Source organism: Myotis nattereri (genome assembly GCF_964212035.1).
Source record: "Myotis nattereri genome assembly, chromosome: 6".
Classification (NCBI taxonomy): domain Eukaryota; kingdom Metazoa; phylum Chordata; class Mammalia; order Chiroptera; family Vespertilionidae; genus Myotis; species Myotis nattereri.
Genome location: NC_138081.1, coordinates 41,064,489 through 41,136,577, shown reverse-complemented (window position 1 = coordinate 41,136,577; position 72,089 = coordinate 41,064,489). Strand labels below are relative to the sequence as shown.

Below are 72,089 nucleotides of genomic sequence, written 5' to 3'. Positions count from 1 at the left end.
AGAAGTTAAGTGCATCTGCTGGAAATCTATATCAAATGCTTTAAAGTTCAGTCCCAGATTCTAAATCACAGGTACTGAGAGAGCTGTGAAAATAAGCACTGTTTCTTTCCGATGACCAAGAGAAGTTTTGACACATTGCATAGCAATGACTAGAACACAAAATCTGTGAAAACAGGCTAGAGCGTTCCAAAACCCCCAATGGGTGTCTGAAACCATGGATAATATTGTATTCTATTTGTACACAACATTTTTGTCTATCCATACACACCTATGATAAAGTTTAATTTACAAATTAGGCACATTAAGGGATTAACAGTAACTAATAAAATATAACAATATATTGTAATAAAAAGTTATGTGAATGTGGTCTCTCTCAAAATATCTTGTAGTACTGTACTCATCTTTCTTCTTGTAATGACTTAAGATGATAAAATGCCTATGTAATGAGAGGTGAGGTGATGACATAGGCACTGTGACTTAGCTTTAGGCTACCAATGCCCTGATGGTATATTATAAAGAGGATCATCTGCTAGGGGTGACCCTGGATCTTTAAATCATGACGATGTCAATGGTTGAATGTCAGGAGCAGATGGTGTCCATGGTTGAGCTTATCAATGGTCGATGATTGAGGAAATTTAATATTTGGGGGCCTTGGTTGACTGCAGGTAACTGAAACTGCAGAAAGTGAAACCACAGAGAGCAGCATCCCCCATCTGTGGGAACATCCACCTGCACCTAGTTCTGAAGGGCCCAGGAAAATGCTAGCTGTATGCAAGTTTTCCCAAGACCTCATCAGCCTCTAGGTGCATTCGGTCACCTAAAGACTACTAAGATTTCCCCATCGGCATAATGCTGATCCTCAGCCTGAGTTTTCCCTTTGGAGTTTTCTGAGAGTCACAGGGGGTTTCTTACTTGTGATCAAAAACAAGTCTAGCCTCAGTGGATACCACATTTCTCCTCCAAGGATCCCCACTGCTCTCCCAGACTCTGTTTCTCCGAGCATCTCATTCTTCCACAAACCCTTTGCTAAGCACAAACAACTTTACCACTCTCTGCATGATTCTTAAAAGTTCACAGTTGTAAACCTTGGTGGTCTGTGGCAAATTGGGTTTACCTCTCCTTTATAACTTCCAATCTGAGAAGTCAAAAGCAATGTAGTATGTGTAGGTGCCTTAATGTTCTATGGAGTGTGCTGTGAATGCTCTTTCAGTTTTTGCTCATAGCCTCAAGTGGCCTAGCACGTAGATACTGATGTATGGACTGGTCTGGGAACAACAATGCTATACTCAGAACCTCTTTCCTGCTCTAGTGACTAAGGGTTTATTACTGGGGAGCTCATTGCACCTTCCTCCTCCCACCCTTAAAATGAATTCTCTCTCAGGGGATTCTATAGCCCTCTTTCAGCTTGACTTCTGTCAGAGTATCTCATAATGTACCTCAACTGCCCAGTAACCCAAACAGGAAACAAAGCTCGTGTTCCTTCCCAAGGTTCTTCAGGTCCCAGGAAATTAGGTTGGCTTCACAAATTCCCAGACGTGCTTAGACAGGCCTGAACCTGCAGGAATTGCAACCCAGATTCAAGCTGAAACTTTGCTATCCTGATGCACAGCAAAATCTTCAAATGAACTCAGCTGTGACAAACCTCTACATCAAACAAAGCTGCTCCACACCCCTAGCAATAAAGGCAGCCAGTAGTAACAGAGGACATAAGGTGGCAGCAAAAACAATGGAAAGGCCACCTAGGGAACACAGAAGCCAGTCACCATACAGGACATTCTGCCAAGGGCAGGAAGGAATTTGGGCTTTCAATAACTCTGCTGAAATTCTTCCATAATACTCCTCAAACTGGGGGCACAGGTTACATGTTTTTAAAAATATGTTTTTATTGATTTTAGAGAAGAAGGGAGAGGGAGAGAGAGTGAATCATTGACCGGCTGCCTCCTGCACAATCCCTACTGGAAATCAACCCAGGTATGAGCCCTGACCAGGAATCCAACCAGCAATCTCAGTGCACGGGACCATGCTCAGCCAACTGAGCAACACTGGCCAAGGCATTACTTGTTAATATATATAGGTACATAGACTGGAAGGATAAAAATAGCATTAAAATAGTTACTATTTTGGATAATGGAATTGTGGCACTTTTTCTAAATAAAGTTTAGTTTTTATACTTTCTTACTCTATTTTCCCAATGAAAAGCCAAGGAAAAAAGTGAAGGTTGCTATTATATACATCTGTGAGCCTAACTATTCTAAGATCCTCAGCACAGCAACAACTCTTGCTCAAACCAAGAATTAATCACTAATTCTCTCTAATTTCTTATTTAGTTTGTGAGTGTATATGTTAAAAGCCATAACACAGGAATAGCAGAAGCTTAGTTCACAAATTAAAAGAACCATCATATTTGCTTATAATCTATTAGAGGCTCAGTGCACAAAGTTCAAGCACAAGTAGGGTTCCTAGGCCTGGCCAGCGATCAGGGCCAATCTGTGAGGCAACTGGTGGGGCAATCGGAGGGCCACCATTGGCACCCCCATTGGCTGGCCTGGTGCCACCTGCTTGCCGGCCCCTGACATGGGTTGGGGCTTGTGAGCTGGGGGCAGCTCCTGCATTGAGGGCCTGCCCCCTGGTGGTCAGTGCGCATCATAGCGACCGGTTGTTCTGCCGTTCAGGCAATTTGCATATTAGGCTTTTATTATATAGGATAAATCACTTGAAACCCAACTCCATGCCCCGTTCTTAGAGAGTGTGGGAAATTCAGTAATAGTTGGGATTCCACCTACTCAAGACTGTACCTTGTGTCTTGTGTATCACTAAGACTTTGGAGGGCCTTAGTCATCAATCATTTACTCACACTGGTTACTGCCAAAATGCCAGGGTATTTCCAGGGAATCTCCTGCTTTGGTCCACAGACAGGTTCCTGGATACATCAGGAAGGCTGACAGCATCGGTGCTAAAGGTGCAGCCTTCTGAGTGTCCCCAGAAAGAAGCCAGCTCCTTTAGGGGTCTTGCTATTTTTTGTTTCTGAGGCAAGGAAATACTATACTAAGGGTCTAGCCACCTGTTTGGAATACATAAGTTTTTTTTTAAAGCCCTCAACATTTATTTGTGGAGAACATTTATAACAATTAAAACACAAACCAGTTAACTTGGTAACAGAGCTATGATAATAAACATAATAAGCAGTTTTCTGAAATTCTGAAATAATTTTTCTGCAGATTAAATATAAGATATGGAATGGTTCAAGTCTCTATCAATCTATCATCTACCTATCTATCTATCTACTTACCTATCTATCTTATCTGAAATTATCTTTTAATGGTGTCTCCCATGAGGGGTCTGAATTAACTTGCTATGTGAATATATAGAGGAACAAGACCTTTCTTCAGTTAAGAAAAAAATTTAAAACATTATTTTAATATAATATTTTAGGTTCTCAAATTTCCTTATTATAGTATTAAATGTGCATCTTTTAGTGATAGGAACAATGTCCTAACATTTTCATATCGTTCTTTATGTTAAAGCTTCTTAAGGTTTCACTCACTCAGAGCACATCGATGTGGGTGAGGTGTTCATCTGGGCATAAAGTCACTCTCCCACAGCCTCTTGCACAACCACCTGTGCACACAGGTCTGATTAGAGTGCCACTTGCACCATGGTCATCCAGGGTAGTGACTGTGGCACCTGTCAGAGATTCACTCCCTGCTTCATCTGATAGAGCAAGGTTGCACAGGGAGTGTCCAGCAGCCAGACTAGTCCTGTTGGAATGGCACCCATAGATGCCTCAGGGGTGAAGAAGAGCTGCAAGATCCCTTCCCTCTAAAAACAGTCAACAAGAAAAATCTAAGAGGCTTCATCCTTATAAACACTGTAGATGAGTGCACGAAGGAGAGACAGATGGGAGAAAAGCAGGCATTGGTAAAATGGTAATGTTAATTTGACAATAATAGGTGTCCTATAGAAAATAAGTCATTAGATTTTTTTTTAAATGAGAGTGAAAGAGAAATAGGAATTCAAGGAGTAAATATAGCATTCATATTAGTGAGTGAAATTAATTAGGTTAAAACAGTTTCTCTGATATAGTACCTTAATATTTACTAGTCGGTGACTTCAAATTCTGAATTGTAGTCATTTGGAAAAGAAATATGGGGATGGGCAAAAGTAGGTTTACAGTTGTAAGTGAACAAAACAGATTCTACTGCTGTATTATTATTTATTATTGTATTATTTATTCTATTACAACTGCAACCCTACTTTTGTCTACCCCTGTATATCTTACTATATAATCATATCAAATATCAACATATTAATAGTAATAATAGCAATCAGCTCTAATTTCCTGGGAGACTATCAAGAGTAAAAAAAAATGAGAGAGTTTTATATTTGTCAGTAACTTTACAATTTTTAAAATGCTTTCACTTAAATAATCTCATTTGATCCTCATATCAGTTTATGAAATAAGTGGCAACGTTCTTCTCTCTATCATTTTGTAGGTAAAGGTTAGACCAGTTTAGTAACTTACATTGGGTCGTATGTCTGAGAAATAGCAACACTAAGAACAGAACTCTGGGCTTTTGTTTCCCAGTTAATTTTTATTTTTGACAGAAGGATCATTCATAGCTCTATAGTTTCTCTCACCAAAAATAGCCATTAATTTCTGGGGTTGAGTAAAGCTTGTTCGTGAATAGGTATAATTAGCAGTATTTATCCATATTGGATTGGTAGCTTTTGTGTTTGTTCCTTTTTATGTGCTGTTAAAATAATATATGAATCAGCCTTAATAAACAACTTTCCTTTGGGTTCTCCAAGAGCTTAGTCCTAAACCAGAGGTTAGTTGGCAGATGGCTGAGTGTGCCATTTGAAATCATCACTTCCACCTACTCCACCCTTTGACCCAATTTCAACCAAAAGTTGGCACCACAGCTATTATATTGCATATGTTGCAGACGCTTTGAGTTTGCTTAAACCTGTTTCAGCTATTTTCAACCAGGCTACTTAACTCTGAAAAGGGCAGAAGTAGAAAGACATGTATGCAAGGACACTGTCAGATTCATTCTCTTCTCTACCCAATTCCTAGATCCATCTCCTTCCATGAAGGCTCAGGAGTAAACATGCAGATGGTTTAGGCTTGAGAGAGGGTTGCATAGACCTTGAGAGGGACATATAAATGTTATCAGCTCTGAGGGATCCCCAGAAGCCATGAAAGTTCCACCTGTGATGCTGTTCTATGGAGAAAACTCTGCTTCATCTGGAACTTTCTGATTGCTCTGGATGCCCTTCAGAGTCAGAGAATATCCACCTCTAACATTTGTTAGTTCCAGGGCCAGAGTACAAATAGAGGCCCACATACCATAGGTTTAAATATTTACAGGTCATAGGTCAGGCTAACAAGCTGTAAAATAAAATGTCTTCTTTTCCCATTATAACAAAGTTAAGGCTGTTTGTTACTGAGAGTTGGCAAATATAAAAGGCATGTGAATTTAATTATTACTCTACATTTTAGTTGATGGGTCAACAATGTTTAGATGAGTAATAACATAAAGTATATAATTTATGTTCTTATAAATTGATTCATTCCATGAGTTTACTTTTCTTTTATTAGAAAAAGATCACTTATTATATTGCTCTAATTAAGATTTCTACACAGTTTGTGCTCTACTGTAAAGAGCTAAAGAACTAAAAATTAATTGCAACTGTATTCAAAGAGTATAAAATCTAAATATATTTTCATAAAAATTAAGATAAATATTAAAATTATTTTACATACAATTTTACAAAAAGTATTTTCTTCTAAAATATTCAAAACTACTTATTAAAATCCTATATAATAAAAGCCTAATATGTTAAGTGTCCAGTCATCTGGTCATCCATGCAACCAATCAAAGCGTAATATGCTAATGATATGCTAAGATCACTCAACCGCTTGCTATGACATGCACTGACCACCAGGGGGCAGACAGTCGACCAGTTGACCAGTTGCTATGACGTGCACTGACTACCAGGGGCAAGATGCTCCAACTGGTAGGTTAGCTTGCTGCTGGGGTCTGACTGATTGGGACTGAGTAAGATGGGCCGGACATGCCCTGGAGTCCTCCCATAGTCCCTCTCAGGCTGACCAATCTCTCGCATCCCTCCCCTACCCTGATCATGCACCGGTGGGGTCCCTCAACCTAGCGTGTGACCTCTCATAATCTGGGACCCCTCGGGGGATGTCAGAGAGCTGGTTTTGGCCCACTCCTGCAAGTCAGGCTGAGGGATCCCACTGGTGCATGAATTCGTGCACTGGGACTCTAGTTAAATCATAACACAAATTCTAATTAATGCATATGAAATTTTTTAAAATATATTTTTATTGATTTCAGAGAGGAAGGGAGAGGGGGGAGAGAGAGAGAGAAACATTGATTGACTGTCTCCTGCACGGCCCTCACTGAGGATCAAGCCCACAACCTGGGCATGTGCCCTGCACAGGAATTTAACCAAGAGCTCCTGGTTATTATGTCAATGCTCATCCACTGAGCCATGCCCATTTGGGCTTTGAATTAATTTTTAAAATCAAATCATATTAGACAGTTTCATGAAAATAAAACTATTCACAATTTTAGCATTGAATTGTGCTAATACTAGTATAAAGAATAAGTATCACACTTTATAGATATTATGTCTAGATCAGCACTGCCTAATAGAAATAGTGCAAGCCACATACATAACTTTTAACTTTTTTGCCTTACAAGTTTTTCTACATTAAACAAATAAAAAGGAAATACTTTAAAAATTGTTAAAATATTTTTTAATCCTCACCCAAGGATGTTTTTATTGAATTTAGAGAGAGAGGGAGGGAGAAGGAGCCCGCAACCTGGAGAGAGAAACATCAATGTGAGAGGAAAACATTAATCGGTTGCATCCCATATATACCCTGACTGGGGATGGAACCCACAACCTGGGTATCATCCCCAGTACTGTGGAGCATCCACTTTCTTGCTTTTCTTTGTGTTTCAACTTGTGTTTCTGAAGGCCCTCACCAATTAATGTGGTATTTATAACAGTCTACATGGCAACCAAGGAATACTCACTGTCTAATATGGTAGCCTTAGCTACATGTGGTTATTGGGCACATGAAATACAGCTACTCCAACTGAGAAGGGCTATAAGTATAGGTACAAACTGAATTGTGAAGACTTAGCATGAAAAAAAGAATTTAAAAGATCTCAGGAATTATTGTTTTTCATTTACATGTTAGAATAATGTTTTAATTTGTTGGATTAAATAAAATATATTATTAAAGTTATTTTAAACCATGGCTGGTGTGACTCAGTTGGTTGGAGCATCGTCCTTTGCATGGAAGGGTAGTAGGTTCTATTTCCAGTCAGGGTGTTATAGGTGGAAGTGGGGTATCCTTTTCCCCCACGGAGTGCTGAGGGTGGGGTCCTTATGATATCAATATCTCGAGATAAAGAATTTTCTGATACTCCCATGGGAGGGTGAGTGATTTTTATTTGCACATAATTACAACTCTGTTTCCAATGTCCCATTTCCCTTTATCTGGTCCTGGAGATGTGCAGCTGGGGATTCAGTAGAGCTAGAAACAAAACCAGCATCCAAAGTTTCCTTTCCATGGAGTAGTGTCTGGTACAGCATCAGGCTAGCTGCAGTCCATTAGTGTATTGTGTGGGGTTCCATATGACTGTATGCCATGTGGGTGAATGCAGGGGAGCCAAGAGCACGAAAGAATAAGAGCATAAGACTTTCAGGTCCAGGAAGTTCAGAGTCCTCAAGGGTCAGGGGAAGATTAATATTTTTAAACTAGTTTTATGGGTGAAGTCCTAATTTTAAAATACTATGTTCTAAAACAAAAAAACCCAACAAAATAAAACAACAAAACTCCAACTGTATATACCAGTGGTTGGCAAACTCATTAGTCAACAGAGCCAAATATCAACAGTACAACGACTGAAATCTCTTTTGAGATCCAAAATTTTTATACTTAAAAATTTTTTATAAAACCCGACTGACCGACACCCCCCACTTCTTCTAACGCCACTTCTTCAAAATAGACTCGCACAGGCCAAAAACTGACTTCTGTGCATGGGCCACAAAGTTTTAATCGCACTGTATGTGTGCGCCTGCACATGGTATTTTGTGAAAGAGCCACACTCAAGGGGCCAAAGAGCCGCATGTGGCTCGCGAGCCGCGCTTTGCTGACCACTGGTATATACCACACAAAATACATCAATAGACTTAATTGTCCTCAAGAGCTATCAACTTGAAAACTCTGGCTCAAAATTAATATTTTAGCATAACAAGCCTAATTTTTCTTCATGCTAAGTGGTCCAGACAATTTTTAAGAGAGTTAGTATGTTAATGTTTTCCACCATCTGCCATTTTTAAAATGAAATCCTCAATTTAATTCATAAAAAAAGATCAGCCATACAGCAGACTGTTACAGAATTATATACATATTCATTAATGATAAGCACAAAATATGTTCAATTTAGTGTTAGAATTAAAATGCTATTTAAAAAACTTGAATGCCAGTCTTTTAGCCAGAATGATTTATTTTTATTTTTAATCAATTTATTTACTTATTTATAGAATTTTTTGGGTGACATCCTATATAATAAAAGAGAAACATGCAAATTAACCATCCCTCTGCTACGCTCAAGTCACGCCCACCACCAATCAGGAGTGAGTATGCAAATTAACCCAACTAAGATGGCGGAGGCCACAGAGCTGGAGAGGGCAGGGGGCTTGGATTGCTCCGGCAATGGAGGAAGCCAAGCTTCCCGTATGCCCTGGCTGGCCCTGGGCTACGCTCAAGGCTACAAAGTTTCAATTACAGAAGATAAATAAATCCCAGATACCTGCTTCCAGCCGGCTGTGGCCACCACAGAGCTAGAGTGAGCAGGAGGCTTGGGTTGCCCCTGGCGATGGAGGAAGCCAAGGTTCCTGCCTGCCCTGGCCAGACCTGGGCTCTACTCAAGACTACGAAGTTTCAATTATAGAAGATAAATAAATCCCAGGGGAAAAAAAGAAAAAGTAAAGGAAAAAAGGAGAGGCTCGGAGCTTTGGTCGCCGGGGGTGTGGCTAGCCTGAAAACGGCCATCAGCCCCTCTCCCAGGCTGGCCAGGCACCCCAGCGGGACCCCCCCACCCTGAAGGGGGTGTGGCCAGCCTGAAAACGGCCCTCAGCCCCTCACCCAGGCTTGCCAGGCACCCCAGCGGGACCCCCCACCCTGAAGGGAGTGTGGCCAGTCTGAAAACGGCCCTCAGCCCTTCACCCAGGCTGGCCACACCCCCATGGGGTGAGGGTCTCCACTGGGGGGCTTGGCCAGCCTGCAAACAGCCATCAGCCCCTCACCAAAACTGGCCAGGCACCCCAGTGGGGACCCTCACCCTGAAGGGGGTGTGGCCAGCCTGAAAATGGCCCTCAGCCCCTCACCCAGGCTGGCCAGGCACACAAGCGGGACCCCCACCATGATCCGGGACACCCTTCAGGGCAAACCAGCCGGCCCCCACCCATGCACCAGGTCTCTGTCCTATATAATAACAGGCCAATATGGAAATCGACCAAATCAGCAGAACAACCGGTTGCTATGATGCACTCTGAACACCAGGGGGCAGATGCTCAACACAGGAGCTGCCCCTTGGTGGTCAGTGCACACCCACAGGGGGAGTGCTGCTCAGCCAAAAGCTCTGAGTCGGGCTCAGGGCTGGCAAGCAGAGCAGCGGTGGCAGGATCCTTTCCCACCTCCGTAGCAGTGCTAAGGATGTCCAACTGATGGCTTAGGTCCACGTGGGACATCAGTCGGACATCCCCAGAGGGCTCCCAGACTGCTAGAGAGCGTAGGCCAGGCTGAGAGATGCCCACCCATCCCAAGTGCATGAATTTCATGTACTGAGCCTCTAGTCCTATATAATAAGAGGGTAATATGCAAATTGACCCTAAAAGCAGAACGACTGGGAATGACTGGTCACTATGACACACACTGACCACCAGGGGCAGACGCTCAATGCGGGAGCTGCCCCGTGGTGGTCAGTGCGCTCCCACAGGGGGAGCTCTGCTCAGCCACAAGCCAGGCTGATGGCTACCAGCACAGCGGTGGTGGTGGGGGCCTCTCCCGCCTCCCCAGCAGCACTAAGGATGTCCGACTGCAGCTTAGGCCTGCTCCCCACTGGCAAGTAGACATCCCCCGAGGGCTCCTGGGCTGCCAGAGGGATGTCTGACTGCCAGCTTAGGCCCAATCCCCCGGGTGGACATCCCTCGAGGGGTCCCAGACTGCGACGGGCACAGGTTGGGCTGAGGGACCCCCTGAGTGCACAAATTTTTGTGCACCGGGCCTCTAGTTGGTTAATAAAAGTAGACAGGTTTCAGGTATACAATTCTATAATACGTCATCTGTATATTGTATTGTGTGTTCACCACCCTAAGTCAAGTCTCCTTCCATCACCATTTATCTTCTCTTTATCTTCTTCTACCTCTCCTCACCCCCTCCCCCCCTCTTCCCTCTGGCAATCATCATACTGTTATCTGTGTCCATGAGTCTTCCTTTCTTTCTTTCTCTCTCTTTTTTTTCTTAATCCCTTCACTCTTTTCACACAGCTCCTAACCCCCTTTCCTCTGACAGCTATCTCTGTATCCACAAGTCTGCCTCCACTTTGTTTGTTAGCAATTCCACTTCTGCGAATATATCCAAAGAAATCTAAAGCACTAATTTGAAAGAATATATGCACCCCTATGTTCATTGCAATGCTATTGACAATAGTCAAGATTTGGAAGCAGCCCAAGTGCCCATCAGTAGATGAGTGGATAAAAAAGCTTCCATTAACACAGTGGAATACTACTCAGCTGTAAAAAAGAAGGATATCTTACCTTTTGTTACAGTATGTATGGACCTGGAGAATGTTAGGGTAAGTTAAATAAGCCAGCCAGAGAAAGACAAGTACCATACGATTTCACTTATATGTGGAATCCAATGAACAAAATAAACTAGCTAGAATGATTTTAATTTAGTGCCAATTGATGGGTTGGCTAAATCAGGCCTGTGTTGTGATTACTGGTAATCACTTTATGGAGGCAGAAATGGGATGTGTAGGACCCTACTACTCATAGTGTGGTATGCAGACCAATAACATCAGCATTACCAGGAACTTGTTAGAAATACAAAATCTTAGGTACCATGCCAGATGGAATTGGAATCTGCAATTTAACAAGATCCCCAGGGGCTTCTGTGCACATTAAAACTTAAGAAGTTCTGGCCTAGGATATACTTCTTGGTTGAAAGGTGTCTTTTTCAAAGGCACTGGCAAGTACATCATCAGTGAGCTCTTGATGGTAGACGTGAAGGATGAGCACTTGAAGCAAGGCACTGCTCTTGGCCTTCATGAGAACAGAGATGTTTGAATTGGCCATAGAGCCCCATGGAAACTTTTGGCCACTTGTTAGATGAACTGTATATTTCTCTTACCTGCTATAAAATGACTAGCTGGAAAATATGATACAGGGAGAAGTATTTGTCATGAGGGGACAGATAACAATTCTAAAGAAAATTTATGGCTTTCAGAGGCCAGCTGCATGGCTGGAAGTCATGGCGCCTTCTGTCCAGTTCCAGCTTGGCTAGCAGCCTCAGGCCTTTGGCAATGGCCTGCCTTTAGCATCTGCAGAAAGAAAAGAAGATCTGCAGGTTGAAGCTTAAAAGTAATGAATGGAGCCCTGAAATGAATTAAAGGTCTCGGTGGTGGACCTTGAAAAAAGTCACATGAAAACCATCTTCAGTTGTTGAGTGTAAGGATCTTAGTGATGAAATTTCTATAAATGGGACAGTCACAGCCTTGGTTTCCGAGGCTGAAATGAACCCTCCAGAAGAAGACACTAAGCAGCAATGTCTGCAGTGTGAGACACAGAACTGAACTCTTTTGCCCGAAGCAAGTGAAATGATTCCTCTCCTGTTATGATCTCCCAGAGGTGCCAGCCAGGATGAGCACAGTCTGTTACTAATTGCTAATGCCGATAAAGTATTCCCCCCAAAGGAAAATCATTTCAGAGTTTATAGACTTCATCTTCAAAAGCAGCCAAATAATTCGAGTGAAAATGAGTTTATCCTAGAAAATCTTAGGCACTTAGTGAAATTAGAGTATAACTAAGAGCATTCAAAATACCACAGCTTAGGTGATCTGGGTATTACTTGTGTATTGGTGGGACTGTAGTGATGGTAAATGGAAAGTAATTAACATGTACTGTATATGCTCTTTTGTGGGAAACAGGGGTTCAGCCTAGAAAAATATTTCTTAGAGTGGAATTCTTAAGTCAGTGTCTTGGGCGTAAAATTTGAAGCACAAATAAAAATATGTATTTTTTTTTAAATGTATGTTCTCCTTTCCCGGTATAATGTTAATGCAATATCTAAAAGATTAGAGAATATAGCTCATTATTCTTTTTAAAAATAATAAAAACAATTAAAAATTCTAAGTTATCTAAATTACATTTGTAGTGGCTAAATCTGTACAATCCTTTTAACTTATCTTGGTGTTAGGGGAGGTTTTTTTCAACATGACAATAAACAATAGACTACCTAAAGTACTATAATTTTTCCCCATGGAAAGAAATAGTTAGCAATGGTTATTTCCTTTTTGTACATACTAAGTAAATTTTGGAATATTACATATAGTTACTTAATTCAATTATTAATGATGATAGATATGTCACAACATCTTTAAAAATTATTTTAAATTTCCAATGAAAAACTTATTCTCTTTGAATAAATGTATTGGTAGTGAACAATTTTAGTGGTAAAAATGCCATTTTTTAAATATACTTTAACATCCATTGACTTATTTGACCCACACACAATTATGCGAAGTAGATAGAGAATGCATTATCTTCATTTATCAGATAAGGAGAGCCATAAAGACACTAATGACTTGCCCATGCCCACACAGTTTAGGGCCAGAGATAAAAACAAAACTGAGGGCTGCTGATTCCTGGTCTGGAATGCTTTCCGTTATAACATACTGTCTTCCTAGTTGTTCTTAAAATCTATGATCTGTTGCAGACAAAATGCCAAAGGAAAATCCTATTAGTAAAATAAGCATTCTGCTAGTTAATATCTAATAAAATGTGCTCAAAATATGTTGCTTTCCTTCAATCTTATCTTTTTTATCCTAGATCATTCACACATACATACCACCAGAAATTTACAGTCAAATTATTTCACAATTTTGTGAATTTTGTACCCAACACTAATTCATGTCATCCTTTATTTGGAAATCTTTTGAATTATTCTGGACCAAAATCTTACTAGTAATATAAGACGAGCTGCTGAATCTAATTCATCTTCGGCAATTAAACATTGGGAGTTTGCTGACCAGTTAAGTTAGCTCTACCAGATAGACCTTATTACTTACAGACTTGATTTACTTTCTCAGTAAAACGATCTGAGCAGGGCAGAAGGGCATAATATTTCTTTCACTTTCTACTTTGACTTTATAACCAGGGAGAATTTTATGATCGCGTAAATGGAAGTCACTGCCAATCCCCTGCAATTTAATTCTGTATATACTCTGGCCAGGACAACCCTTTCCAATTTACAAAGAAAATTTTCTCCAAAGAATGCCAGTTGGCCCCAGATATAAAATTGACTGATGTCAATTATTGTAAAGAAAAATAGAAGTTATAGAAGGTAGCTATGTGGTGGGAAAATCATTCTTGATTTGATTTTCAAACAATAATGGGGGTAATGTCTAACATAGTAGAAACCCAATGAATGTTTGTTGAATGAACACGAAGTAGTTAATATTTATTCATGACATATACCTTATCTCTATTACCTTTTCTAGTAAGCCCAAGTTTGGAGATCCTCCTATTTCCATTGCACTCCATTATACTTCTGTTTTAATTTGTCAGCAATATTTTTGTTGAGGTTCATATCATCATCACTACTATATTTATTGGGTACCAGATGCTGACCCTAACCCTAATCCTTACCCTAACTCATTTTCCAGAGTTACATAGTAAGGAATGTCATTTATCACCAATCACCAAACTTTATTATATTCTTTTTTTTTCTTTTGTCTATCTCTCTACTACACTGTCAATTCTTTAAGGATTACCTTTAAGAGTCAGTTTTGAATAATAAGAAGAATAGCAGCAACCAACATTTATTGAGTATTCATACTACTTTATATGGCTGACCTCATTTAAGTTTTGCAATATGTTTATGCTGTAGATACTATTATTAAACGTATTTTACTGTAAGATACATAGTAGTTATTTCTTTAAGGTATATTCTTCAAATGGAAATCACTGCAAAAGATTATAACAATTTTTCACATTTATTTACTAGAGGCCCAGTGCACGGATTCGTGCACCAGTAGGGTCCCTTAGCCTGGCCTGCGCCCTCTTACAATCTGTGACCCCTTGGGGGATGTCGGACTGCTGGTTTCGCATGGATTGGACCAAAACCGGCAGTCCAACATCCCCCGAGGGATGTAGCAGTGCGGGTAGTGGCAGGCAGCCAGGGAGGAACCCAAGCTGGGGCTGGGCACTCCTCCTACTTAACCCAGCCCTGCCGTACCTACTGCTGCCACCACTCGGTAGCACTGACACGGAGGCAGGAGAGGCAGCTGCTCTCGCCAGCTGTGAGCCTGGCTTCTAGCTGAGCAGCATTCCTGCTATGGGAGCACACTGACCACCAGGAGGCAGCTCCTGTGTTTAGCATCTGCTCCCTGGTGGTCAGTGTGCATCATAGCGACCGGTTGACTGGTCGTTCGGTTGCTTAGGTTTTTATATATATAGATGATTTTAAAAATAATTGTTATGTTTTAGAGAAGTTTGAATTTAAATAAAAATTAGAAAGAGAATACAGAGTTCTCATACACTCCTTACTTTAAACATATTAGTTCTAGAGGCCTGGTATACTGGTGGGGTCCCTTGGCCTGGCCTGCACCCTCTCGCAATCCAGGACCCCTAAGGGGATGTCAGACTGCTGGTTTCAACCTGAACCCCACAGGCCAGGCCAAGGGAGCCCACCAGTGCACAAATCCCAGCACCAGGCAGGTTTCAGCCAATTCCCACAGGCCAGGTCGAGGGACCCCACTGGTGCATGAATCTGTGCTCCAGGACTCTAGTATGCATATATGATCTTTGGTTAATTTCTTCCCGCCCTCCCCACTCCCCCCTTCCCTCTGAGATTCATCAGTCTGTTCCATGTTTCCATGCCTATGCTTTGAGCATCAGCCCCCTGGTGGTCAGTGCATGTCATAGCTAGTGGTTGAATGGTCGCTTAGGCTTTTATATATACAGATGGTGCCTTTGTTACAATTACTGAACTAATTAATTTAGGACTTCTAGCACAATGTGGATCAGGAGTAGTGAGAGAGCATATCTTTGCCTTGTTGACCATTTTAGGGAGAAAGTGTCCACTTTCTCATCTTTTTGCATGATATTAGCTATAGATTGTTTGCAGAGATTCTTTATCAAGTTGAGGAAATTCCCTCTATTCCTTGTCTTCTGAGAGTTTTTATCATGTATAGATGTTGGATTTGTCAAATCATATTAGTTGATATAACCAATGTGATTTTTTTCCTTTAGCTTGTTGATGTGATGGATTACACTGATTTAAAAAAAATGTTTTTATTTCAGGGAGGAGGGTGAGGGAACGAGAGATAGAAACATTAATGATGAGAGAGAATCATTGATCGGCTGCCTCCTGCACACCCCCTCCTGGGGATTGAGCCCACAACCTGGGCATGTGCCTTGACTGAAATCGCACCGTGACCTCCTGGTTCATGGGTCAATGCTCAACTATTCCAGCTGGGCTAATTTTTGAACAATGAACCAGCCTTGAATAAGTGGAATAAATCTCACTTAGTCTTGGTACCTGATTATTTTTATACACTATCGGATTCAATTTGGTAATATTTTGTTGAAAAATTTTACATCTATGTTTATGAGAGATTTTGATCTGTAGTTTTCCTTTGTTGTAATGTCTTTGTCTGGTTTGGGTACTGGGGTAATGGTGGTCTTATAAAATCAGTTAGAAAGTTTTCCCTTTGATTCTATTTTCTGGAAGAGATTGTAGAGAATTGGTATCATTTCCTCCTTAAATGTTTCATAGAATTTACCAATGAAACCATCTGAGACTGGTTGCTTTCTCTTTTGGAAGGTTATGAATTAGGGATTCAATTTCTTTAATAGATATAGTTCTATTCAGATTTTCTATTTTTCCTTGTAGGAATTTTGGAGGGTTGTGTCTTTCAAGAAATTGGTCCATTTCATCTAAGTTATCAAATTTGTAGAAATAGACTTGGTCAGGGTTTTCATTTATTGTATTTTTATTGTCTATGGAACCAATAGTGATGATCATTCTTTCAGTTCTGATGTTAATACTTTCTGTCTTCTTTCTTTTTTTCCTTAGTTGGCTTGGCTAGAGGTTTATCAATTTTATTAATGCTTTCAAAGCTGTAGCTTTTGGTTTTGATTTGTTGTTGTTTTCTTGTTTTCAATGTCACTGATTCCTGCTCTAATTTTTATTTTTTTCTGCTTGCTTTAGACTTACACTGCTCTTCTTTCTCTAGTTTCCTAAGGTAGAAGCCTTTGTTCCTCTTTAAAGATCAGTTGAATATATTTCTGAGCTCTATTTTTTCCATTGTTCTATGTATCTATTCATTACTCAATACTACACTGTCTTTTAAATTCCATAAAAACTTTAGATTTAATTTGTTAATATTTACAAAACAGCTTGCTGGGATTTTGATTGGTATCACATTGAATGTGTAGATCAGGTTGCAAAGAATTGACATCTTAACAATATTTAGTCTTCCAATCAATGAACATGGAATATCATATCTCTCCAATTATTTATATATTTTTGATGTATTCTATTAGAGTTTTATAGTTTCCATATATAGATCTTTTTATAATTTATTTAGATTTATAACTTAGTTTATAACTAAGTTAGATTTAAAACTAAGTAATTTCTTTAGATGCCATTGCAAATGGTATTGTTTTTTAAATTCCAAATTCCAATTCATCATTACTGGTAAAGCAATTAACTCTTGAATATTACCCTTTTATCCTATGAACTTCCCATATTCACATAATAAACCTTTAAGCAATAGTGAAATATCAAGATTTGCCTATGAGACTGGTAATGTTTACAAAGCATAATTAAATTCAGTAAGGAGAATGAAGTGTGGGGAAATAAGCACACATTCATAAACTTTGGTGGAATTGTGAATTGGCACATTTCTGGAGGGTAACCAGGCATAATGTAACAAAATTTTCAATTAAAACTCTGTGATCCAAAAATTTCCCTTGTAGAAATTTATGCCAAGAAAATAGACAAGTTCACAAAATTGTGTGTACATAAATATTAATAGTCAAATCAATATAATAGCTCAAATTAGAAATAATCTAAATGCCTATATACTATAGTATAGTGACCAAAATATATTAAGTAGTTGGTATTCTTATATTAAAAAGTGCTCCTGATCTATTACTAAGTTTTTAAAAAGCAGACTATAGAATAGCATTATAAAAAGAACCATTTTTGTAAAGAAAAACGACTTTATATAATCATCTGGAAAAATACTCTATTAAGAATGAAAGATGAGATTATGGGGGAATTTTCATTTCATTGTATTGCTTGTTACTTTTAAAAATGCTGATGAATTATCAGAAGAATCTATATCCATTTTATATAATAAAAATAATTGAAAAAGAGGAACAAATGTAATAATCTGAACAATAAAGATTTAATAATTAAAAAAATAATTGTATATAAGGTAACAAAAAAGTAAACTTCTTAAAAATTTTAAATGGAAAATGACTTACCTTTAGTCTTCTTTTTCCATTCCCAAACAGTGATAGATCTTCTCCAAGCATTGAATGTGGCCAACAGGCTAGAAGTTATTCCTCAAATTGGGGAAGATAATAAAGAATATGGTCACACTTTTCACAGTGACCCGAAAGAAGAGATTCTGATGCTCATGGCAAGGTATCAGCATCCATCAGAGCTTCAGGTGGAGTTCATTGACTATGTAGATACCAAGTCTACTTACGAAAGTCAAGATGCCAGACAAACTGCTCCTGATTGGCCAGCCAACCCTCTGAACTGAATAGCTATCCTCTCCTTAGAGGAGGGGAGAACCCAGGAAGCCTGGAAAATATTGGGGCTTTTCAGGAAACATAAGAAGATCCCTAGAAATGAGGTACTGAATGAGTTTACAAATAGTGCAAAAGCATCCAACAGCCCTGCCCAGGCCATTGAGATAGTGAAGCGGGTGGATGCTTTCAGCTCACCCAGAGAAAATGGGTGCCTTTACCATCAGCCAGGGACAAAAGGAAGCTCTGGGACTCCTAACTCCATTGGCCTGACAGCGGTAGTGATATTAGTGAAGGCAAATAAAAGTGGGCCAATCAAGAGCAGCTATGGCCTAGCATGAGATGTTAATACTTAACCATGGTATGAATAAAATGAGAATATAGATTCGGTGAACTTTGAAATACAATTGATATAACACTGACTTATTTAAAAGTTAAATTCCTTATTTGATATCAACTAAACCATCCATTCAAAGTTGATCATTTAAACAGAAGCAGCACTAGCATTCTCAGCTCTTTGGATACATATTGTGAGGTGCATAGCTCCTGATTTCAGTATAAGCTCTGCACACCTGCAGTGTTTTGCCTGCCGATTTTACACGGCTGTCATCAGTGTAGTTCGCCCTCCCCTGTTCAGAACTTCAGCTTTTGTTGGCTGATGCGATGGTGCTGGTACTTCCTTATCTTAGAGAAGGTATCTACAGGAGGTTTTCATACAACTACATCACAGTTGATATTTATTGGGTCAATAGTATCCCAATATTAGGGATATTTATATGTGGAAAAAAATGTACATGTTAGAGTTGATTAAATGACAATGGCAGTTTAGGCTGCACAACTGGGGAAATGAAGACTGTAAATGAATATTGAATGGATGTAAAAGTTTTGCAGATACTATGGATGCTTGTCTTTTATTTTGTTTTGTCACGATGTCTTGGGTAGATGGCTGCCCCTCCAGGGAGTGAACATATAAGTCTCCTTCCCTTTGTACAAACAGACTAGGTAGGTAGGTTTTGGGATTTGTAAACCACTTGTGAATTGAGTATTGGACTGATAGTCTCCAGGCTGGATGATAGGGCTCCAGAATGGGTAAGTTCTAGGGCTCTAGTTCTTAGGTTATATGTGGATATCTATAAATAATACTACTCTTCCTGGTAGAGTGTGAGATGTGCATTCCACTCTTTTGACATATTTGTCATCACTTGTCTAGGATTTTCTTATATGTGACAGGCGCCCCCTAGTGAATAGTGGGACTTAGATTGGCCTCCACTATAAAAGTCTGGGGAAATATCTGAACCTGTTTTAACAAATTCATATTTATTAAACAAGATGTTGTGTGTGACTGAGGGTGATGTTGGGAATCTGTTCTTCATAAAAAACATCTATTTCACAAAATAGATGTAGTAATCAACTTTCTACACAAATTTCAAATTAAAATGAACTTGGGCCAGATCATTGATTGATCTTTACCAACTCTTCAAATATAGAGACTTGGCTGGATTCTTTTTATATAGCTACTAGAATCTGATAACTTGGGGTTGAAACTTGAGAAACCATAATTTAAATCCAAAATACTTTAATCCGGTAAATATATTTGATAAATTATATTTTTTGTTAATTTCAAGATTATAACATTTAATGAAAACTGGGATTGCTTAAATGATACATTGTTACTTTTTAAAATATATATATATTTTATTGATTTTTTTACAGAGAGAAAGGTAGAGGAATAGAGAGTTAAAAACATCAATGACAGCCCTAAACGGTTTGGCTCAGTGGATAGAGCGTCGGCCTGCAGACTGAAGGGTCCCAGGTTCGATTCCAGTCAAGGGCATGTACCTTGGTTTTGGGCACATCCCCAGAAGGGGGTGTGTAGTAGGCAGCTGATTGATGTTTCTCTCTCATCGATGTTTCTAACTCTCTATCCCTCTCCCTTCCTCTCTGTAAAAAATCAATAAAATGTATTTAAAAAAAAATCAATGAGAGAGAAATATCGATCAGCTGCCTCCTGCACACCCCCTACTGGGGATGTGCCCACAACCTTGACCGGAATCTAACCTGGGACCCTTCAGTCTGCAGGCCGGGCGCTCTATTCACTGAGCCAAACTGGTTAGGGTTACATTGTTACTTTTAATTACTTCTTCTCTCCCTAAAGCTCTTGCCACTTATAACAGTCCATACTACGTTCTTATAAAAGGGGGTTATAATTTCGACATCATCATTCTTATTAATTATTATTTATAAAACTGAGTTAGGTCCTCAATGAGGAATCCAAAATAATTCTTATCCTCTAGGTAGCTTCTAATATCAAATAAAGTCAAATAATATGTAACCGGGTCAATTGGAAACTAAATCAAATAAATATGAGAAAATATTCACATTATTTTAACAGTGTCGAAAGAACAGAAGCACTCACACACTTGACTCGTGGTGTTTAAATGGAGCATCCTAAACCAACAATTAGAGCAAAGGTAAACAAAAAGTAGGTGACATGTTTAAATAACAAGTAGGTGAAAGATTATTGGACTGTTTTCAAAGATCTTGGCTGATGCCAGAAATGATCAAATTATTAACTGTATGTAGTGTATTTTTTGCTCCTTCCCAGGGGCAGATTAACACGTTGCCTCCCACCTTCTTATTATCTAAACAATTTTTTAAAATAAAAAATTACTTTCTCTTCTTTTGCCTAGGTTGCGCTTTGCCTCTGACTTCTCTAACTTTAAGGCAGGCCCCTTTGGGTCCTCAGTCTTCTCTGAACTCCTAATGGCCTAATTTAGCACAATTATTATCTCTTTGATTATTCCATATATATTAAAAGGCTCTACAGGACACGTGCAAGCCTTCATTCAAATTACAGCTGGCCCTTGAACACCGTGAGGGTTAGGGGCACCGACTGTAGCGGAAAATCCACCTATTCACGCAAGTCGTCCCTCCAGAGACACGGCTTTCCCACCATGTTCATGAGCACACAGGCCCCCGATCCATTCTCCATCACTATGGCTTCCCGCATTTAGAGGGGTCACTTGTGCATCTCCCTGGCCACGGTGGCCAGCAGGTGCTGACAGGGGTGAAGGAAACAGAACCCCAGGGAAGAAGTCGAAGTCAACGACAGGCTAAGGACCAGAGCGCCTCGTTCACCGCATCCTCCGCCACCAAACGCCCATTCTTCTCGGTCCTGTTTCCTAAGATGTCACCTGGGCGGATGCAAGGTCAGCCGTGGGAAGGCGGCGGCCTCCTCCGCGGGGCCCGATGCCGGGAGGGAGGCGGGCAGGGTGGCACCGGGAGGCGCAGGTGTCCTGCCCCCGCGCGACCCCGGAAGGCGGGGAGGGGTCGAGGGGGCGGGACGGCGCCTGCGCGCCCCTGGCTCCCGCCGCCCCCCGCCCCCTGACCGCAGCGGCACCCTCCGCCCGAGGCCGGGCGCGGGCGGGGGGAGGGGCGCGCCGGCCCCCGCCCCCCACGTGACGCCGGCCGAGGAGACTGGAGCGGCGGCGGCCGGCGGCGGCGGCAGCAGACTGGTGCGGCGCTCGGCGCTCACGGCTGGCGCTCCTCCTCCGCCTCCTCCTGCACGGAGCCCGGACGGTCCCTTCTCCTCCGCCAGGCTGGTCGCCGCCGCCGCATCCCCGCTGCCTCGGTGCCCCGAGCAGGAGGAGGAGACGCCGCTGGGCCGCCGCCGCTAGAGGGGACCCCGGCTGCCGCTCGCTCCCTCGGCCGCCGCCGTCGAGGTCTGCCCTCCTCCCCCGGGGTCTCCGCTCTCGCCTCCCGCCGCCGGCTCCCGCTGACCGCCGCCGCGATGGGGCTCCTGGACTCGGAGCCGGGCAGCGTCCTGAACGCGATGTCCACGGCGCTCAACGACACGATGGAGTTCTACCGCTGGACCTGGTCCATCACAGGTAACGCCGCGGGCTTCCCCGTCCATCCGTCCGCGCCCGGCCCCGCGGGCGGCGCCTGCCCTGCGGCTGTTGGGATGCTGCGGCTCCGAGGCGGCGCCGGGCGCGGGGACCGCGGCGGGGCACGGGTTCCTCCGCTCCGAGCGTTAAGGCCTCTCCCTGCCCGCGACGCTCGCACGGTTTTCCTCCGCGTCCCCACCGCCTCTCACCGGCTGCTCGGAGGCAGGAGCTGGCCTTTCGGATGGAGCCGGTGCCGCCGAGAGCTCGTCGCCGGTACCGCCCTCCTCCCTGAGCCCGCATCTCCAGACCTCGCCCGGCGCCTCCCCATTATGCACAGGATCGGCTGGAACGTGTAGCGATATTCCGGGTGGAGAGATGGCTGGGGGCGCGGGGGAATCCAATGGTAGCTGTCTTTTTGCTTCTTCCGCCTCCTGGTTGCTTTGACACCACCTGCTAACCCGCTAATGTTTTGCCTAGCTCGTTCATCTCTATGCTAATTTGGAAAGAAAAAAATAAAAAAGCCAGTGTTTGGCTCCTTGAATCTTAAAGAATGTCAGTTTCTGAGGCTTTTCAATAGCACATGTGTTTGAAGTGACCGTGTGTGTTGGCTTTGCGCAGTGCAGTGCAGCCAGGGGGATGGGGGAGCTAAAACACCGGGAAAGAAATGTCTTTAGGAAGGAGGTCTGGACAGCAGCACCTAGAGGTTGTCCTGGGAGGCCTGCATAGGAACAGTTTTCTTAAATCGGCAAACTTTTCCCGTAGGTTATTTGACACGACGTTCGATTGGTTGATAGGTGCAGGTCTTCTGAGCAGAAGCAGTTGTGACATTATTTTGAATGTCACCATTTATTTTTATCCAGTTGTTTCGGTTGCTTTTGGCTTTAAGGCATTTAAAAGTTTTGAAATAAAAAAATTAGGTTAACAGGATTTTAGAAACAACCTTACGATTTAAATTTTATAGCCCTTTTTCAGTACTGCCCTGCATCCCAGCGGGGGAGGAAATTAACATGTCACATTATGACTCTGCCTCCCTAGAAATGAAAATTTATTCCTGTAGTTTTTGTGTTTGTTGTTAGAGTGAATGGGATAGTGGTTACAGCATGAATACAGTACGATGCGTGGGATATATGCTGTAGAGAAAAATGTGTTGCTGGAATTATTTCCAGGTGAGACAATTCTTTGACATTGATGTAGCTTTAACTTCTTTAGAAAAGTGTGTTCTTTTTCAGAAGCTCTCACGTTTGACAATGAAAAGTAAGCTAATTAGCCTTTGCAATTGAAAATGGTTAAAAGACAGTTTTTAATGAGGTTTTTCCTTCTAAGGTCTTTCCTCTGTGCACTATTACACTGAGGTTATGCTCTGCCTATACAAGCTGGGAAAGATGTATCCTTCCCTTCATCTCAGGAGTGATTTGAGTTATTTAAACATTGCATCAGGGTTTCCCATTACACAATTTTGTAGAGCTCTTTGGCAGGTAATTGCACTTTGCATACTTTAGAGTTCAGACATTGTCAAGGTCCTCCAATCTCCATATAGTCCAGAGCCACACCCAGAAGTTCTCATTCCTGTCTGTCATTCCCTTCCCACCTCTTGAGTCTCAGAGAGAATTGAGAACAAAGATAGAATGTATCTTTGTGTGATAGTTAAATCTCTTTTAGTGATGTTTTTGGTAAAAATCACAAATGAAATAGGAGAGGGTTATGCAGTTGCCTTATTTGAAAGCTTGCGACTCTCATGGAAGACATAAAATAATACAATATTGTGAGCTTTGAGAGTAGCCACTGGGACACAGGTGACCTCTCACTAGCAGATGGAGGAAAGGTGCCCTGGCTATCCACTTACGAAACCTGAGACTGCTTCCTTGCTTTCTGTAATCAGCTACCTAGTGTAGGTAGATGGTATTTCTTAACTTAGAGGCTTAGTGGGATGTAGCCTGTTCTGCCTTGCTGCTGTGTCAAGAGGAGTATTTTTCAGATTCAGGCAGATCAGACCTGAAGCTTGTGGTGTCCCATTTCCTTTCACTGCCTCTTCCCCTCTCTTCCATGCTCTCGGGGTACCTTTTCTTTGACTCATTAACACTGATCCAATTCCAAGATGATCTCTTCTCACTATAATTTTATGAAAATATGGGTGAAGGAGTTTCAGAGTAGAAAACTAGTCTCTTAGATGAGGCTGAAGAGAATGTTGATGAGTCTGATGTTTGGAAAGGGGGAAAATAAAAATGGGTGGAGAGAAAGATGGTCTTGAGAAATATAAATTATTTGAGGACACGAATTACTCAGGGAGAGCAAGAAATGAGCGAGACTGTATGCCTTTGTGTGCTTTCATCCCCAGAACTGTAGTTATATGCTTCTGTCTTTCTGTTTTATTACTTCATTGACTATTTCTCTCCATTGATGGTTCTATCTTAGTGTAAACAACATGTATCTATTTTATAACAGGAATAGTTACAGTTTTGTAGAATATATTTGATGATCCAAGATATTTTTGTCCTAGGGCAGTGGTCGTCAAACTGTGGCTTGCGAGCCACATGCAGCTCTTTGGCCCCTTGAGTGTGGCTCTTCCTAAGCCTTAGGAGTACCCTAATTAAGTTAATAATGATGTATCTATCTATATAAGTTTAAATTTAAAAAATTTGGCTCCCAAAAGAAATTTCAATTGTTGTTCTGTTGATATTTGGCTCTGTTGACTAATGAGTTTGCCGACCACTGTCCTAGGGCAAACAGTTTCTGCAAAAATACTATTTTGAGCTGTTTTATCAAAGGATGCTATTTAATAAAACATGTCCAAAGCAATGTATAAAACTGGGCTTCCTAACAGCACATATCTAGCAAATACAGCATATGGCCCATAGTTTATTAATATAGAAAGTGTTACTTTTACTATATCATTGACACTTCATATATTGAATTGAAACTTTGAAAGAGCTGTACGTTTAGAAAAACAAGTACTTTTCCACTTCCTTATTTAATAGCTTCAGATATTTTTAATAAGTAAACTAATCTTGGTTTATATTATATAGGAAAGTATAGATTGATGTGGGATTTTTTTTAAAAATTTTGTTTTATTGCTTAAAATATTACAAAGAGTAGTACATATGTCTCCTTTTTTTTCCCCCTTGCCCTTCCCCCGGCCTCCCATACCCCCAGTGTCTTGTGTCCATTGGTTATGCTTATATGCATGCATACAAGTCCTTTTGTTGATCTCTTACCGCACCCCCCCCAACTCTCCTCGTCCTTCCTGTTGTAGTTTGACAGTCTGTTCGATGCTGCTCTGCCTCTGTATCTATTTTTGTTCATCAGTTTATAATGGTCTTTATTATCCATAAATGAGTGAGATCGTGTGGTATTTTTCTTTCATTGACTGGCTTATTTCAATTAGCATAATGTTCTCCAGTTCCATCCATGCTGTTGCAAATGGTAAGAATTTCTTCTTCTTTTACAGCAGCATAGTACTCCATTGTATAGATGTACCACAGTTTTCTAATCCACTCATCTGCTGATGGGCACTTAGGCTGTTTCCACATCTTAGCTATGGTAAATTGTGTTGCTGTGAACATAGGGGTGCATATATCCTTTCTGATTGGTGTTTCTGGTTTCTTGGGATATATTCCTCGAAGTGGTATTACTGGGTCAAATGGGAGTTCCATTTTTAACTTTTTTTTTCTCCTGTTTTTTATTTTATTTTTTTAAATCTTTAAATTCTTTATTAGTTAAGGAATTACAAATGTGTCCTCATTCCCCCCATTAGCCCCCCTCCCCCCCACTCATGCTCTCATCCCCCTGTTGCCCATGTCCTTTGGTTTGGCTTATATGCATGCATATAAGTCCTTTGGTTGATCTCTTCCCCTTACCCCCACCCTCCCCTACTTTCCTTCTGGGGATTAATAGTCTGATTGCTGTTTCTCTGTCTTTGGATCTGTCCCTGTTCATCAGTCTATGTTGTTCTCTATATTCCACAAATGAGTGACATCATGTGGTATTTATCTTTCTCTGACTGGCTTATTTCACTTAGCATAATGCTCTCCAGTCCCATCCAAGCTGTTGCAAAAGGCAAGAGTTCCTTCTTTTTTACTGCAGCGTAGTATTCCATTGTGTAGATGTACCACATTTTTTAATCCACTCATCTGCTGATGGGCACTTAGGCTGTTTCCAGATCTTAGCAGTGGTGAATTGTGCTGCTATGAACATAGGGGTGCATATATCCTTTCTGATTGGTGTTTCTGGCTTCTTGGGATATATTCCTGGAAGTGGGATCACTGGGTCAAATAGGAGTTCCATTTGTAGCTTTTTTTTTTTTTAAATATATTTTATTGATTTTTCACAGAGAGGAAGGGAGAGAGATAGAGAGTTAGAAACATCGATGAGAGAGAAACATCGATCAGCTGCCTCCTGCACATCTCCCACTGGGGATGTGCCCGCAACCCAGGTACATGCCCTTGACCGGAATCGAACCTGGGACCTTTCAGTCCGCAGGCCGACGCTCTATCCACCGAGCCAAACCGGTTTCGGCAAGTAGCTTTTTGAGGAAACTCCATACTGTTCTCCACAGTGGCTGCACCAGTCTGCATTCCCACCAGCAGTGCAGAAGGGTTCCTTTTTCTCCACATCCTCTCCAACACTTGTTGTTTGTTGATTTGTTGATGATAGCCATTCTGACAGGTGTGAGGTGATGCCGCATTGTCGTTTTGATTTGCATCTCTCTTATAATTAGTGACTTTGAGCATGTTTTCATATGACCTCTGTATGTCCTCTTTCGAAAAGTGTCTATAGGTCCATTGCCCATTTTTTGATTGGATTGTTTATCTTCCTGTTATTAAGTTTCATGAGTTCCTTGTAAATGTTGGAGATTAAACCCTTATCGGTGATATCATTGGCAAATATGTTCTCCCATGCTGTGGGTCTTCTTGTTGTTTTGTTGATGGTTTCCTTTGCTATGCAAAAGCTTTTTATTTTAATGTAGTCCCATTTGTTTATTTTCTCTTTAGTTTCCATTGCCCTAGGAGCATTATCAGAGAAGAAATTCCTTTGACATATGTTTGCTATTTCGCTGCCTAAGGATTCCTCTAGTATTTTTATGGTTTCCGGTCTTACGTTTAAGTCTTTTATCCATTTTGAGTTTATTTTTGTGTATGGTGTGAGTTGGTGGTCTAGTTTCATCTTTTTGCATGTATCTGTCCAATTTTCCCAACACCATTTATTGAAGAGACTGTCTTGACTCCATTGTATACTCTTGCCTCCTTTGTCGAATATTAATTGGGCATAGTGCTTTGGGTCAATTTCTGGGTTCTCTATTCTATTCCATTGATCTATGTGTCTGTTCTTGTGCCAGTACCAAGCTGTTTTAAGAACAGTGGCTTTGTAATACAGTTTGATATCTGGTATTGAGATCCCACCTACTTTGTTCTTCTTTCTCAGGATTGCTGCAGCTATTCGAGGTCTTTTTTTATTCCAGATGAATTTTTGGAACGTTCGTTCTAGATCTGTGAAATATGCCATTGGTAATGGGGATTGCATTGAATCTATAGATTGCTTTGGGTAGTATGGACATTTTGATGATGTTGATTCTACCAATCCATGAACACGGTATGTTCTTCCATCTGTTTATGTCTTCCTCTATCTCTTTTTTCAGTGTCCTATAGTTTTTCGCATATAAGTCTTTTACCTCCTTAGTTAAGTTTATTCCTAGGTATCTTAATTTTTTTGGTGCGATGGTAAATGGGATTGCTTTTTCAGTCTCCCTTTCTGTAAGTTCACTATTGGTGTAAAGAAATGCTTTAGATTTCTTGGCATCATTTTTCACTTTTTGAGGAAACTCCATACTGTCTTCCATAGTGGCTGCACCAGTCTGCATTCCCACCAGCAGCGCACGAGTGTTCCTTTTTTTCCGCATCCTCTCCAGCACTTGTAGTTTGTTAATGTGGGACTTTTTGCCAGTTGGTGGTATGAGAGTAGGAGGTACTCTGATGTCATTGTGTTTATTATTTCTTTTATTACTTTATGAGTATATTAAAATTATTAGGACTGGTATCCTTGACTCAAAATGAAATCTAATCAAGAGATATGAACTGATGAATCTAAATATTCCCCAGTCTGTAAATACCCAAATTATCTACATCATTCATTGTGTTCATTTATTATTTTAAATAATGCTTATTAGTAAACTTGTGTAACTGATATTTAGCAAAAAAAAAAAAAATTTGAAGAATTAATAGCCAGCATCCCCACAGTAAGGCCAAATGTCTCCTGAGCCACCATATTTCTTTTTAATCCCATGTTTTTAAACAGCTATTTTTTCGTGAAGTATGTATGCACATATATGTGTGTGTATTTGTGCATGTGTGTGTGCGTGCGTGTGTGTGTGTGTGTGTGTGTGTTTGACACTGCTCTCTGTTTAAAGATATAGTACCCAACATTTTGGTGAAAAATTTGTGTCTACTTGGGAGTTGAAGCTAGAGCATAAAAGACCAGCCTTGCTGGGTCCGTAAATTAACTTTGGAGGGGGTAGAAGGGAGAGAGGGATGAATCGTACAGGAGGAGGAAAAGTGATGGTGAAGTTTGGAAGCTAGGCTTAAATAATCATTCATTCTTTCCACATGTGCAGGCACAGTACTGGGCTCTGAGGAGAGAATGAGAACACTGGATTATTGCCCTCATGCAGCTTAGGAAGTCTAGAGGGCCAAGGCCCTGGTCTGAGGGCAGTGTGATCTGTCAGTCAGGCCTACTTGGGGCCTAGGAAAGGTCAGAAAAGTCCTTCTCTACTCTTCTCTCTACTTCTACCTGTACTGCAGTCTTGTGTTGTGACAAGAATATTAAAGCTCTGTTTCAGAATATGTTTCATCATGTGAAGTTGTTTTGGATACTGTTAGAGAGTTCCTGGGAACTGGCAGTGTGCTTAAGGGTCAGTGAATCATCTGGTTTGCCAAAACTGGGGGCTTGTAGGAGGGGACCTTTAGTTCAACTCTAGTAAGTTGGGCTAAAAGCAGGTCTGTTATAGAGAAGCATGTGTCTTAAACATTGTACAGTATATTTACATTAGAATTATTATTTATCACAGTTACTGTGTACATTTTTATTTATGTATTACCTAAAATAGGTTCTGTTTGCTTGTTTGGATTAGTCTTGGAACCCTACCAGTCACCGTTTTCAATGTTTCTCAAGAAAAGGCATTCCAAATTCTAGGCAGCCAATTAAAGACAAATAAGTATAGCAGTCCCAGTTCCTAACACAGGATCTCCTTTGGTCAGTGTTTTCCATGGGGTTCTAGAGCAAGCATGTCAAACTCAAAGGCTAAAACAGGCCAAATAAATGAGGCATGTGGCCCGAGGGCCGTGAGTTTGATGTGCTTGTTCTAGAGTTAATAATCTCCCTGAAGCTTTTAAGAGGTCCATGTTACTTAAGGGTTTTCTGGGGTTTTGTTTGTTTGGTTGGTTCCTGTTGTCTTTTAATTCACTCCAGTGTAGTTTTGTTCTTTTCCCCAACAGCATATAGCAGAAGTTTTATCACAGATGGAATTCCAAGAGGGTAAATGCAGATTCTAAAACTGGTGTCAGGACACAGTTTTATAGTTAGTTTCTTTGGCTTAGGGAGAAAGGTTTTAAGCATTACACAGATAATTACTTCAGACAATGCTTTTGTGATCTTAAGAGCCACAAAGAAGTTGGTATTTATGTATGTATGTATTTCAGAAAGGAAGGGAGAGGGAGAGAGGATAGAAACATCAGTGATGAGAGAGAATTATTGATCAGTTGCCTCCTGCACACCCCACACTGGGGATGGAGCCTGCAACCTGGACATGTGCCCTGACTTGGAATCGAACTGTGATCTCCTGGTTCACAGTTTGATGCTCAGCCACTGAACCATGCTAGCTGGGCAGAAGTTGGTTATCCTTTAAAAACTCAATTTGCTTTAGTTTTTTCTCAAGTCATATGATATTGTCATTAGTGAATGGTTTATTATTTTTAACAATAAGTATTATTTTGGATTTGGATCATTATTTTGAGTCACTTATTTTGAGTTAAATATGTGTTGAATTAAACACAGAAATGAGTTGTGTAACAGAATTTGTCTTTTCTCATTTTGGATGGTTCTTTTTTCCCTCCTTTTCATTATCAGGACATTTTTCCTTAACAAGTCAAGGTGCTATTGTTTTATTTTCCCTTGGAATGAGAATATTAGAATATATACTTTTAAATCACATGGGTTTGAGCTTTTATTAAAGAGAAGGGAGGAAATACCTGGCCTTTCAAAACCAGCTTCTAAATTTTCTTTCTAAACTGGTCAGTCAGTATTTCTCTGCCCACAGACCTGCAGCTCCAGCTAATTTGGATAGTTCATCCTTGAGTAAAATTTGTGCATGTCCACCTGCCCTTCCCCAGTCTACCTCTACAGATGGCCCTTCACCTGAACCCAGCAGTTTCCCTCCTTTATAAAGCCTTTCTTGGCCATGGTACCCTAGAACCTTTATTGCTTTATGTGATCCCATTTCTTTTAGCAATTACCCATGGTACATACCATTTTTTCTGTGATTTCATTGTCTTGAATTGTTTAAGCCATTATTATTTACCTTTTTTAAAAAATATATATTTTATTGAATTTTTACAGAGAGGAAGGGAGAAGGATAGAGAGTTAGAAACATCGATGAGAGAGAAACATCGATCAGCTGCCTACTACACACCCCCTTCTGGGGATGTGCCCAAAACCAAGGTACATGCCCTTGACCGGAATCGAACCTGGGACCCTTCAGTCCACAGGCTGATGCTCTATCCACTGAGCCAAACCGGTTACGGCTATTTACCTTTTAACTGGGGATTTTTCTCCCCAACACTAGGGAGTGGCACATGTTAATTTCATACGTATTGAGAAGATGACCCCCTTAACCTAGCCTAATTTCAAATAGTGAGATATTCTGATTACTAAACACTAATAAGGTTTTGGACCACACTAAATCATAGAACACATTTTTTAAATGATTTCGATCGTAAGTTAGTCAATTGATGTTGGCTAAATTTAATGAAGGAATCAAACCATTAAATTATTTATTAGCACTGAACAGTTATTTTCATGAAATATGAAATCAGACATAATTCTTCTTCTCTCTTCATTGCCTATGCAGCATTGTGAAGTGTGTGAAAGTGAGGAGGGCAACATGGAATAGAGAATGGAAAGAACACTGGACTGGGATTTAGATGACCCAGGCTTTAGTCCTGGATCTCCTGCTAATTAGCTTTGAGAGTTTGGTCAAGTCTATTTGCTTTTCCTACCTCAACTGTTTTCATGTGTAAATAGAGAGAGTTGAATTAAGTAATCTCTAAGGTCTCACTCAGCTTTAAAATTCTGGGTATAGACGCACTTTTTAAAAATTCTTTAAATAGCCCAGCCAGTGTGGCTCAGTGATTGTGTGTCGACCTATGAACCAGGGGGTAATAGTTTGATTTCTGGTCAGGGCTCATGCCCAGGTTGCGGGCTCAATCCCCAGTAGGCGTCATGCAGGAGGCAGCCAGTCAATGATTCTCTCTCATCATCGATGTTTCTCTTTCTCCCTCTCCCTTCCTCTCTGAAAGCAATTCTAATATATTTTTTAAAATAAAATTCTTTAAATACATAAAGCAATTTCAGATAAACATTGATCAGTAATTCAAAAATCTCATCTATGCAATAATTACTATCTTTCCAACAAAACAGTTATCAGTACTGCCCAAATAGAAGTAACTTTCATATTTAGTCTTTTTTACTTTCGCTTATATTCTCCATAAGAAGTAAGTAAAGGAACAGAAAAACAAAGGGATACGATATTTTAGCAACTGCATTGGCATAGCACTGTTATAGTACATAGTACTGCTGTAATACTGTACCTATTTAATTATCTAAATATTCCTTGACTAACCAAGATTAACTATTTTGCCAAGAGTAGTAGCAATAATATTAAAGAATAGGTCCATTATGCATTATACATATAATGTATATAATCATACATTACATTTATTATATAATGTGCAACTGCTGAGGATGCTTGTTACATGGTCTTGGGCAAGTTATTCATGGTTCTTTGGTCTCCTATTTCTACCTAAATCATGAGAGGCTTGAGCTTACTATGAACCAGGGGATAACAGTTCGATTCTTGGTAACAGTACATGATCTCTTAAGACCACTTTATTGAATCTTCAGAATATCTCCTAAAGCAATGGCTTCTATAGTTGAAATTTGTTATATTTTTTTCTATAAAATGCAAAATTTTATCATACATCATTACAAAAGATTTCCAATTATAGACACTTTATCTTTGAGAATTTCTAATTTAAATTTGGAAGTGTGATGTAAACTTTTTGTAAAATTACTAAAAATATGTAAGTCTTGGGGAAAACAAAATAAACTAAATGGCTTTGGTGTGTTTCTTAACTAAAAGAGTAATTTTAAAAAAATCTTACATTTGTTATATATTTTCTTCACAGAATATTATAATTTATTCTATTATAATTAGAATATAAGTCTTGGAATTTGAAATGAAAATGCATTAATCCACTGAAAGAATCAGTTAATTTTAGATATGATCACATATAGGCATTTGTGATTTTGAACTGGAATAGTCAAAATAAGCTTCTTTGTTTTCATTTTTATTTGTTTATTAACTGAAAACTTAGGCACAAGATATGTATTAAAAAATTTCACAGATTTTTACATATACATGTTCATAGCAGCGTTATTCATGATAGCCAGGAGGTGAAAGCAACCCAAATGTCCAGTGATGGATGGATGTATAAACAAGATATGGTATATACATAAAATGGAATATTATCCAGCCTTACAAGGAAGAAAATTCTGGCATATGCTACAAAATAAATGAACCTTTTTTCAGTATGCTAAATGAAAAAAAGCCAGGCACAAAAAGACAAATACTTATATGAGATCTCTGCAGTAGTCAAATTCATAGAAACAGAAAAGGGCTAGGCTAGGGCAAAGGAGGGGATGAGGAGTTGTTTAATGATACAGAGTTTCAGTTTTGCAAGAAGAAGAAGTTCTGGAGATTGGTTGCACAATAATGTGAATATACTTAACACTGTTGAACTATACACTTAAAAATGGCTAAGGTGGTAAATTGTGTGTGTTTTTTATCAATTAAAAACAAATTTAACATATTATGTAATTAATATGATAGCACCTCTTGAAATTATCTTTATTCGGTGTTCAGTGATAAATAAGTTGATTCTTTTTAAAAAATATATATTTTATTGATTTTTTACAGAGAGGAAGGGAGAGAGATAGAGAGTCAGAAACACCGATGAAAGAGAAACATCGATCAGCTGCCTCCTGCACACCCCCTACTGGGGATGTGCCCGCAACCAAGGTACATGCCCTTGACTGGAATCGAACCTGGGACCCTTGAGTCCACAGGCCGACGCTCTATCCACTGAGCCAAACTGGTTAGGGCAATCAGTTGATTCTTTTATTTTTTCAACTTTTAGAAAAAATGGCTTTATAAAAAGTATGCGTAGCTGTTGCCTTAACAGAAGTCCCTAGGGGCTAGAGTAGCAGATAACAAGGAAGACAACCTTGCCTTTGTATTTTGCTTTCAAGTTTGACCAAGAACTTCACAACAACCTGGAAGGTAGTCCTGGCAAGCATTGTTATTTCCATGTGTGTGGAAGTCCTTGAGAGTCATAGAAGCTAAATAACTTACTGATGAACACTATATTGGAAATGGGTCTAAACAGGTCATTTTGTTACCCATCACACTAGCCAAGCAGGAAAGCAATAATCAGCCCTCTAACCTGTTTATGTTCTCTTATATTACCTTATGTATATTTTTTAATCCTCACCTGAGGAAATGTTTTTTATTGATTTTAGAGAGAGAGCGAGAGAAAGATTGTTTACCTCCCATATGTGCCCCAACCTAGGGGTCAACCTGCAACCTAAGTATGTGCCCTGATCAGGAATTGAACTCACAACCTTTTGGTGTACTGGACGACACTCCAACCAACTGAGCTACCCAGCCAGGGCTATTTTACTTTATCTTAACTGCTATCTCATCTACAAAGTATCACTATTTAGAATACTAAATCTGAGCAAAGTCATTATACCACCAGAGATAATCTAAAGAAAGACATTTGAAATGCTCAAAGAGGCTGTTGTATAAAATTAAATTAAAAAGTGATATTTATTGTGCTCGCTTCAGCAGCACATATACTAAAAAGTGATATTTATTTATATAAATTTATATATTTACTAGAGGCCTGATGCACGAAATTTGTGCAAGAGTAGGCCTTCCTTCCCCCAGTTGCCGGCACCAGCTTCCCTCTGGCACCCGGGACCTGGGCTTCCCTAGCAGCCCCAGCTTCATCTGGAAGGACATCTGGTCTAATTAGCATATTATGCTTTTATTATTATAGATATCATATATATGAATATATTGTATAATTTACATATAAAATATAAAAAGTGATATTTAGCTTGAGAAGATGAAGTTGACTTCCATATGGTAGAGTAGCTAGGACCTTAAAAAATATATCAAAGTGAATCATGAAGTGTTTGCCAAATTTTATAATATAAAAAATAGAAACTATTGTTAATTAGTGAAAAGGATTAAATTCAGGATGTACAGTGGATATTCAGCTTATAGAACTGTTAGCAAGAGAAGATTTTGGCCAAACTTCCCATTGAAACACATATATACACTCCAATTGTATCTTCAGTCTTTTTTTTTTTTCTAGAGGGAAACACCATTTCAATCTTCTTAAAGCCTTAAATTAATACCATTGGCAGCACAAAAGGGGAGGTTTGGACTCTGAATTTCTCACATTAGCACAGGGAGGAAGTTTCATGAAATTTCTGAAAATCTCAGCAAAATGTGAAAACTTGAGTGAGAAGGAAACTATTTACCTACATTCTATCTTGGCTCCCAGGATATGAGGCATTACTAGTATTCTTCTGTATTATATATATATATATCTTTTCCCCCAGATCTCTTCTTGTACCACATCTCCTCCCACCTGGGTATTGTTTCCTCTTTCCCTAGGAACTGGCTTTTATGAATATGCATTTCAAAAAAGTTAAATATATTGGGATAGCATTGGTTAGCAACATGTTTCAAGTCTACAGTTCTATAATGCATCATCTGTACATTGCATTCTGTGCTCACCACCCAAAGTCTAATCTTCATCCTCCCCATCCCTTCCCCTCTTGCCATTTTTTTTTAAGCCACAAATTTAGCTATCATCTGCACATGGTGAAACTCACTGCTACTTATTGAGCTTCTATTAAAGGACCATATGGACTATAGAATGCTGTAGTGTGCATTTTATACACCTTATCTTATTTAATGTTCATAGAATCCCTATAAGGTAGGTAGTATTTTACTCTTGTATGATGAAGAAATAGACCTAAAACTGCACAGCTGGGAAGTAACAGCTGGAATTGAGTCTTCTCCTTTATGTGAATGACCTTTTCATGCAGCAGTACAACCTCCCTATTCATCCAACAAATACTGCTTTATTGCCTGCTGATAACAGTGAACATTTATTGGATGCTTACTGAGTTCCAGGCACTGTGTCCAATGATTTATATGTATATTATTACATTTAATTCTCATTTTCCTTTTACCTACGTACTATTATCCCTATTTTCCTAGTGAGAAAACCAATTTTCCCTGGATTATCCATCTAATACCTACTCTCCCAAATTAGACCTCATAGTAATTAATCTTCAGCTTGAATCACATAGTCACTCATCCCATCTGTGTTACTGTCTTTTCTCCTTTGCAGCCTCTGAATGCATCCTTATTTATCTGCTCTCTGTGGGAAATCCTATAATTTCTCTCACTTTCTACTTTTATTCTGATCTGTGTTTAGACAAACTTGGAACCAAATTTCTTTTTTTCTCTGCTTTTTAACTTCTCCCTTCATTGTTTTAGCCTCTTTGGTGACTGTTAGAAACTGAGTTACATAAAACATTTTTTGCCCTCTTGTTCCAACTCTGCGCTGGACTCCTCTCAGGCCATTTGTTCCCTCAGACTTCAGATACCGCAGTTTACCCTCGCCTTGCTGGTGACTGTCTCCTTCCTGTCTGCCCATCACACACTGACCTCTTTGTCATTTTGTAACCCACTTTCTGCCTGGACCACCTCTCTATTCTGCCAAAGCTGTCCTTTCCTTAAATTCATCCAGGTGCTCATCCAAGCTCAAGCCATCATCATCCTCTTCCCTGTGTACCTAGGGGGTAAAAGAAATTTCCCTGCTCATCACACTGACTCGGTAGGAAATTAATGACTCTCATTTATCCACTAATTTCAGAATCTGTATTTTTCCCCAGAGTATATATCAGGTCGTTTCCTGTCCCATTGTATCAAGTTATGTGAAGACCCTTTCTCCTCCGTTTCTGCCTTTTTCACCCCACTGATGCCCAAGCTCTTACTTGGCTTGGAGAATACTATATTAAGCACCATATTTTAGATTAGTACCTAGAAGAGTCCTTATGGACTCTTATGGTGTTAGTTTATTCCTGTCATAGAGATAAAATCTTTCTCAACCTCTTCTTGACAACAGTTATTTACATTTTTTATTAAAAATTTATTTTAACAAAGGGCTGAGGCTGCTTATATATACCAGGTATTCTTATAGAGATACTTTAAGAAATAAGGGCCCTCATGACATTATAGTAAATGGAGAAAGACATGACTACCTCCGTAAGAAAAAGACTGCAGTTTGCCTTTGAGGTGCTTTTAAGTGCAGTGTCATATGGAATAACTATTATTTTTGTGTAGTCTGTAAAGGCAAATGGATTTTTAACAATATCACTTACATATCAATGATTCGTAGCCAGGTGTAAAGAAAATGGAGTTGATTTGACACTATTGGTTCTAACTTAAGGAGGATGAATAGTTTCAGAGAATGTGTTGTATATACTTCTTGATGTGTTGAATACCAACATTTCTAGTTGGTTGTCAGACTTGTGTTTTGCTTTTGTTTTTGGTAGGTGAAATAGACATACTTGTTAGAAGAGAAAGAAGTAGCTGATTTCAGGTAGATTCTAGGAAAAATTAATCAAACTTTTATGATTTGGTTATATAGTATATAAAGTAGGCCCATATTTCTTTATATATATATATATATTTCAGAGAGAGGAAGGGAGAGAGAGAAACATCAATGATAAGAAAGAATCATTGATCAGCTGCCTCTTGCACTATTCCTACTGAGGATCGAACTTGCAACCTGGCATATGCTCTGACTGGGAATCGAACCGTGACCCGGTTCATAGGTCAGTGCTCCACCACTGAGTAACACTGGCCAGGCAAACTAGCAGTTCTTCTTAGACTTTAATATGTAAAATCACTTGAGAATCATTAAAATACAGATTCTGGCTTAGTAGGTCTGGAGTGAAACCTGAGATTCTGCTAGCAAGCTTCCAGGAGTTGCTTTTCTGCTGGTGCATGGACCACACTTTGAACCAAAGTGTATTCCTAATTTCTTTGATAATCTGCTACTTGTACTACTATGGAAAAAGACAAATTTAAAAATGTTCTTCTGCTATTGATTTTAAAATATACTTAAGAAAGACAAACAATGGCATGAATTTTTATAGAACATTTATTTGTGGGTTTTTTGGTTTTTTTTACCCCAACAGGGACTGTATAACTTTTAGAACCATTTTGATCAGTAGCTGTTGCTCATTTTATCTGAATCAAAAGGGCAATTTAGAAATGTCCTGAATGTCTATTCTCATAGTAGCAGTAGCTATAATAATAGTAATTTATTTTCTAGATACTTTGTGACCTTCATTCAGTCTGCTAGTCCTCGGCCATTTGCTTGGTGCATCCACTGTACAAGCCCTTGTGCCTGTAGAGAAAACACTTTATTAATTTTTTGGGATGGGATATGATGGCGAGCTTAGACTAATTGTGGAAGAAAGTTAATGCTGCCCTAACGGGTTTGTCTCAGTGGATAGAGCGTTGGCCTGAGGACTGAAGAGTCCCAGGTTCGATTCTGGTCTCGATTCTGGTCAAGAGCATATACCTTGGCTGCGGGCACATCCCCAGTAGGGGGTGTGCAGGAGGCAGCTGATCGATGTTTCTCATCAATGTTTCTAACTCGCTATCCCTCTCCCTTCCTCTCAGTAAAAAAATCAATAAAATAAAATTAAAAGTAAAAAAATCAATAAAATTTTTTATATTTAAAAAAATAAAAAATAAATAAAACTTCCTGCAAATGCTAAAAAAAAAAAAAGAAAAAAAAAAAAGTAAGTAAGTAAGTTAATGCTGACTGGTAGAAATCCTGAGTTCTAAAAAGCTTTAAAAGATATCAGCCTTTCAAAAAAAAAGAGATCTGTTAGAGATATTTAAGGAAGTTGCTGATATGCACTGATAATTGGTTGTGAAAATTTATTATAGTTGTTTGCATATAAATAGAGGTTTCTAAAGAACTTGGGTTAATTAAAAACTATTGGATGGATTAGAATTTTTTTATTATTTATTACATCTGACTTACATTTTCTTTAAAACAACGTCTTGTTGTTTTTTAAAAACAAAACAAAACAAAAAACAAAGAAAAAAAACAGCCTCTCTTGCCCGGCATGGCTTAGTGGTTGAGCTTCAACTTATGAACCAGGAGGTTGAGGTTCAATTCCTGGTCAGGGCATATGATTTGGCTGTATAGTATAAACATATTCCTTTCCATTCCTCTCTGAAATCAATAGAAATATATTAAAAAAATAAAAAAACAGCCTTCCTAAATAATTCAAAATTCAGAGTTAGACTTGCTATGCATTTGCTCTCATGAATAAATTATAAAATGTTCTGTTTTCTCAGTTTAAACTTTTCCCTAATATTTATTGTTGATGGTAATTTTTCTTTAATTTGGTTTAACTCTTCTCTTGGAAGAGTGGTTGGATTATTGTCAATAATAATGATTATTGCCAACATTTATGGAGCTCTTATTCTGTGTCAGACACTGTACATGGAGTATTTTATTTCTCCTAAGAACCCCCCTTTTTATCATAAGGCCAGAGTAAGTAACTTGCTCAGGTTTATTCAGCTGGTAAATGGGGGAGGTAGTATTCCAATGCTGATGGCCTGACTTGAGAGTCCATACTCAGAACCTTGAGAATTCCTCTAGGTTAGGAAGAAAGGGCCTACAAGACATCAAAGAGCTTGACTTTTAATGAGAGGGTCTCAGATTATTCCTGACATAAGATACACTTGTGAAGATTTGGAATGGAGAGGGAAACGGTGCCACAGAAGGAATGACTTTGTGATATCCATGTTTACTAGGAAATTTCACATTTAATCAGCACACATCAACTCTCTGACATATTATTTCTTCACTAAAAAGAAAAGGACAGTTGATTCTGCATCTGTAGTGTCCATTGCCTACCCCATCATTTTGGAAAAATCTTACTCTCGGTTTCCATGATGTTATTCTCTTCCTTCTTCTCTGGCTACTTTGAAACCATTTACTTCTCCCAGTCTTCCCATAAGTGTCCCCCCCAGGATTCATTCCTTGCTCATTTTACTCTTTGTGCTCTTTTTATTCTATGTGCTCTTCTCCTTGTGATTTCAAACACGGGTGTGATTTTCATTGCCAGACTCCTATGTGTCTGCAGCCCTGGCAGTCCTCTGCGGCTGAGAGCCCACTGGATACTTCCTCCTACATGCCGCACAAGTACTTCAAACACAAGATGTTTAAAGTTTACCTGATCATCTCCTTCCAGATCTACTCCTTTTCCTTTATGCTCTGTCCTGGATCATGACTTCACCATCTATGCCACCAGCAACTCCAGAAATCTGGGAGTAATCCTGAACTTTCAGTCTCACCTCTTATATCCATATCAGTCACCAAGTCTATAGATTTATTCTTGTAACTTTCTTATCTGCCCATCTTTTCTATCACCAGTGCAGTTTCCATCATTTCTTGCAATTTAGTGGTCTCCAAGTTTGGCTGCCCATCAGAATCACCAGGGGCACTTGGAGATTATAGTGTTGGGTCCCACCCACAGAGATTTTGATTCAGTAGATCTGGGGTGGGGCCTAGGAATCTGTTTTTTAACAAGCAGATGATTCTTATCAGACTCTCCCAGGTCTGATCTAACCTATACATCTTCAATTTCCTGCCATCTCTCCTTGTATAACCCCTACTTCAGGCCTGCTCTGTTGCTAAAATAAGTGCTTTTTGCTTTTTGCTTTTGGGCTATATGTTTTGTACATATGTTTTTCTCCCTCCCTATTTGCTTGACAAATTTCTCTTTTATTCTTCAAGAATAAACATTGTTTATTCTCTCCTGTCCTAACATTGTTCTTTAGACTAGCCTCTGATATTGTTTTCATTATCCTGCACAGCAATTGATTTTTCATGTCTGTCTTCTCCTCTAATAGATGAGTTTTGAGAGGTCAAGGAACAAGTAACCTGCCCCAAATCACTTAGATCAGAAGAGGTGGAGAGCCTGACTTGAAAGTCTGTTCTATTTACCCTTAAAATCTCTGGGATTTTAAGATACAAATCAGGTTAGGAATAAAAGCCTATTGATGGGTCATGGATACCGACAATAGTATGATGATTACCAGAGGGAAGGGGTCTGATGAAGGCAGGTGGAAGAGGGTAAATGAGAGATAAATGGTTTACTTCCATAAGTAAATTAGACTTTGATGCACACCATGTAATGTTCAGATGATGTATTGTAGAATTGTGTACTTGAAACTATATAATTTCATTGACTAATGTAACCCCAATAAATTCAATTTAAAAAACCCTGTTGGTGGAGGGTTTTTTTAAGGGAAGCCCCATTTAAACAGATAATTTTTCTTCCCATTTTTTATAAAGGTATAATTTACACATAATAAAATTAACTCTAATTTTTAATGATGAATTTGTGAGGTTTTTTTTTTTTTTTTTTACTTTTTTTAAATTGTTTTATTGCTTAAAGTATTACAAAGAATATTACATATGTCTCCTTTTCCCCCCCGCCCCTGACAATCCCCTGTAATTTGTGAGTTTTGACACACATACGGTTGTATAAACATGACATGGCTTTAATACAGATAAAATTATATAATGTTTGTAAATAAATCAGTCCCACTTGGTATGAGCTTTATGAAGCAGCCACAGTGTTTTAAATAGAAAGTATTTCCCAAGAAAGAGTTAACCCTAAAGGGTCTGGGAGGGTTAAAGTAATGTGTCTTGGTAATTCTTTTTTTCCAATTTCAAAAAATTGATTGGAGAGAGAGAGAGAGAAAGAGAGAAACATCAATGTGAGAAACATAGATGTGAGAGAAACATCTCATGAACTTGCTCATGAACTAGACTTACTTGATTTAATATTTAGCTTTAGGTTTGCTTAAATTTACTTTAAAACCAGGATAGTGAACTCATTACCAAAAAATAAATTTCTACTTACAGAAAGAAAGACCCAATAGTTAGAATTTTCTGAATTTAGGGATAACTTAGCTTCCTAAAACTTCTCATTGGTTCTAATTCTGTACTCTGAAAATAGAGAATAAATCTAATCTTTCTTTAGATCCTTTGGTATGTGATGAAGTCTCTTTTTTTTTGCAGGCTAGACATCCTTCCTCCTATCCCATCACGCTTTGTGTCATGGTTTCCAAAGCATTCGTGGTCCTAGGCCAGGTCTGCCAGATGCAGCACCTAAGAAAATGTGAAACTTGGTTTCTTTGAGTGTCTCTTGGTTGTTTTTTCCTGTTAAGGGAACTTTTGTAGGTCTCTCATTTTCTTTCACTTGAATTCTATCTTAAAATATCATTTGTACCCATAATTTAGAAAGAAATTAGGAAACTTTCTCCCTTAATTTTTTTCCTTTTTATTAAATTTATTTGGGGTGACACTGGTTAACAAAATTATACAGGTTTCAGGTGCACAGTTCTATAGCACATCATCTGCACTGTATTGTGTGTCCATCACCATTTATCCCCCTTATGGCCTCCTCCACTTGCCTCCACCCTTCTCTCCTTCTGGCACACTGTTGTCCATGTCTATGAGTTTTTTCTCTTTTTGCTCAGTATCTCAAAATGAATGGACATGGTGACTGAGTGGCACTGGAATAGCTGGCAGGATACATGGGGCTATTGCTCCGCCTTCTTGGGCAAGTCTCTTAAGCTCTCTGAATCTAATTTTTAAGATAAAGGGATCATTTCTAAATCGTGCAAGAGTAGGCCCTCGAAGCCGCAGCTGCCTCATGGCCCGGATCTCTCCCCCCCTCCCCCCGCAACTGGTCCAGAAGGTCATCCAGAAGGTCATTCTGGAAGGTCTTTCTGCCGTCCGATCTAATTGGCGTATTAGCTCTTTATTATATAGGATAGGCTCAAAATAAGAGCAAAGTCACTAAGACACAAAGGCATAAGCATATTAATAAACCTATTAATACTATAAAGTATAAAATTGAGACAGTTTGATTAGAGTCAGTTTATATGTGTGCCATATAGACCTCCTCCAAAAAAACTTTTCAAACAGAGATTTCCCAAGAATGTTACATAAAGCCAGTTGAATTTTGATATTCCTGTTGACAGAATTTGACTCTAGTGGTGGCAGAAGGGACAGGATTTTTTAATAGAATCCCCCCTCCCACTAATAAATTCATGGTATTGGATCCCACCCATAACTGTGTAGGATTAGGATATTGACAACATACTAGAAAAATATATTCTTTTACTCTAATATGCATAATCTATATTTGGATTCAGTGTAACTTAAATGAATAGGGCACGTAATTTACAATTAAGTTATTTAAACATTTGATTTAATGAAAAACTGGATAATTCATTTTTAAAAATTTATTTTTATTGTTGACACTATTACAGATTTCCCCCATTTTTCTCCCTCTTTGCCCACCTCCTCCCCTGGCCTTCACCAGACTTTGGTCTGTGGCCATGGGCTATGTATATATGTTCTTTGGCTAGTCTCTCTACCTTCTTGATAATTCATTATGTTAACGTAATACAGATTATATAAAGCTTCAGTACTCATTATTTTCCTTGACTGTTCTATTTCCTTATAATTTAATTTTATTTTTTTTTTGGTTCAAGACTTGAGGGGACCTGTTAGTAATAGTGAATTTTCATATTGTTGTATAACTCTATTGTGATGCACTCAGTCCTTCTTTTTAGTGGAAAAGGAAACATGCTGGGCATTTGAATGTTGTTTGAGTACTAACTGAAATATTAATGCAAGTAAATTCAGAAGGACACAAATAACTGCAAAGGTGGGAAATTTCATGGAAATATTGTAGCATGGGAATTGTTATGTTGTTCAGGTCGCTGACAATTACTACAACTTTCATAATAATCATTGGAAGTGGAATTTTTGAGAGCTGGAAGGGCTAATTTGAGAAGGATCTTGTGTGAAATGTGGCCTCTCTATAGGCAGAAAGTGATTGTTAAGTGGTTGCTGCATGAATGCATGACGTGTGTTGTTGGGCAAAGAAGTAAGGGCATTACCTTTTTTCTCTTGGAGAAAGCATTAAAGACATTAAGCCTCATAGGGCACACATGTACTCACTAAATACCTGGTTGAGGTGGTGTTAACTTCAGGTTAAAGTTGTGTACCAACATAGAGGAGTATCTGGCAATAGCTGTAGGAAGGGGTTGTACACTGAAGAAGCCTTGAATATCAGTAAATGTGCAGTTGGATTTCACTGAAGGGATCGAGAATAAAGGACTGATATGAAAAAATCCACTCTTCATTTATTCATTAAATAAATTTTTAGGCGCCTTGATAGGCCTTGCAATATAAGAATGAAAGACCCAGCCCCTACCTTCAGGGAGATTACATTTTAAAGGAAGGTGACTGAACAAGGTGATGAGTGCTCTAATGCAGTGGTCGGTAAACCACGGCTTGAAAGCCACATGCGGCTCTTTGGCCCCTTGAGTGTGGCTCTTCCACAAAATACCACGTGCGGGCGCGCACGTACAGTGCAATTGAAACTTCGTGGCCCATGCACAGAAGTCGGTTTTCGGAAAGCAGATAGATGAAACAAGTGTACAAGACGGAGTGTGGATGGGAGAGTTGGAAGGTGTCGACCTCAGCGAATGTACCTCATCAGATTGAGGACGTTTTTAACAAAGGCCAGCTTAGGAGTACCCTAATTAAGTTAACAACAATGTACCTACCTATATAGTTTAAGTTTAAAAAATTTGGCTCTCAAAAGAAATTTCAATCGTGTACTGTTGATATTTGGCTCTGTTGACTAATGAGTTTGCCGACCACTGCTCTAATGGAACAGAAACATGTGCAGGTGCTTTGGCAGTATAAAATGGGTCTCCTGGTCAGTGAAAATTGCCTATTTTCTTGATCCGCTTTTCCTCACCTTCAATTCCATTCTTCCTCCTAATTATTATTTTAAAAAGTAACAATTTTCAGAAGTTAAAAAAACACTAAGGGATCACCTAGTTTCTTGGTATTTAAAAGTTGGTCCATGGAATATTAGCATAGCCTCAGTTGGAGCTTTCTAAAAAATGCAGAATCTTCCTAAAAATGGGTTACATCCCAGCCTTACTGAGTCAGACACTGCATTTTAGCATCTCCTTCCTCCCCAGGTGATGATGATGATGATTCTTCCTCCTCCTCCTCCTCCTCCTCCTCCCCCTCCTCCTCTCCTCCTCCTCCTCCCCCTCCCCCTCCCCCTCCCCCTCCTCCTCCTCTCCTCTCCTCCTCCCCCTCCCCCTCCCCTCCTCCTCCTCCTCCTCCTCTCCCTCCCCCTCCTCCTCCCCCTCCCCCTCCTCCTCCTCCTCCTCCTCCCCCCTCCCCCTCCCCCTCCCCCCCTCCCCCCCCCTCCTCCTCCTCCTGTTGGAGAAGCACTAATCTAGTTTACCCCATATCTGGTTTTATAGATGAAGGACATGAAGACATTGTGCCCATGCACATTATTGTTCAGAACATCCTTTGGAGATAGTAGGAATTCTGTGTGTGGATTAGAGTGAGAAATGATCTTTGATGTTAGAAATTAGAATCTCTTTACAGATGAATTTATCTTCCTTTCTTTGTTACATAGCTTATTTCTTAAAGCAGCTCTTTTTTCAATGTCATGGGAAAAAAAAGTACCTGCCCTCAAGTTTGTGGATAAGAATAGCACACTATAGCAGCTCCTCCTTTAGTGACCTGAAGTAGAGAAGGCTTTAAGGTTTAGGGGGTTTGTGTTAAACTTTTATATAATGTAGAAAAATAAAGATCTAAATAGATAAGTACCCCTAAATTTAAGGAGGCCTTTGGCATAGAAAGATATGATCAGAGAAAGATAAAATGCTAACATTAAGGAAAAGTGTACAATTACTGATAGGACCATAGTGACACAATGTCTTCAAACAAAAATACCACTCCTCCCTCCTATGAGAGATTTACTCTCTCTCCTGTTCTTTTAAGTGTTTTAGTTTATTTTAAGTCTGGAATACGTTCTGATTCAAATGGTAGAACCATAATTTCCATGAATAGACAGATAATAGACTTCCTATAAGCTATGAAATAAAGTCAGTTTTTCTTGTTCTCGTATTTGTTTTCTTTAAAGTCACTATTCTACCTTGATAGCAACTCTTATTTTATAGAAACCATAGTTATTATATTACTTCCTGACTTTGGAGACTGTGATTAAATATTTTTTCAGTTGTGTTTTATGTCTTGAATCTTATTTTCTTTTGATAGTATATAAAAACATTCATTTAGTTTTAAGTAAAATATTTTGAAATATAATTAATATGTAGTTTTATTAAAATGGACAGTTTAAAATACAGGACATTGTAATGAGCAAGTAAATTAAATTTATTTTGTTAGTTTTGGGAACTGGCTAAAAGGTAGAATTATTATTTTTTTTTTTACTATTTTAAAAGTATATAATATTCCTGAAAATAGAACATAGAAATGCTTTGCTTTACCAAGAAGAAATTAGACATTAGTTTCACAATCTTTTAAATGCTGTTTAACTTTTAGAAATATAAAATTTAATTTTAATATCTCCTTAAAATGTATTAGAAAATTAATTTTTGTTAACTGCATATTTCATTTTCATGCTTGTCTTAGAAATATTTTACTTCTGTTAGAACCTTTTTAAAATTGATTCATGGATGCCTATTTCAATATTAAGGACACTTTATTTATTTTAAATGAAATAGTGTGTTATATATATATTTACACATATGTAAAGTAAATGATTTATAGCTTTAGAGAAAAACTATAAATTGGTTATGTTTATGGGTAAAAAAGTAGACTCATATTCTCAAGGAAAATTTTGGAAAAATGTCTTGAATATGATGATTACCATTTAAATAAATTATAGAACTGTAATGATCTCTAAGTTAATATCCCAAATATAACTACTTTTGTCTTCAGTATCCAGAAATATCCCAGGAAATGGCTTTTATTGCTCCACACCTCTTCAGTTTACTAATTCTTTCCTGTCTTAAACATAGGAGGGAGCAACTTCCAAACTGCACTGATAAATTTCACATTTAATATGGAAGACAAGTTTCTCCTTAAAGTATTTTTCTGTCTATGAAGTGTCTCATTAACTTGTCATCTCATCCCAAGTTTGTTCTATATTTTTAGTAAGCTTTATTTCTTGTCTTTGTTCTCTAGGTTCTCTGTAAAACCTAACATGTGACATAAGTAACAAAACTTCGTTTTCAAAGCTGCTCACAAGACTTCGTCTTGTTTCTTTGGTTTTTATGTCATGTATTTTTGTTGGGACTCAGAGGACAATGATCTGTATTTGGTCAATTTCGGAAAACCAAGTTGAAACACAATTCCTAAAAAATTCATTTTATAAAACATATTGTTTAATGAATTTTATGTTATTTTGTTCTCCCTGTAGATAAACGTGTGGAAAATTGGCCTCTAATGCAGTCTCCATGGCCTACGCTTTGTATAAGTACTCTTTATCTCCTGTTCGTGTGGCTGGGCCCAAAGTGGATGAAGGCCAGAGAACCTTTTCAGATGCGCTTAGTACTCATTGTCTATAATTTTGGGATGGTTTTGCTTAATCTTTTTATCTTCAGAGAGGTATGTTTACTAAACTCACTTTATATTTCCCCTGGGTTATTGGAAATTAAAAAAAGAGAATATGTAAAACCATCATTGTAACATTGTACCACAAAGTACCTTAGTTACTCGCAAGCATGTCAAACTCAAAGGCTAACATGGGCCAAATAAACGAAGCATGCGACCCGTGGGCCACGAGTTTGACATGCTTGCTCTAAAAGTAAATTTTATATTATTGACATTTTCCATTTTTGGACAATAAAAATATAAAACATACATAAGGTATAGGACAGGTGTTTAAAGGAAATTTTGAAGTAGGCAGACTGGGTTCTGAAATAACCCTTATGAGTTATTCTGACATTGGAAATTATTTAACTTTTCTGAGACTCATTTTCCCACAAATGGGGAAAATACCTACCTCTAGGGCAGTGATGGCCAACCTATGACATTTTTTTGGTTGATTTTTCTTTGTTAAATGGCATTTAAATATATAAAATAAATATCAAAAAAATAAAAATTTGTTTTACTATAGTTGCAAATATCAAAAAATTTCTATATGTGACCCGGCACCCGAGTTAAGTTAGGGTTTTTCAAAATGCTGACACGCCGAGCTCAAAAGGTTCGCCATCACTGCCTAGGGTATCAGAGATAAAAGTGAAGTAACTTTTGCATAGTATTTAGCACATATTAAGTACTCAGTAAATAGTTGCACATATTTATTTATAATTCTTACTCAGCAGTTTCAGGTTCGTAACTGATCAAACTATGCAGATGTAAAATACCAATTTCAAATTAAATCCTATTATATAATGTCATTGTAATTTGGATTGAAGGTAAAATGAGTTCACTGTTATACAACTATTGCTACTAATCATTGTATACTTTTCTTGGCACTAGCAAATTCTTTAATTGACAACTTAGGCTACGGAATCTCAACTTGGTAAAAACCTTTTATTTATTTGGTACTTTTACCTAATTTGTTAGATACAAACCACTTGAGATCAAGAATAAAAATCAATACAACTCTTAGATCTGAGGAATGGTCAATCAAAATTTCTCTTAATATTATGAAGTAGATAGAATTGATGTCTTAGTCCAAAAATTACATGTGATTTTTAATTTATTCTCAGTTTCAGAAAATTGAGACAGTAAATTGTAAATATTCCAACACATTAAATATTTAATGCATTTGAAATATTTTAGATAATATTACTTTTAAAAATAATTTCAAAGATTGCATATTGTATTTAGGGCTCTTAAATGCTGTATCTACTAAAACTTTACTCCCAATGTTATTCCCTTTTTTTCCAGTTATTCACGGCATCCTATAAAGCAGGATATAGCTATATTTGCCAGAGTGTGGATTATTCTGATAATGTTAATGAAGTCAGGGTAAGTACATTAACTCTTAACCACAGAAGATTTAATTTTATAGTCTCCAGTCTGTGAAAAACATACTTTTATATAGTGGTAGAAGTGTACGGGATTGTTTTGTGTCAGTAAAGCTATTTTTTTTTCAAGTACATAATTAAAAATCTGTTTTCTTACCTACCGTGTTTTGCATTTGGTGTGTGAGTGTGAATACATGTTGGGTTACTAGATTGCAGTACTTTAAAAAAAGTTCTATGCTTAATGTAAAGATATTTTAGATTTTTGTTGTTTTTGGTCAAGAATAGAAATTCATAAAGAGATTCTAATTTTTTGTTAAGAAGGTCTGAGGAAAAACAGATGTTTTATAGTATACCACAATTTTTATAGGTATAGACTCAGTTTTTATTATATTTGCAGAAAAATAAACCAATAGTAATAGAATGTTACCATATTTTACTCTCTAATCACCTACATTAATAAATTTACCATTTTATTCAAATGGAAAAAATAATAGTTATTTTATTAAGTATTTATCAAACTGCTCTTGTGTTTGTGGTTCATATTTAAAGATATACACACATAAAACATGTAAACATGTTATATGTTTTATGTTACATGTAATATACGTAGTAATAATGTGATATGTAGTAGCTTCCCTTGAAAACACTAGCTTTTTGGAATTGGGGTTGGATAATATAAATATCAATAGTCATCAAGATCCAAGATCAAACTGCTTTAATGTACTTACTATGATATGTCCATGCCTTCATTTCCTTATTAGAAGATTTATGTGCCGATGAAAAAAAATCACTCCTTTGGTTGTCATAATTCGTTTTATTCATTTAGCATATGTGTACTGAATATCAATTATATGCAGATAGTGTGAGGGCCACTGAAGACACGGAAAAGACAGGGGAACCCTGCCTTTATGGAGTTGACATTCTTGTGAATGGTGGCAGAGGCAAACAATAGTCATGTAACAAATGGGAGGCAAGAAAATCAGACCTGTGGTATGACTGAAAAGGATGAGGGGAATACTTCATTTAAATTTCTTGGCTAGGAAAAAAAAATTTTCTGATAACCATATTGTCAGAGAACCTCCTCAGGGAGAAGAAAAGGAAAAAGTGTTTAACTTGCTTTCTTTTAGGACTGCACTTAGAAAAACCCCTTGGGTGAAACAACAAACTAATATTTTTAAGATAAAGATTTAAAATATCGCCCTGGCCTGCATAACCAGTCACTTCTTCAAGAAATTAGCTATTGTGAGACTGTAAACTAGGAGGAGAGAGAACCAGAGTTTCGCAACAGATTGCATGTGAAATTTTCCTCCCTGTCTCTTCTCCTCTTAATATTAGATGTAGTAGAATAAATATTTTACTCAGAGACTTGTTTTTGTATTTGTTGTTATGTAGCCAAGAAGTATCACTTTTCAGTTTGATGTAGCTATTCAAAGGTATCTAATACAGTTTGCAAATGAAAGATAGGAATTATTTATTACTATTCATAAATTGTGGCTAATTTAGAGGCCCAGTTTTTTTGGGGGGAGGATAAGGCATTATCTTTTACCTTCTAGGTAAAGTTTACTATGCCAAAATGGTTACTTTATTTTAAGGTACTAACATAATAGTGAATATTAAATATATTGTGTTGCTGTGAGTAGTTAACTATTTTAAGCCTATTTTTAACCATATTATTATGCAAGCAAATTCAGTGAATAATTCTCAATCTGTAAATAAAAGATTTTATTTTCTCTTTGGCCCACACTTTATGTAATTTTGTTTTTCAAAAGAAAAAACAAACAACCAAAACCCCATGCTATCCAACAGGTGCAGGGATAAAATAAGGGATCTGTTAACTCTAAAACGTCTAAGCCTATGAATGAATCTGTTAGACAACACCTGACACACAAAGGTTTATTCAGTTAGGTACTCCCTAAGGCATATATCACAAAAAGTACTTGACATAAAAAGTTGAGTTTAGGCTTCTGTTATAATAGAATTCTTTAAAATACTTTAAAACATATATACAGAGGTCACCTCTCACTGGATCCTTGGCTCCTTAATCTCAGCAGTATAGTAATCCTTCTGTACCATCTGGTGTCTTAATTAGAGCCCCCCAAAGAAAAGACTTATTTATGTAAGCAGGATTATATTTATGACCTAGGAAATGTTTGTTGTTTCTGTTTATTTATTTTAATCTGCTATTTTAAAGATTTTACTGCCTAATGCATACTTCTGTGATTAGGTACTTTGTTGCATGTGTTAAAGTGAAAGAGAGAGAGATAGACACTAACAGAGACTGGTTGCTATCCATAAACGTACTTACAAGAATATGAAGTATAATATAGACTAAGCATGAACGATTGAAGTGCAATGTACCTATACAAAGTAAATGCCTCAGTTTCTTTACCAAATTGAAAAACATAGCAATGTGAATGTATTTACAGCTCTTGGTACTGCAGCAGTTTGGTACTGTGTGGATCCAGCTATGTATCATGAAATATTTTCTATATTGTTAGTACAGAGTAGAAACAGATTTGGACTCTGGTCTTTCTCATTTTCCCCCCATGGGTAGATGCCTAGATTTCACACCTTCTTAAGCAAAAATGATTTCATTCCTCGTACATTTTGTGTAGTGAAAATTATTTAGGACTTGTATACAATGAGTAGAAAACTATATGATGATACCAATAATAATGCTTTTCTTTCTTTATACAGATAGCTGCTGCTCTGTGGTGGTACTTTGTATCTAAAGGAATTGAGTATTTGGACACAGTGTTTTTTATCCTAAGGAAGAAAAACAACCAAGTCTCTTTCCTTCATGTATATCATCACTGTACAATGTTTACATTGTGGTGGATTGGAATTAAGTGGGTCGCAGGGGGACAAGGTGAGCATTTTCAGAAACATATCTGCATTTATTAAATTATGTAAATATGTTGGATGGAAAGTAATGAGAACCTGGGAATTTGAGTTGGTCCATAATTTAACTTGCTTTCATGATTATTTCTGTATTAATTTCATTGTAAAGAAATTTGAAGAAAGTAAAGCTTTAGCTTTACTTGCCTGTGACTTTTTGCCTGTGACTACTTTAACACTAAAGATTTGCCCCAGAGATGAGCATAAAATAATTATAAATGTAGAAAATAATATTTTGATGAGGAGCAGTTCCAGTAGTTTTCATCCAAAGGATATCAAGATAGAGCTTCTCAGTCTGAAGGCTCCATTCCAGTTTAAGCCAAGAGCCCACTCCTGCTCTATAATATGCCGTAAAATCAGCATGTTGATTCTTACCCAAAGGAAATTATATATTGCTTTGTTAATGTTAAAGATAATCTGAATTCATAGTTTGGCTAAGATCTGCCTCTAGCTTTTCAGATGCCTGTAGATTGAAGATGATTTACATTCCTCTGATGAGGACCCATGGTACAAGACATTATAGTACAGTTCACCACACTTAAAATTATTTAGAAGCCTAAGAAATATTTTTGTAGGTATTTATATTGGCACATCTAAAGGCAATAATGAGACATTTGAAAATTTACTTAAACCATTATATGTACCATGACTTCCCCCCTCAAGAATAATAGGATGAAAAGTAATACAGGTAATTCTATATTGGGGCCCACTTAAACTACTGGAGTACCCCACTTGAAAGCTCACTATTTTGAAAGTCCTTTGCATTTGGAGAACATCCATTTTATATGTTAAAACCTGAGTGTAAACATTAAAAATATCTAGCATGCTCTGACGAGAAAGCTTTTCAATAATACTATTTTACAACATTTATTCCTAATCTTTACTCAAGATTGTTAGGAAATAAAGTAGACTCATTTGTTTCATATCCAAATAGTTTATTGACCAATAAAATTTTCTCTAACTTGTAATTTCCTCTTTTTTTAAAGCATTTTTCGGAGCCCAGCTGAATTCCTTCATTCATGTGATTATGTACTCATACTATGGGCTAACTGCATTTGGCCCATGGATTCAGAAGTATCTGTGGTGGAAACGATACCTGACCATGTTGCAACTGGTGAGTAAAATGCTTCTAAAGTTTCTTCTGGCGCAACACTGAACATGTTTGAGTTTATTGTAAAGTGCTGAGTGATTTTTGACAATTTTCTATTAGAAATTCAACTCTATGAGCCAGCTTTGGGAGTTGAGGTTGCTTGGCTCTGAGCTACCTGTTCATAGACTTATGGGTTATGGCCACTTGCTTTTTAAATGTCTTTAAAAGACTAGACTAGCTCTTGTCTAAGAGAATATTCTTTAAAAATAAATATCTGTGAAGTGGGTGAGTAAAGATCTAAGCACACCACAAAGTACATAGACTCATATATGTCTAGAAAAATAATATAACTCTTTCTTAGGTGATTTTAAAAATATTTACTTAAAATATTATTTTTCTCTTCATCCTGTTTGCTGTTCCAGTTCTCAGTAATTGTTAACAAATCCCATACATTTAGAATAAAAGTTGAAGAAAAGGCATAGAGCCAAGAAAGGGTTGAGGTAAAGGAAGGGAACAAGGACTGGAGAACTCCTCTTATTTCTCCAACACCAATTACTCAGAGAGCAGAGCTAAGTATTTTCAATTGCTAGTCTTTGGAGTAGACAGTTTCCAGCACATTCCCAGTAGGACTTCATATAGCATTTGGGTGCTTCAGTGTAACATTCAGAGCTAGGCACTAGCCCAATAATGAAACTGGAAACCCAGACCAACCTGGTAGTATTCTTCAAGCCTTGGAATTTATTATAATTTGCTTTAATCATAGCATGCACACAATTTTATCAGTGAAATCACATTTGGAAATATTATCCATCTCTGCTTTAAGTTGCCAAACAGCTGGCTAACCAAACAGGAAACACAACTTTTGGCGAATGCTGGTGTGAAGGATTCATTTGTAATTAAAATGCTACAGGAAGCTTCCTTCAGTTTTTGTGTAAGCTGTTTATACAGTTTGTGTAATTTATTTCTCTTAGTAATTAGTAAGTGGTCCCAAGAAAATGAAGAGATTACAAAAATCACATGAACTATTGATACCTATTTTGTTGGAGCCTGCACCTGACTCTCCTTGAGCGATGCTGTACTCAGTCACACCCACAGACACACCCTTTTTCGGTGATGCCAGTTCAAGAACCATTGTGAAATCAAAAGTTCTTAAAATCTGGATTTGCCATGGAAAATTTTTAAAGTGTTTAGCGTGATATAAGTTTGGGGCTTACCTGGAATAAATTACTTTAATAATATTTGATATAATAATACTGATAATGATATCCTTAAAGAGAAACCACAAAAGTCCATTCCAAATAGGATGTTAATTTATGAAAGGTAGTGTATTTCCAGTTCTCACAACAGATAATCATGTAGGCTGATCTTGTAAATACATAACACTGGTTAACACCATGAAATTCATAATTTTTATCTTGAGAACCTTTCATTTATTAATATATTTGAATTTAAACTGATTTGCCTCATCTTAATTAAAAGCATCTTAATTTTGGTTTTTCTCTTTTTAAAAACTCTTCAAGTTGAAAGTGATTCTCTCTTTTTGCACTATTTTCAACTACCTACTAAATTTTACCAAAGATCTTAGCTTTTAAAGAATAGTGTTAATTCAAATGCCTATTACTTGCCTGCTATTTTGTAAGAAGTTCATTTTAAAACTATAGATACCAATTTACTGACAATTTTGTGGAAAGAAATAGGTCTAAAATGTGGGAGCAACACCAAAATTGAAGAGCCTCCAATACTATTACTTTACTCTCTTAGGCCACTGATATTCTCTCTCATTAGATGATATTATTCACTAGAGGCCCAATGCATGAAATTTGTGCATTGGTAGGGATCCTAGTGGCTGCCAGCTGCCCTCCGGGGCCTCCCTCCCTTCCCCCGGTTGGCCCTGCCCCCAGTTGAACTCCCAGAAGAACTCCCTGTTGGGACAATTTGCATACTATGTTTTTATTATATAGGATTATTATCCAGCAGATATTCATTGAGTCCAGACACTGTGCCAAAGACTCAGGAATCATCATAGCAAAAACAGTGTCCTGCCCTTTGGAGTTACATACAAGTGGAAAGATGGGTGATCCAGAAGTCAATTTTTGATAGCTGTCATTCTTATAAAGGAAAAACCCACACAAAACAAAAACCCTTTGGTGAATGAGATTGAAATGGCCAGTTGGGTGGAAGCACTTTAGTTCTAGTCATCAGGAAGCCTTGCTGAGGAGAAGGCGTTTGAGCAGCTACCTGAATGAGCAAGAGCCAGGAGTGGGAGCCAGAGAACTGTTAAACTTTGGATAAGGAGGCAGAATTTGGGCCTGTCAGCTATCTAGAAGATTCTGAAGTTGTTTGCTATGCATTTGCTTCTGTTTTCCAGGTTCAGTTCTTTGTGACCATTGGACACACAGCAATGTCTCTTTACACGGATTGCCCCTTCCCGAAGTGGATGCACTGGGCTCTGATTGCCTACACAATCAGCTTCATATTTCTCTTTCTCAACTTCTACATTCGGACATATAATGAGCCTAAGAAATCAAACACTGGAAAAACAGCTGTGAATGGTATTTCAGCCAATGGTGTGAACAAATCAGAAAAACTGGTGATAGAAAATGGCAAAAAGCAGAAAAATGGAAAAGCAAAAGGAGAGTAAATTGAACAAGGTCTTAACTGCTGTTGACAGTGAGGAAGCTCCCATTTCAGATAAAATTTCAGGGAAAACAAGCAAATGAGGGTTTGGGGTGGGGAGAAAAATGGCAAATGTGCTCTTATGTATTAGTGACCTTTAGATTGAGTAAAGTGTTAACTATGATACCCAGATGTTTTATTTATGAAGTTTTTATTTTAAACATTTTTTTTATTAGCTTTCATGTTGTCCAGACCAAAGCAATTGTTATGTGACTTTGGAGGCATCGTTTGTCTATTGCATGAAATTTCTCATGTATCTTACATGCAGTTATTCTTCAGTCCGATGATCACAGAAACACAGTCTTTATGAGTTTTTTGGCTAAATTACTAATTACCTACTGATTAAATCAGTTACTATACATTTGCTGGTCCAAAGCTAGAAATGCAGATACTTTAAAATTTGCACATTTGAATTCGTTTGCTGACTGGAATGATCGAATCTCTCCACCTCTGGTTTGAATATACCTTTGTGGTTGTAATTAAATTTTTAAAATCTGATGATCTCTGTAGACTTTTAGAGGCTTGATGATGATGGTGTTGGTGAAAATAAGAAAGAATTACAGTAAAATCCTGTCTGGTGACCCAGAGGTCACCGTGACTTGTGGCACAAATCACTGCGGGAAACAGTTTTTGTGAAAAGGCAGCCTTTCAATATTTCTATGACTATCAGAAATACATTATGAAAATTAAGATTATTGTCTGATTGGAACATGAAACAACTCATGTCTTTATTGGTGACATCATAAATAGTTACATTCATGTGCTGTTAGGAGACAGTATGTTGATTTTTACCAGACTTCTAATGTTTTGATTTGCGGCTGTTAACCGATTTTTCATATGTGGAAATATACCTACCTCTTCTGTTGGAAAGAACATTTAAAATTAAATAAATTTTAATTAAAAAAATCAAGGAGTCCTCTATTGTAGATCTTAATATTGACTATCCAATCCACTAGTATTTTTTTTTTTTTTTTTGCTTTTTTACAAATGGGCATACACCAAATTTTTCTGTGAAACTATTCTTCTCTTTCAATGTGTTTAATTTTGGAGTGATATTTTTCTTGTGACAGAGTTGCAAGGTCTTATTTATTAACTAGATATGAAGTGTAAACCCATTTTGGTGCAATATTCCTGGCTCCTTGGTGCTCAAAAAATCATTAAATTCAGTGCTTGATTGTTACAAGGTGTTAATTGTTAAGACACAAAATGAATAAAAATGAGAGTAGTCAGAATCAGAAAGTTAAATTTGCTGTTTACAAATGAAGTATTTCATGTAATGTAAATGAACAACTGGAAATTCACTAAGAAAGAGAAGTTGTACAGTGTCTTATTACATAGGTCAAATTGTTAGGGGTGTTGCACAGGAATCATTATGGGAAGAGAAAATGTAACCTCTCCCCCCTCCCAAAAAAAAACAAAAAAAAAACAAAAACGAGAGCATGAATCTTTCTAAGCATCTCAAGATGTCAAAACTGCATGTGCAGGATGTATGCTGTTTGTGCAGACCAACTATTTCAGAATATTTGTAAACTTTAAAATATTTATTGTGCATTAAAATTACACACTTTTCCCCCAAAAGGTATGCAGTCATGAAAATTATAGAAAATTTGCAAGAAATATAGTTGTTTGGTCTAAGAGGATTCAGCACCTGTGTTTTTGCTGCTCAGTGTGTAATGACTAGAGATTTGTAAATCTTTGTGAACATTCTGTACTGGTTCCCCAGAGCTATTTGTTCCCTGCTACCTGATTTCAGCACAATAAATATACTGCTGTGGGAAAAATGACATTTTGTTAGTCAGTTTATTATAAGGTAAATTATCTACTAGATTGGTGTTTATTCACTTCAGTTCTAAATTCTGCCGCCAATTTCTAATGCAGAAAAGAAATGAAATTAGAACTTGGATGTCTACAATTTCTGATAAAAATTTATGATAGCATAGTTTTACTTTAAAAATTAGTTGCTTTTGGATCCAGACACAAAACATATTTTTTTTCTAAATTAGTCTTACATTTGTCATTTCAAATGTAAGCTTTAACACTTTCAAATTCTATGAGCTTCTTTTTGAGCCAAAAATACAGTGGGGGAGGGGTGGGGGGAGGCTCTTGTGTCCTTTTTTGTAAATCATTTAGCTCTCACTGTACCTTATCAGAGATGATTTTAAGATGTTATAAGTATAACCTTTTCTAGTTGCTTTCATAATATCTCTACCATCACACTAAGGTGCATGCTTCATACTTAAAAGTCATTGAAGGAGGATTGCATCCTATTTTTGGTAAAACTTTGTCCCTAACTACAGAAGTGTTTTCTTACATAGAAAGCAGGGATTTTATGAAATATTTTTACTGAGTAGAAACACCTGAAGCATGTGGCAGTGCATTTTCTAATAGAGTCGATGACTGTAGCTCTTCTTTCCCTTTTCTATGTTACTCTTGACTCTGTTTTGCTGATGGACACTGACCAATGACTAATTTCAGTATTAGTATTATTAATTTAGTCATTCTCTCTTTCTACACACTCTTTGGGCTTTCAAAATTATTTCATATGGATTATTATATTCACACTTTAGAACATGGAATCTTGCCATATTTTGCAGTTTATTGGGAATATTTTAATTTACAGGTTTGTTTCATATAAGCAGCTCAGTTTCCCTATAAATAAGAAAGAATCTAGAAGTGGAAGTGATTTTTGATGTCCTACCCATTTCATAATATGACAATTTAGGCATTGTGTATTGACTATTGATGCTGAACTTTATCTCACCTTCATTAAAATGCTACATCAAGCTGAGCTGTTCACACTCTTGGCTCTTTCCTCCTCATAGCCTTACTCTCAGCCAGCTGCATTCATAGCTGTCCTATTGAGAAAAAGATGCCTGCAGATGTACGGATGTAAAGTGGGTGCTCAGTACAGACAAGGGGTCTTAGACTTAGGATCCTGCTGGATGGTCAATAGGTCTGCAGAGTTGAGAGACACCAAGATGCTGAGCTGCATACACAGGAGCCCAGCATCGTCGCAGTAGCCATAAAACCTGTGTACTGAGATTGGTCACCTGCCACTCTGCATGTAAGCAATTTTGATGCAGCAACCTTGGGGAACAAGTCCTTTATTTTGGAATTCATGTTTAATCTTAGGTATTTTAGGCAGATGATATCTGAACCAGAAGTAGAATTGTAAAAAGGATGAGAAATAGAAGCAGATTTCTTGTTTCCAAACTCTACAAATCATGCAAGTATTAGAAATTGGTTTTCCTAATACAAATATGAAGGGAAGGCACAGCTTTTAATTTTATTATTTAAAAAAAAATGTTAAATAGTAGGATGGAACATAACTCTATGTTCCTGAAGGATTCAAAGATCTAAATTAAAAATTATAATTGACATAGAGAACCACTACCATCTGAAGACGGATTCTAGAATAAATCACTGAAAGAGCATTGTGACCTACTGAAGAAGGTGGTCAAAGCTGTCTGTAGATGGTTCACAGGAATTTTAGGTAGGCAAGGGTTGATCTGCATTCCCCCTTAGAGCTCTTCTAGGCTTACAGGTCTAGCTTTTGCTATATCCTGAGAAATTAAACTTTTTTCCTACTGGTTAAAAAAAAACAACACAAAAAACAACCCAGATCTTATGTCTTCTTTTTCCTTTGTCTTCTTCATTTTACCACATAAAGTCATATTTACATGTCCACATGTGAACAAATTTTCCTTCATACCTCCATTCCTTGGAGATCCATCTGTTCTTAAATAGAAATTCAACTAGAATTTTATTTTTCCCATTCTGATTGGTGAGGTTTTCCCAGGGAATGTGTTCTTAAAGTATTTCCTCTGAGAATAAATACATGCTGAAACACATCACCTAATACCTATCTACCTATCTATCTAATTACAATAATCCTATGAAGCTGTCAGAAGGTCACATTGTACTTGAACATGTACATAGAAACGATGACCAAATTAAAAGCCATTCTTAAATGAAAAACCGTGGAAGGTTTAAATAATTCAGCCATTTCTGAAAAGATAAAATTGGAATTATTGGGTATTTCCCAATTTAACTACAAGAGTTTAAAGAGTATTTTGTCACTCCATATGTATTTTTAACTACTGAGAGTATTCTGTCAGTCCATATGCACAGTTTGTGTACTCTGTCAGTCCCCAGGTGTCTCTGAATCCCTTTTTTGCTATTTTCGAGAAGCCAGTTAGTTTGCTCTTTTTATCAGTTTTATATTTTGTCTTTAAATTTGCCGTGCGGAAAAAGGAAACATCCAGTTGAAATTCCTTTGTCATCCCTGATGCATTATATTTAACCAAGTTTCTCCTCCCTGTGAGGAGCTATCCTAGAACCAGTCTTTCAAGAACAGTGATTACCTACCTATTTGGTAATGAGAGGGTGGGTAGATGATGAGTCTTGCCTGGTAGGTAGCATTATGTTAGTGACATTCACACCTCACCTTTGAATGTGGCCTGTGTTCTGAGTAATAAATCTGGAATCAAATTCAGCATTTACATCTTAATAAGCATGTTATATAGTTGGTGTTTATTATCTGTAACATACAGTTGGATTTCAAATATTTTCTCAGTTCAGTTCTCAGTGAAAATTTAATAGTGATGTTATAGAGTCACAAAAGAATAAATAACTGCTTGATAAAGCTATATTTATTCATCACATTTAAGTGTTCTCGTTATGCTTGAATTATTATTGTCATTATTACATACTTGCAACCGTGGTGTCTGGTGTTTTTTTCCAGAAAGAAAAGGAGTAAGGGAGCCTTTGAGGCAAAAGAGCAGCCAGATGAATTTGGGGAATAAATTTCTAACATCTTTAGAGATGAGATTTGGAGTTCACACCTAGAGTCTACCCTAAATATTAACCACTTCAGAAAACCCTCTGTAGGTTAGTGTGCTAGATATTTATTGGCTCTACAAATCCAGTTTTATCCCCTTTATACACTCTCCTTCCCTCCCCAGTATTACAGTGTCTGGAGGACTAAAAATGACATTTCTCAGATTCTCTCACAAATTTGGGTTCTGTCAGTCGGAGGCACTTATGAAATTTTTGGAAGACAGAGGGAGGTGGGTGCAATCCTCCTATATAATGTAATCACATTATATAGGAATGTAATTATATACACAATATGAACTCATGATTTAAATTTTTGATGTAAGTGTTGGCAGCTAAACTACATGCTCCACTATCCTGGCACCAATTCTGTGAATGCAGTCAGTGGTCATGGTGATGGCAATCACAGCAGATGTGGTCGTATGAATTTGAAGTCAAAGACTAGGGGTGGCTTCTGACTTTCATTCTTCCAGTTTACCTTAATCTTATAAGCATATAATTCTTTTCATGAAAGCACTTTCTACTTGACGAAATGCCTTGAGTGATATCTATTTTATGTGGTGAACCATACCTCACTAAGTATTCAGCACCAAAATTTGATCAGAAAATAGACTAGCAAAGATAATACTATGGAATTGGGTATCTGTCCTAGTTGAGTGATAATTTCATGACATGTGGGAGATATGATACTCTTTTCCACATAGAAAATAGTTGGATTTTCACCTATGGTAACTTAGAATGAAATATAGTGTTCCCCCTAATCGGTGGGGGATGTGGTCCAAGAACCCCAGTAAATGCATGAAACCATAGATAGTACCGAGCCTTATACATACTGTTTTTTCCTATGCATACAGGCCTATGACAAAGTTTAATTTATAAATTAGGCACCATAAGAGAGAAATAACAATAACTAATAAGATACTAGTAGAACCATTATAACAATTTACTGTACTAAAATTTAAGTTACGTGAATGTTCTCTCCAATAATTTTTACATTTTGCAGTCCAATACTATTCCTGAATTTCTGTAACCATTGCCATTCCTTACGGGCAATATGGCAAATAGGTGGGTATCACTTTCAGGGGATTCCTTGCTGAAGTCTTCCTATAAGCTCAATGCATTCTTGCTCAACATGTTGCCATCAATAGGAACACATCTTCTGTTCATCCTCTACTCACAAATTAATGCCTTTTCCATTTTAACTAAGCACTTGTCGTGCACTGTGGCTATAACTTTTACAGTTAGAGGTGCAACAACAAAACCAGCATGAATTTTTTTTTCTTCATAATTTCACCAGGAGAAGACTCGTTAGATCTCAGCAACTTCAGCATGATTTGTTTTCCCCTGAAGTCAAGAACTTTCACCCTTTTACTTAAATGAAATACTTTATGGCTTCTCTGGGGGCATATTGGAATTGCCAGCATCACTACGCTTGCGCTTTAGGGTCATTATTAAGTAAAATAAGGATTAGCTAAACACAAGCACTCAGATACTAAGCAACGGATTGCATAACAGAGATGCTACCAAGTGAATAAAATGTGAACAGTGTGAAGACATTGGACAAAGGGATGATTCATGTTCAGGGAAGGAAGGAGTGAGACAGTGCAAGATTTCATCATGCTACTCAGAATGGTGAGTAATTTAAACTTTATTAATTGTTTATTTCTGGAATTTTTCATTTAATATTTTTGGAACGAGGTTGACAACTGTTAACTGAGACTGCTGAAAGTGAGGTTGTGGATAAGGGGCACTACTGTAGCTATTGAACCTAAAGCCTTTGACAGAACAAGTGGCTGCTGCATTGTAATGTTGTGATGGAAATAAGTAATATCAAGACTTGAGTGAGATGGGTACTTCTGATTGCCCTGCAGAGCTTACAGAAACCATATTAACTCATGTTTGAAATTCTTGGCTACCCTGAAAGGCCCTGTTATATCTTCTAGCTACAGATCTGAAATGTTTTAAAACAGGATCCAGAGTTTCAGCCAAAGTGTGTTGCAAAATTACAACTTAAGTTCACAGCCTCAGTAGTTTCCTAAGTGAAAATTGTGGCATTCTTTGGAAAAGGGTGGGACCCAAAGAATTGGAATGGGGACATTTTGGTAGATTTGGATGAATCTGAGAACCCGAATCTCTAAATTTCATTGAATATCCCTGGCCAGGAAAAGCAGCCCTCCTCCCTTGTTAGATGACATTAGTTCTTTGCTGCTTGAGGTCCTGTAATGACTTCACTCATGGAAGTTACCTTCCGAAAGGTTGCTGATCTTCCTTGCCTGCCTTCTACTCTTACAATGTCATCAGATCTGTAAAGAGAATTAGATCACAGCATGCCCACGGTGATACATACAAAATCTACCCTGAGAGGAGATAGCTTAGCTTTATAGAATTTGGCTAATTTTCACTTGTAGAAATGTGTAGGAATAGAGTCCAAGAGTGCTAACCAAAGCAGAAAGAAACATATCTTTATATTGGACTAAAATTATTAATATTGGTGCACTTACCAGAAATTCTTAATTTGAGGACATATCTCAACAGTGAGGAGTAGCTTTGATGACTTGTCAGTGGCTGAACGAAAACCTGGAATTATTGGTAGCCTACATGAAATTGAAATATATGTTAGAAATTCATTGCAGTAATGTGGAGGGGGGAATCCAAAGGCTTAGGGAATTAGCATGTTGGAGATGATTCATTGTGTACAACTCATTTGACCATCCCCTCACTGTGTTTGAGAAATAACATTGGTAAATATACGTTGGTACTTTGTCTTTGAAAAATTCTGTAGTGCATATTTTTTTGTAGGCTGGGGATTCTAGAGGGACTTTCCTCTGTCTTTCCTCTGTCTTGAGACCTGTGAATTAAACTGACAAAAGACAGATTAACAGGAAAAAAAGCTTATAAATTGTATTGATGTTAATATTTTTAATTTTACATGCTTGGGGGCTTCAGGAGAAAAAAACCTGAAAACCCCAAATAAGTGGTTAGATTCAGGGGCTTATATACCATTTTAACAAAAGGCAATAAATTGTGGAGGAATAACTAGACAAAGGAATGCACCCGGGCTTCTAGGGCTGATAAATTGTGGAACAGTGGCTAGGAAGCATATGGGGGCAACTAATGGCAGGTAAGGGTTTTTCACAGGGTTCGTTTATGCAGACTCATTGCAGTGTCATCTCTGTGTCCAGTGATAGGAGTTAGTCTTCTTTTCTTGATACAAGAGAGGAGAAGAGCTACACTAGGGAAACATATGCCCTGCTTTGAGGCAGATGGAGGGCAGAGGGCTTTTCTGTGTCATCTTTTTCTCAGTTGCCTTCAGCTCAAAATAATCCTTATTGTCATATTGGCATCTTTTGGGGTGACATTCTGATGCCCTTTGGAATGCTGAGGGAGGAGGGTGCTGTCTCTGAAATGGGTTCCCAGACTTCAGTAGGAGTGATGGTATTACTGAGTGCCAGGGGCCACATGCAGTGCTGAAATGCCAAAGACAAGTGGACATGGTTACAGTAATGAGCAGCAGTCAGAGTGGTTATTAGAATAGCTTAGTCCATGAGTATTTATGGTGGTGGTTAATTTATTATGATGTCCCTAGGACTGAAATAGATAGGCAACCTACTAAACTCCTCCTTGATCTGTGTATCTAAGGTTAATGAACACAGGCCTGGCTCGAGTCACCACAATAGGGAGGCACAGTCCCTCACCAATATCTATCCCTGAGCCAGTTCATAGGCCAGAGCTTCTTCCATAAAGGGAATGTTGGGTCCCGACAAGGAAACCCCCTGTGACGATGTCACAAGGATATACTATGAATTCTCCTCCTAGCTTTTACCAAACGGCAATAAGCAGACTTTGGGGGGATTACTGGGACACTGATCTGATGCTGCTCATTAGGCACCCAAATTGCTACTGTGGTCCCCTTCAAAATGGATGCTATAGAGGCCAGATGATAAATGCGGTTTTGGCCTGAGTCCATCGCACCATGGGACCAGGGTCCCCAAGCCTACCCTCTCCAATTCCCGAATGTAGATAGAGTTGGATTAGACATTCTCAGCTTCTGGCTGAATCTCCACTTTGGTTTCTTATGTCATGGAATGAGGGCTAATGCAGTATGAAGTCAAAACTCCTAAAATATTCCCTCCTTGAAACAGTGGCCCAAAAGTAATGCCACATTTCGGGGTGAGTATCAGAGGTTCATGCCAGTATCAGAGGCATGAAAGATTCAGGGCTGATGAGTTTTTATCATATGCCCATTTAACTCTGCTGTTTGACTGGAGCAGAAATAGGAGAGTCTTGGAAGACGACAGTGGCTTATCATTTACTTAATCATGTAACTTCAAGTTTAATGGCTGTTCCAGATGTTTGTCAATTAACTGAAGCAAATAACATAATTTTGGCATCTGGTTGTCAGCTATCAATCTGTTAAACATTTTCCCCCTCTTTTACAATAAGGCGATAACATAAGTAGTTTCTTTTACCTGTATTCCTTCACAGTCTTACTTCAGGACAATGCCGATTTTCCAGTGTTCGGTAATATTCTAGGAACCTTATTTGTTTCATCATGCCATAAAACATCGGTTTGGTCCATCCTACTAATTGGATGTGTGTAGGAGGTAGCAAGTAGCATAGATACCTTGGTAAGGAACGTGTGTGCCAAAGAGTGGGAGAGTGGGAAAAATGTAAATTCCAGGGCTGTGACATAAATAAAATTTTTGGCAGTCCAGTGGTCTGTAGCAGGTTGAGATTTTTTGTTCTCTTTGGTGGAAGACAATTGCTACACTTTGTCACCATCACTATTAAAGAGGTGAATGATTGGTAAGTCTCACTTAACTTTTAAAACAACATACATACATTTGAGGGTGTTTCTTTGACCCACTTATCAAGTAAACCCATAAGGCTGCCCATTCTGAATGGGGACATAGTAAGAGAAGGCTTTGTTACTACTATGGACTGCAACCTGAAAATATCTTTTAATTTAAAAATATGTCTTTTTCCTGGTCAGCATGGCTTAGTGGTTGAGCGTCAATCTGTAAACCAGGACGTCATGGTTCAATTCTTGGTCAGGGCATATGCCTGGGTTTCGGGCTTGATCCCCAGTAGTGGGCGTGCAGGAGGCAGCCAATTTTTTTTCTTTATTGATTAAGGTATAACATATGTGTCCTTATCCCCCCATTGCCTCCCCCCACACTCATGCCCTCACCCCCCTGGTCTGTGTCCATTGGTTAGGCTTATATGCATGCATACAAGTCGTTTGGTTGATCTATACCCCCTATGGAGGGTGGGGGTAAGGGGGGTAGATCCCTCTGAGGTTTGACGGTCTGATTGATGCTTCTCTCTCTCTGGATCTGTTCTTGTTCATCAGTTTATGTTGTTCATTATATTTCACAAATGAGTGAGATCATGTGATATTTATCTTTCTCTGACTGGCTTATTTCGCTTAGCCTATTTTAATGATTCTCTCTTATCACTGATATTTCTATTTCTTCCTCCCCCTTCCTCTCTGAAATCAATAAAAATATATTTTAAAAACATAAAATTAAAATGTCTTTTTTAATGAAGGAAAAATTTCTTCTATTTTTCCTACAATTCCTTCCCATTTTATCTAGTAGTCAATCACATTTTAAATTTCCCCATAGCATCTTATTTTTGCTTTGCAAGTGCAACATATTCTCAAATGTTTCTAATATTCTTAATTAGAGAATTTTTTAAAATTATTTTTCTTCCCGGATTACCTTTGCATTAGGGTCAAATGTTTAGTGTATCTGTCTTGGTCTTTCTGGCTCAGAGCTGGGTGATCCATACTTGCCATTCATACTTGAACATGACACAGACAAAAGCTGATTCGAAGCTGTGTGCTCATGGCAGAGGGTGTTGTCTGCTAAGCTGTACTTCACTGTGGCTAGGCAAGAAGCTGGCTGCCACACTGGGGGCCTCAAAGCCAGAATGCGAATGAGAAGGACTGTAATTTGAGGCACCAGCAGCACCTTACTATCTGCCTTAGTTCTCACCATAAATTCTTTTTCAAGAGAACTTTACTTGTTTCAGTGAGGGTGTAAAAAGTGGAGGTTAGTGCTGTAATGCTATGAATTTTGTGCATGGGAGTCGTAGAAGGTAATGGTAAGGTAACAGCTTTTTGCTGTTCCATAGACAGGCTTTCCAAACCCCCTTTTTTCAACTCAACTTCTCATGTCCAGCCTCCACCAGTGTGGCATTTTCTGGGGGTTACGGAGGGAGAGCCAGCTCCCTCCTCCACAGTAGCCACCTCTGCACCTGACTCAGTGGCGGCTTTCTCGACTCTGTCTCCTGCTAGTAAAATGTCTAACCACCTGCTTTCCATCTTCCAGAAAATTATTGAAATCTCCCACCTGCTCTGGTCTCTTCGTATTCTCCCTGATATTGTAGGGTTAGACATTTTACTATATTTTAAATAGAGCGCTGAGAAAAATAGAAAATAGATAGGTGAGCTTGCTCTCCCATTTTGAATCAGAGGTCGCTGTAATATATCTAAAAAAGAAAAAGTTCTTGAAAGTATTCTTGAAGCTTTGTCACTGATACAACATTAAACCAAGTTCCTTAATCTTTCTGGATCTGTTTCTTTATCTGTAAAATGGAGATAATATCTAACTCAAATAGTGTATGAGAATTAAGCAGGAAAATGTATACAGGCATACCTGTATACATTTTTGTTGTGCTTCGCTTTATTGTTCTTCACAGATGTGTTTTTTACAAATTGAAGGAAAGACCCTCCACCAGCTGAAAGATTACAATTCACTTTAGTGCGTTGGTCTGGAACCCACCCTGCAATATCTCTGAGGAATGCCTGTGCAAAGTATTTAGTACAGTGCCTAGCTCATAGATATGCCTTAATAGGAATTATTTGAATTTTTCTTGGCATCTCCTTAAAAGTTCATTATTCCTTAGATCTGATAAAAATTCTCCTATTTTTAAAAAAAATTTTTTTTTTTATTGATTTCAAAGAGGAAAGGAAAGGGAGAGAGAAATAGAAACATCAATGATGAGAGAGAACCATTGATCAGCTGCCTTCTGTACGCCCCAGACTGGGGATCAAGCCCGCAACCCAGGCATGTGCCCTTGACTGGAATTGAACCTGGGACCCTTCAGTCCACAGGTCGATGCTCTATCCACTGAGCCAAACCTGGTAGGGCTCTCTTATTTTTTATTCTTATTTTGTGGCAGTAATATGGAGAGTTAGGTAGTTTGCAGGGTTGTTATTCTTTCCATAGTAAAAAAAAAAAAAAAAAAAAAAAAGAGATAATTAATACCCTAGCTTTTTTCTAATTGCAAGTGATCAACAATCACTTTTTATATTCATCTTCAAAAAAATTATCTTCCTCAGAAAAACAAACTATTCATTACTCATTTAAGGCAATTCATGATTTTCTTCTTGTTTTTCTATTTCACAGCTTAAATCCTATTTCTAAAATGGTTTTGCTATAGTTAAAAAATTGTAGAGCCTTTCTTGTGAATTGATTGTATTAACCATTAATAAGACACCATAATACACTGGTATATTGATTGCTTAGTAAAGGACTCAGTTTGCTGTTACTTATATAGCATAGCCAGCATATTATGATTTATCACAAACCAGATACAACGATGCTCTGAATTTGGGGGCCCTGTGGAAAATGTTTGTAATGAGATGCAAATAAAATCTTCAGTGCAGAGGAAAACTTTCCATTTAAAGAGTTATTGGCATAGTCATTGTACCTCTGCTGTCCCAATATTATTGATTATGGATTAATATACCATAATTTAAATTCAAGCAAAGAAAATCACTAAAGAAAATGGCATGATTTCTTAATAAGGTACTAAAGACTTCAAAGTTTATTTAATAACACAATAAATTTTTAAAACTTTTCTATATTAACTTTCATTGTTTTATATTGGAAATTAATTTGTACTTGTTATAAGACAGAGCTAGAATTCTGGCTGGAATAGCAGGAGAGATAATCAGATTAAGGGCTCATGATCGAGCAGTGTGACAATAATAGAAATTAATGACTTTAAATCCAGAGGTGCCTGCCATGGATCCCTGGATTAAAGAACATTACTAATATCATGACTATCCTGTATAACCATCTATAAATCTCATACAGTTTGAATGTAAGTGTAATTACAAATAAAGCTACTTTATAAAGCACTCATATGCAGGTTGTTGTATGGACATAACTTTCCAACTCCTTTGGGTAAATACCTAGGAGCATATTGCTGGATTGTGTGGTAGCAGTATATTTGCTTTTGTAAGAAACAAGCCAACTGTCCCCCAAAGTGGCTGTACCATTGTGTATTCCTCTCGGCAATGACTGAGCCTTCCTGTTGCTCCACATCCTTGTCAGCACTTAGTGTTGCCAGTGTTTTGGATTTGGGCCATCCTAGTAGGTGTAATGGTATTTCATGGTTGTTTTAATTTGCAGTTCTTCAATGACACATGATGTGAAGCATCTTTTCTTTCTTTTTTTAAAAAAATATATTTTATTGATTTTTTACAGAGAGGAAGGGAGAGAGATAGAGAGCTAGAAACATCGATGATAGAGAAACATTGATCAGCTGCCTCCTGCACACCCCCCACTGGGGATGTGCCCACAACCAAGGTACATGCCCCTGACCGGAAGCAAACCTGGGACCTTTCAGTCCGCCGGCCGATGCTCAAACCGGCTACAGCTGAAGCATCTTTTCTTATTCTTATTTGCCATCTGTATATCTCCTTTGGTAAGGTGTCTGTGCAGGTCTTTTACCCATTTTTAAAATTGGGTGTTTATTTCCTTATTGTTGAGTTTTAAGAGTATTTTATATATTTTGGATAGCAAACATGTCTTTTGCTAATATTTTTCTCTGTGGTTTATTTTCTGTCTTGATAAATGATATTTTTTGGATTAATTTATCATTCTTTAGGGCACACAATCTGGATAGAGATAACTTGTGATTTTATAAACATACTAGAGCCCAGTGCACAAAAATTTGTGCACTAGGGAGGGGTCCCTCAGCCAGGCCTGTGCCCTCTCACAGTCTGGGACCCCTCGGGGGATGTCCACTTGCCAGCAGGGAGCAGGCCTAAGCTGCAGTCGGACATCCTTTGCGCTGCTGAGGAGGCAGGAGAGGTTCCCGCCACCACCGCTGTACTGGTAGCCGTCAGCCTGGCTTGTGGTTGAGCAGAGCTCCCCCTGTGGGAGCGCACTGACCACCAGTGGGCAGCTCCTGCATTGAGCGTCTGCCCCCTGGTGGTCAGTGTGTGTCAGTGACCAGTCATTCCCAGTCATTCTGCTGTTATGGTCAATTTGCATATTACCCTTTAATTATATAGGATAGAGGCCTGGTGCACGGTGGGGGCTGGCTGGTTTGCCCTAAAGGGTGTCCCGGATGAGGGTTGGGATCCCTCTGGGGTGCCTGGCCAGCCTGGGTGAGGGGCTGATGGCCGTTTTCAGGCTGGCCACGGCTGCGGGCTAGAAGTAGGTATCTGGGATTTATTAATCTTCTATAATTGAAACTTTGTAGCCTTGAGTGGAGCCCAGTGCTGGCCAGGACAGGAGGGAAGCTTGGCTTCCTCCATCGCCTGGGCATCCCAAGCCTCTTGCTTGCTCCAGCTCCGTGGCCGCCGCCATCTTTGTGACAGAGTGATGGAGTGATGGTTAATTTGCATATCACTCTTTTATTAGATAGGATTATATGCAACTAGAAGAAAGGTCTGTTTTTTCTATTCATGGAATTATAGAGCGTGGGTCACCATAACCTAATAGGACTTCTTACTACTGTGGGTGTGCAATATTAACTATTTTCTAGTAAGGGTAAAGGGACAAAAGTGACATGGAGAAGAGTAATAAAAAAGGCATATATGCAGGTCATTTCATATTTGTCTTATAGATTTTGTAAAAATTTAGTACAAATTAATACATTGGTTTGATTTTGGTCTGAAAGTTCTATAAATAAATTAAATCTTATCTGAGAGTTTCATTTATTTATATACAGTTGACTCTTGAACAACATGGGTTTGAACTGTGCAGGTCCACTGATGAGAGGATTTTTTTCAATAAATAATGTAAATGTATTTTCTCTTCCTTATGATTTTCTTAACATTTTCTTTTCTCGCACTTTATTGAAATAATACATAATATAATACACATAAAATGTTAATCAACTTTTTGCGCAATTGGTAAGATTTCCCGTCAACAGTAGGCTATTAGTAGTTATCTTTTTGAGGAGTCAAAAGTTATGCACAGATTTCAGACTGTGTAGGGGACAGTGCCCCTAACCTCCACATTATTCAAGGGGCAACTGTGTAAAGCATTTGCTGTGAGTGCTTCTTAAGATATGTAGATGTGGCTATGGAATTGCACTACCATCTGATTATCTTTTTTAAAAAAATATATTTTATTGATTTTTTACAGAGAGGAAGGGAGAGGGATAGAGAGCTAGAAACATCGATGAGAGAGAAACATTGATCAGCTGCCTCCTGCACGCCTCCCACTGGGGATGTGCCCGCAACCACGGTACATGCTCTTGACTGGAATCGAACCTGGGACCCTTCAGTCCACAGGCTGATGCTCCATCCACTGAGCCAAACTGGTCAGGGCATATCTTTCAAACACTTAATTTTAAACATCTTCAGTGATGATTAAAGTTGCAACAACTTATTAAGATTGTTATAAAGGTTAAATTGCTGAAATAATAAATTACATAGAAGAAAACATAAGTACTAAACTCATGGACCTTGGTCTTAGAAACGATATTATGAATTTCACCCCAAAGGCAAGGGAAGTAAGGCAAAAGTAAAGAAATGGTACTATATCAAACTAAAAAAAGCTTCTGCACAGCAAAAACACTGTCAACGAAACAAAAAGGCAACCAACCAAATGAGAGATGGTATTTGCAAGCAACAGCTCTGACAAGAGTTTGATATCAAAAATATAAAAAGAACTCATACAACTCAACACCAAGCAAATAATCCAATTTAAAAAATGGGCAATAGCCCTAGCCAGTGTGACCTAGTAGTTAGAGCACCGGACCTTGCACTGAAGGGTCTTGGGTTTGATTCCCGTCAAGGGCATGTACTTGGGTTGCAGGTTCGATCTCCGGCCCTGGTCGGGTGCCAGTGGGAAGCAACCAGTCTCTCTCTCTCTCTCTCTCTCTCTCTCTCTCTCTCTCTCTCTCTTTCAATCTCTCCTTCCCTCCCTTCCACTCTCTCTAAAAATCAATGGAAAAAGTATCCTTGGGTGAGGATTAACAAAAATAAAATATGGTCAGAGGACATGAACAGACACTTTTCCCAAGAAGAAATACAAATAGTCAACAGATATATGAAAAGATGCTCAACCTTACTAGCTATTAGGGAAATGCAAATTAAAAGTACAATGAGATACCACCTCACCCCTGTTAAAACGGTTGTTATAAACAAGATAAGTAATAACCAGTGTTGGAGCAGTTGTGGAGAAAAAGAAACCCTCATTCATTGCTGGTGGTAATGTCGACTGGTACAAACACCATGGAAAGCAGTCTGGCAATTCCTCAAAAAATTAAGAATAGAGCTACCATACGACCCAGCAATCTCTTTCCTGGCTATATACCCAAAACCTCAAAATCATGTATTTGCAAAGATATACTAGTATGCACCTCTCTGTTCATTGCAGCATTATTCATGGTGGTCAAGACATGGAAACAACCAAAGTGTCCTTTGATAGATAATTGGATAAAGATGTGGTACATATATAAGATGGAATACTATTCAGCCATAAGAAAGATGAAATACTGCTATTTGTGACAACATGGTTGGACCTTGAGAATATTACACTAAGAGAAATAAGTCAGTCAGAAAAAGCTAAGAACCATATGATTTCATTCATATACTAGTATAGGAAATAAAACTGAAACTCAGAGACACAGACAAAAGGGAAAGGAGATGGGGGTACTAAAGGGTTAAGGGGGCCAAATATATGGTGATGGAAGATGATTTGACTTTGGGTGGTGGGCACACAATGCAATGTATAGATCATGTATCATAGAAATCTACACTTAAAATCTATATAATCGTATTAACCAACTAGAGGCCCAGTGAACAAATTCATGCATGGGTGGGGTCCAATCTGATCGGGGCCAGGCTGGCCAGGGGGAGGGGACATGGGAGGTTGGCTGGCCGGCCCTTCCCCCAGTTGAACTCCTGGTTGGACTACCAGTTGAGGGGACAATTTGCATAGTAGGCTTTTATTATATAGGATGTCACCCCAATAAATTTAATAAAAAATAAAACAAAGGT

General features: G+C 38.2%; 1 protein-coding gene across 1 annotated transcript; it reads left to right on the top strand.

Annotated features, from left to right (window-relative positions):
• Positions 1 to 21,574: 21,574 nt before the first annotated feature.
• Positions 21,575 to 56,429, top strand: ELOVL4 (ELOVL fatty acid elongase 4). Its single transcript, XM_081094773.1, has 6 exons — positions 21,575 to 21,986; positions 46,776 to 46,963; positions 48,254 to 48,334; positions 51,031 to 51,202; positions 52,218 to 52,345; positions 54,690 to 56,429. The coding sequence occupies exons 1-6, from the start codon at positions 21,887 to 21,889 to the stop codon at positions 54,960 to 54,962; spliced, it is 942 nt and encodes a 313-aa protein (XP_080950899.1). The 5' UTR covers positions 21,575 to 21,886; the 3' UTR covers positions 54,963 to 56,429.
• The last annotated feature ends 15,660 nt before the right edge of the window (positions 56,430 to 72,089 follow it).

Excerpts from the sequence above, each read along its gene's own strand:
- ELOVL4 (XM_081094773.1), top strand. The coding sequence starts at position 21,887 with ATGGGGCTCCTGGACTCGGAGCCGGGCAGCGTCCTGAACGCGATGTCC. Across the intron at positions 21,987-46,775 it reads CTGGACCTGGTCCATCACAG|ATAAACGTGTGGAAAATTGG; the intron begins GTAACGCCGCGG and ends TTCTCCCTGTAG. Across the intron at positions 51,203-52,217 it reads GTGGGTCGCAGGGGGACAAG|CATTTTTCGGAGCCCAGCTG; the intron begins GTGAGCATTTTC and ends CTTTTTTTAAAG.